Raw genomic sequence first — 72,089 nt, 5'->3', positions numbered from 1 at the left:
GTGTTTACAGGTCACTTGTTAGCTTGTACGTTCGTGCCCCTCTGTGAACATCTGGGGGTGGGGCCACACCATTTGTTGTTTTTAGCACCAGGACCTGAAAAAAGAGGCTACACAAATGTTGCAGATCTCCCACTGCTTCTGCTGTAGGTTTACCTACCATTTGAGGGGTGTTAGGCACCATTTCAAACCCCTCGCACAACCAACACTAACCACAGACATAGCCTTAGAAATAACCCCACCACCCCACACATGGATATTATCTGTTCCCTAGTGCTAAAATGAGTGGAAATTCATAGAACCGTCTCTTAATGTAATGATTAAAAAGATAATGTTATCACTATCTATGAAATATGTGCCTTCTGCAGACTACAGCCTATCGAAAAGACGGACAGGTGCTGTTGCATTCCCGTGCGGGAGGCAGTGCGGTGAGGCTGCATGGGTTGTGGTTTAGCGTGCACGGGCAAGGGAAAGGATTTCCTCAGGCGGTGTTTCCAGGCTCAGACTGGCCTGTAGGGCAATAGGGCAATGCCCGAAACGCAGACCCAACTTGCTAGCGTGGCCCAGTTTTGGGGTCAAAATGGACCAGTGTTTTAGCCAACTTGGACCAGTTTGAGGTAGTTCACAGTGCAGCTACTAGTTTTGACCTGTGTTACTGAACAGATATTTTTATAATCCATTATCGGCAATACATTTTACCAATAAAACTACCCCTGGGGTACAACTCAAACACTCCGTCACAAAAGCAACAATTCTCTTTTTGCAAGTGTGGCCCACTTTTTAATGGGTCCCTGAGTCGATTTGATGCACAGTCCGAACCTGGGGGTTTCCTCGAGCGACTTCTGTAGTTTAGAGCAGATGTCTGCTGCTGAAACCTACCACATAATGGCCAATTCGGCTACCTGCTGGCAAACCACTAAGGAGCTCATCATTAGAGTGGCGGTATTTGTAAAAAATAAGCACTATTTTTAACATTGCCTGTTATTAAACTCTTCCGCATTTTTAGATGGGTACCTGTCCAACTAGTACTTAGAAAATCCTCTGTAGGGTAAATACCACATGATTACTGGTCTTAAAACAGCCTGAAAATCATAGTCATTGCTTATGCATCATTTCTCAACAAAAATAATGATATGTGGAAGAGTGATTCTTGGTTAAATGATGTACATTTTTGTCTAATGTTCGGTCATTAATCATAATATTTATCTTAATATTTTTTTCCGGTTGCATTTTGGCGCTTTGCAATGAAACAATTTCTGAATGAATGAAAAAAATCAGAAACTACCCCATAATTTAGGCTGCACCCAAAAAGAGTAGCTAAAGCCCCAGGCTTTGGGGGTGCATCCACAAATAGTGCTTCCCCGAAGTGAAGGGATCAGACAGGCACACAGGTAAGGTATGTGTGCAGAAGGGCCATTATTAACCCTTCTGTGCATTTTTCCTTCGGAGTTCTGGCTGTGCGAACCGCTGCTATCACCATTGGTCGAAGTGAGCGGGAGCGGTTGGAAGCGGTGCGCCTCTACTTTTTTTAATGAAGTTTTACCGTTTCTATACTTCTATTTTAAAAAGAAATCGTTCCGGAATGGTTTTGTTTCAAAACTTGCACTTTCACTGCAACGCAGTGAACGTTTCCTTAAACAGCAGGTGAATGTATTTGGGGGTTTGTATTGTGTGTGGGAGGGGGTGTGCTGATGGGGTTTGTGGGGAATGGGTGAAGGCCAGCAGGGAACATAGTTCCACTACCTCTTTTTGTACACTTCGACCACTGGCTATCACGCACGTGTTTCATCCTTTTTCACAGGAATGGAAATGCACTTTTTTCTTTTTTTAGTAACCGCGAAGGAGTAAAAAAGAAACACTGACAGGGGTAATATTATTAATGCACGCATTGTTAAAAAAAAAAAAACTGCATGGGATGTCTTGTTGTGGCATTGCCTTTCTCCAGACTATAGGGAGGACATACATGCACAAACACACACCCGATTGTTCCCTCATTATAAATACCATGCTTTAGTTCTTCACAGCCGGGCCCCCTCGCTCCAATAACGAAGCCTCATAGCGCCGAGACTCCTCCCGAGGTCTACAAGGGCATTCGCAGTTACGGTAAATTAAAATAAAATAATGTCTGTAAAACCAGCTTTCGGACGATGATGACGTCGGATGATTTGGAATAGTCTCGGGAGGATAGCTCAGGGGTAACGTGCTCGCCTTGGAAGCAAGATGACGTGGAGCAAGACAGGTTCGATCCCCAGGTCAAACTTAGAAACCTCTGGGTATGTAAGCGCGTTATAAATGACCAATTACAAGAACGTCGATAACAGAGACTATTGACTGCATTTGAAGCATTCTGATTGGTCAATAATGACTTCCATGTGCTAATAGTGGTCATGTTGCATAATTTAGTGGTACTCGTTTTATTGGGGGGGGGGGGCTGAGTCTTCCCAGCTGGAAGTGGCATGCAGCGGTCCAACACACATCCTTAACCCGCTAAGTTACTAAGAGACCCCTAATTGCTTGACGCCTCCCATGGCAACTCAAGGCAAAAGTACAACCCCAGACTTCCCATAGCATAGTATGGGAAGCACATACGACCATGGCCCGTCTGCCGCAAACCGCTTCTAAAACACAGTGCATGTACCACGTTTAAAGGCTTGGTGGCAGCAGCGCTGTTTTGTAAACAGTTGGGAATCCGAGTTTGCTTGCCATCTCTTCCGCTGTGCCTGCCACCTGTACAGTGGCCGTGATGGGTCATCTTCCGCTCGGCATTGTTCTCTGCCTATAACATCAAAATTACAGTTTCTGCGGCTGCTCCCATGTCAAGCCATGACTTCCAAGCAGAACTCGCATTTTCCGGCTCGCTCGTCTCGGTTTGTGAGGCGCCCGTCTATATATATCCGGGCTGGGGCGGGGAGACGGGAGGCGATGTGTCGGCGCTGGGAACAGAACAGCTCGAATGAAAGGGGGGCAGCCGAAGACGAGGGGCGCGCGATACTGTGGGGTTCAGGCGGAAAAGATCCAGTCTCAAGGCTGGGCAGCGCCAGCCTGACCCAACCAGCAAGAAGGGAGGCGTAAACACGTGCGATACCAAATGCAACAGAATATAGTTATCATTAATAAAACGTAATCTCTTTAGGCATGTAAGCGTGCAGTGTCTGTGTACAACTTTCAGAGGATTTTCTTATGTGTGGCGCTTACTATTACCACATAAATATACTTCAAAATGCTGCATCCTCCTGCCACGACATCACTCCGGTGGAATATTTATTTATTTTGGCATTTTTAAAGCGCTCACACAGCCCATGGGCATCGATGCGCTGTTACAGGAATATTTTTCTTAGTTGCGTATTTATAACATGCTTAAATACCCGGAGGTTTCTAAGCGCAGACCCGGGGATCAAACCTGTTTTGCTTCGTGTTTCCAGGGCGATGGAAGTGATATTCCATGGATGATATGTTGACTTATACCGCACACCCTTACCACCACAGAGGTGGTCTCCAGGCGCTCACGTGGCTCAGCAAGAAAGTCGATGGGGTGGGTTAGTGAGGATAGAGTGACATAGTGGGTACAGAAGCAGGAGATGATGGCGTCTGTGTGTGTTGGCTTGCAAATGGGATGACTGCGTGCACTGGCTTGTTGTATCCGGAAGGGTGAGGCCCAATGCCTGGATTATTTGTTGTATGTGAATGTCTGTTATGTTGGGTGCATGTTTGTGTGTTTTATGTGTAGATTGGCTGGTATGTATTTAAGGTTGTGGTTGTGCGCACTGGCATGTTGTTTCTGTAGGGGTAAGGTCCAGTGCCTGGAATTGTTTGTTGTATGCAAGTGTTACTTATGTTGGGTGTGTGTTTGTGTGTAGTGGCTAGACCATAGGGCATGTATAGTACTTGGGAGATTTGTTGGAGGGGAGCACGAGTGGGGTGGTGACTACATTGGGTACTCTCAAAGTTCTTCTAGGAGGCCAATCTTCACAATTCTATCTAATATGACACGTGGCTAATCTTCACATTTCTATCTAATGTGACGCACGGCTAATCTTCACATTTCTATCTAATGTGACGCATGGCTAATCTTCACAATTATATCTCAATGTGGCACATTTCTAATCTTCACAGATCTACCTAAGTGTGGCGCATGGCTAATTTTCACAATTATATCTCAATGTGGCACATGTCTAATCTTCACAGATCTATCTAATGTGACGCATGGCTAATCTTCACAATTATATCTCAATGTGGCACATGTCTAATCTTCACAGATCTATCTAATGTGACGCATGGCTAATCTTCACAATTATATCTCAATGTGGCACATGTCTAATCTTCACAGATCTAAGTGTGGCGCATGGCTAATTTTCACAATTATATCTCAATGTGGCACATGTCTAATCTTCACAGATCTATCTAATGTGACGCATGGCTAATCTTCACAATTATATCTCAATGTGGCACATGTCTAATCTTCACAGATCTATCTAATGTGACGCATGGCTAATCTTCACAATTATATCTCAATGTGGCACATGTCTAATCTTCACAGATCTATCTAAGTGTGGCGCATGGCTAATTTTCACAAATCTAAGTATGATGCATGGCTAATCCTCGCAACATTATCTAAATGTGACGCATGGCTAACCTTCACAATCTAAGTGAGACACATAGGTAATCTTCACAATTCTCAGAGTGACGCATGGCTAATCTTCACAAATCTATATAAATGTGACGCATGGCTAATCTTCACAATTATATCTCAATGTGGCACATGTCTAATCTTCACAGATCTATCTAAGTGTGGCGCATGGCTAATTTTCACAATTATATCTCAATGTGGCACATGTCTAATCTTCACAGATCTATCTAATGTGACGCATGGCTAATCTTCACAATTATATCTCAATGTGGCACATGTCTAATCTTCACAGATCTATCTAAGTGTGGCGCATGGCTAATTTTCACAATTATATCTCAATGTGGCACATGTCTAATCTTCACAGATCTATCTAATGTGACGCATGGCTAATCTTCACAATTATATCTCAATGTGGCACATGTCTAATCTTCACAGATCTATCTAATGTGACGCATGGCTAATTTTCACAATTATATCTCAATGTGGCACATGTTGTCATGATCTCTGCTTCCAAAAGGTCAGGGTTTTCCCAACTCCCTTGGTAGCAGATCCATAACCCAGGTTCCGAGTGCCAACCAGTCCCAATTGGGACCTTTTGGACCCAGTCCTGGCACCAGTGGCACCAGGCTCATAAATATGCCCAGTCCCAGCGCTGGAAGCGCCGGGCTCATAATGCTTGGGTGGACTTACCTGCAGCAGACCATGCTGCTTACTTGCCTGCCAGTTGAGCCTCTGATCCTCTTCTGTTTGGAACTACTTTTCCTGTTGGGTGGGGCTGGAGCCACTCCCTAGATTCAGAACACTGGAACTCTTCTGGAAGGCAGGAACTCTTTTTTTACCAGGAACTCTTTTCTTACTTAGGCGTGGCTGTGGAAGGAGATACCTAAGCACTACAGGAGGCTATTTAAACCACACCCGGTGGATGAATCTTGCTTTGCGTTATTCTGCACCCTCTGCAGCAGAACGCTCATCGTGTCTTCTGCATCCGGTCCTGGGCCTAAGGAAAAAGGCTTACCATCCTGAATCCAGTCTTCAGCAACACCTATAAAGACAAGAAAGAACAGGTTAGCATTCCGGCATCTGAAAGGCAAAGGCTTACCTACTCTTCGTGCGCTCCGGAGGTCTTCACACTGCATTCCGGCATCTGAAAGACAAAAGCTTACCAACTCTTCGCACGCTCCGGAGGCCGTCGGCGCTGCATCTCGCATCTGAAAGACAAAACAAGGTGCGTTTAAAGACATTGGGGAACTTTAATACTCACGTGCCATTACTCCTTTCCACATCTAACCCAGTGGGTATCCCGGCACCCTGCAGCCGCTCCGAACTTGTACCTGCAAAATAAAAAGACAGTTAGAGCGCTTTGTGAAGCTGGCAACAAGCGCTTACTTACATGCTTCCAGGCGCTTCTATTCATCACACGGGCTCCATCTTCAACTCACTTCAGCCCGTCATCCGCCATCGCCGGAACCCTGCAAAACAAGAGACATCATTATTAAAGACTTTAAAGACATTTGAGTTACTCGAAACTTACCGTTCGTGCAGTAAACGACGGACAGCAGTCCTCTGAAGTCAAGAGGCCTGCGCTACCTATCCAGTGAAGAAACTGGCTACAGCACCCTGCCCCGAGGCAGATGGAGAGCTCGGCATTCACTTACCTAAGGTGAGAGCGTTAACCTGTGGGGGTCTACAGGAGAGGAGAAGAGGAAAGAGATAGGGACACCCCAATAACCCCAGTTCATTAACCCCGTATTTTCTATCTGCAGACATCTTACTCTGCACGTCAGGCATACAGGGCACAGAGGTCCAGCCCAAAGAGCCAATCGGGTGCTGCACATCACCTTTGAAGATACGGTAGTCGCCCAGTCAAGACCGGCGCCTCTGCGAGAATCAGGTGAGCGTTACAGAACGCAAAGCCTACCGCAAAACTCTCGCCCAGGCGCTATGGAAACCTCGGATACTGACCACCTAGCCCGGTTACTTGGGGAACAAAGGGCAGAAGTGCATGCAGCTCGTCAGGAAACGAACGCTCTAAGAAGGGAACTAATTATTTCCAAGGAGAGAACAGATGATCTTGCTAGACAATTGCTACAGTCACAAGCCGGACAGACCCCGCTACCCGCATCAGGGGCAAATCTTCCTTCACCATCCTCTATGAATCCAGTGCAGATCAACCTACCTGGGAATGTACCTCTGGCTCCGCCCGAACGATTTTCTGGTGACCCAAAGAGGTTTGCGGTATTTATCAATCAGTGCCGGTTGCACTTCTTATGCCGGCCAGCAGCCTTTCCAACTGATCAAGCTAAAGTAGCTTTTGTACTTTCGTACCTTAGTGGCAATGCGGCAGACTGGTCGATCCCTCTAGTTAATCAAGATGATCCGGTTCTCCATGATTTTCAAGCCTTTCAGCTTAGTATGGAAAAACTGTTCGCAAGACATGCACAGGGGCAGGCCTTGGACAATGAGCTTCTTTCGTTGCGACAGGGTAATCAAGACCTTTTGGCTTATATTGCATCTTTCAATAGACTAATAGTCGAAACTCAATGGCCTGAGGACAAAAGGATTACGCTGTTTTATAGAGGTCTACGTGGAGAGCTCAAAGACGTTTTAGCCCAAGTAGTGAATCCCCCACAAGACTGTTCGGATTATATAGACTTGGTCGTTCAAATAGATCACAGACTGCAGAACAGGAAGGCCGATCGTTCCAAGTTTGATGCTCGAGTATTTTCCAAACCGCCAACTCCTTCCAAAGGAGTAGACTCCGGGGAACCCATGCAAATAGGGGGTCTGAAAGGTCCTCTAACACAAAGGGAGCGGGAAAGGAGAAAACAGTTGCAATTATGCCTATATTGCGGAAACTCAGGGCACTTTCTTCGAGACTGTCCGGTGAAACCTGCCAAGAAGGCAGTAAGAGCTGCAGTTACCACAGTTACAAACTCTGAGCAGGGAAACGACCTCGCCCGACAAGAATAGAGGTCCTCTTGCCGAGCGTGAAAACCAGTTCTGTGACCTCGCATTTCGTGATACCTATGGTCCTCATTAGCCCTGATAATCCGGGTCGATTACATGCAATTGAAGCTTAAGTCGACAGCAGTGCCATCGGCAATTATGTGGATCATGAAATGGTTTTGAGGATGAATCTAACTCTTTGTCCCAAGGCTGTAAAGGACGTCATTACTACGGTGGATGGTACGGAGATAGCCTCCGGTCCAGTAACGCACACCACTCAAGAGGTGACGCTAGTAAGTCAAGATGGACACCATGAGAAGATCGTGTTCGATGTGATCAAGGCCCCTCAGTTCCAGATTATTCTAGGAATACCTTGGTTAGAGAAACACAATCCTCTGATCGATTGGCGAGCAAGAACGGTTCAGTTTCCAGAATGTGTCTCTACGTGTCACCCTCCACCTGGTGTTGCACTGGCAGCAATTTCTTCAGAGACTCCCCAGTTACCTCCCGAATACCTAGAATACCAAGATGTTTTCCGGAAGGAGCAGGCTAACTCTCTACCTCCTCATAGGTCTTATGACTGCCAGATAGACCTGATACCTGGATCTACTCCTCCTTGTAGTAGAATGTATGCCCTCACCGAGCCTGAGAACCTTCACCTTCGACAATACCTGGATCAATACCTGGCAAATGGGTTTATTCGTCCCTCCAAGTCCCCTGCCTCTTCAGCTTTGTTCTTCGTTCCAAAAAAGGAAGGAGACCTTAGAACTTGTATCGATTATCGCTCCCTGAACCAGATCACCGTTAAGAATAGATATCCGTTACCTTTGATCCCTGAACTCCTGGACCAAGTCAGAAAAGCATGCATATATACAAAGCTGGATCTTAGAGGAGCTTACCACTTGGTACGAGTAAAAGAGGGCGATGAATGGAAGGCGGCCTTCCGCACCAAGTATGGGCTATTTGAATATCAGGTCATGCCCTTCGGACTTTGTAATGCCCCGGCCGCCTTTCAATATTTTATGAACGATGTCCTCAGAGAGCTCATAGATGTGTGTGTTGTTGTTTACATCGACGACATTCTCGTTTATTCTTCATCGGAATCTGAACATCGGAAACACGTGAAAATGGTCCTCGAAAGATTGCATCAACACAAACTTTTCGCTAAGTTGGAAAAATGTGTTTTCAACGTGACTGAAGTTGAATTCTTGGGATTCATATTATCACCTGGCGGAGTGCGTATGGATTCAAAGAAGGTCGATGCAGTTCTCAAATGGCCATCACCATCCTCTGTAAAAGGTGTGCAAAGCATGTTAGGCTTCGCTAACTTTTACCGCAGGTTTATCCCCGAATTCTCTCGAATAGTCCAGCCCATCACTGCCTTGTTAAAGAAAAACAAACGTTTTGAATGGTCTACCGAGGCGGAACAAGCTTTCCAGGATTTGAAGACTAAATTTATCTCTGCACCAATCTTAAAACACCCTCGCCCCGAACTCCCCTATATCGTGGAAACTGATGTTTCAAGCCTTGCCATGGGGGCAGTTCTATCACAAAAGGACCCGGTAACCAATCAGTTGCATCCCGTGGCATTTTGGTCCCGCAAATTCTCGCCTCCTGAAGTCAATTACACGATTACTGACAAGGAACTTCTAGCTATCAAGTCTGCCTTTAAGGCTTGGCGGCATTATCTGCTGGGGGCCCGACACACCGTTACTGTGATTACGGATCACCGAAACCTGCAATATTTGAAAACCGCAAAAGCCCAATCCTCTAGACAACTCCGTTGGGCATTATTCTTTGCCGAGTTTGACTTCATAATTACCTATCGACCTGGTACCAAGAACGGTAAAGCCGATGCCCTTTCTCGGATGGGAGTGGAAGAACACTTGATCAACCCTAAACCTGTACCAATCATTCCCGAACAAAGAATTCTGGGTGTAATCACCACAGAATCCATAGAGGAAGTTAAGGATAAAGCCAGGCAACTTGTAACTCCAGCAGACATACAGAATTGGCATCTGCAGGGAAAAGACTTTGCAGTAAAGGACAACTTATTGTATTTCCAAGAACGATTATACCTACCCAGCACAGATTTACAGAAAAAAGTAATCTCTTGTTATCACGACTCTTTAATGGAAGGTCATCCCGGTATAGCCAAGACCTCAGAAAAGATCAAGCGCTACTTCTGGTGGCCGTCTTGGAAAAAAGATATCAGAGACTTTATAATGTCCTGTGGAGTATGCGCCCAAAACAAGAGTCAAAAGGAAAGACCAGCAGGCCTCTTACGCCCTATTGACATCCCACCTCGCCCTTGGCATACGCTTTCTATGGACTTCATCACCGATCTACCTCCATGCTCCGGATACAATACGATTCTAGTAATCGTGGACTTATTCTCCAAGATGGCGCATTTCATTCCGCTCAAAGGCTTGCCAACAGCAGCAACTTTGGCCCGAGAATTTCTCGAAAACATCGTCCGACTGCACGGTTTTCCTTCGGTTCTAATTTCGGATCGAGGTAGTCAATTTATTTCTCATTTTTGGCGAAGTTGCTGTCGGTCGGCTCAAATTGATGTGAGACTATCGACCAGTCACCACCCTCAGACCGACGGACAAACCGAGAGGACCAATCAAACTCTGGAACAGTATTTACGCTGCATGCTGCAACAAACTGAAAAAACTTGGAAAGATATCCTTTGGATAGCCGAGTATGCCTACAATAACTCTGTCCATTCGGGAACTGGGAAAACCCCGTTTTTTCTTTTGTACGGCAGTCACCCTCGAACCTCGGAGTTGGATCCCCTCCAAGATCTTGAAACACCAGCAGTAGACTACCTGCATTCTACAATCACCCAAGCCTTTAAGGAAGCTGTTTCTCACCTTCAAAGGGCTAAAGAACAATACAAGAAAGGAGCAGATCAACATCGGAAGGAAGCCCCTCACTATCAAGTAGGGGATCAAGTCTGGTTATCCACCAGATATCTATCTCTAAAAGGGCCACGCACATTCAACCCAAGATACCTTGGTCCCTATTCCATCACTACCATAGTAAAGCCAGTAGCGGTCAAGTTGGACTTGCCCCCGCACATGAAGATACATCCGGTCTTCCACGTCTCTCTATTAAAACCTGTGCAACCTCAAACCCGACTAACCAAATCTCCAAAACCTATCCTAGTTGATGGAGAACTCGAGTTTGAAGTCAAAAGCATTCTGGACTCCAAGATCTCCAAATCTAAACTATTCTATCTAATTGACTGGAAAGGCTACGGCCCCCAAGAGAGATCCTGGGAACCTGCTGAATATGTCCACGCTCCTCGCCTAATCAAAAGATTTCACCGAACATTTCCTGACAAGCCAAAACCCCCGGAGAAGCCCGGTTTGGGAGGGGCCTTGAGGGGGGGTACTGTCATGATCTCTGCTTCCAAAAGGTCAGGGTTTTCCCAACTCCCTTGGAAGCAGATCCATAACCCAGGTTCCGAGTGCCAACCAGTCCCAATTGGGACCTTTTGGACCCAGTCCTGGCACCAGTGGCACCAGGCTCATAAATATGCCCAGTCCCAGTGCTGGAAGCGCCGGGCTCATAATGCTTGGGTGGACTTACCTGCAGCAGACCATGCTGCTTACTTGCCTGCCAGTTGAGCCTCTGATCCTCTTCTGTTTGGAACTACTTTTCCTGTTGGGTGGGGCTGGAGCCACTCCCTAGATTCAGAACACTGGAACTCTTCTGGAAGGCAGGAACTCTTTTTTTACCAGGAACTCTTTTCTTACTTAGGCGTGGCTGTGGAAGGAGATACCTAAGCACTACAGGAGGCTATTTAAACCACACCCGGTGGATGAATCTTGCTTTGCGTTATTCTGCACCCTCTGCAGCAGAACGCTCATCGTGTCTTCTGCATCCGGTCCTGGGCCTAAGGAAAAAGGCTTACCATCCTGAATCCAGTCTTCAGCAACACCTATAAAGACAAGAAAGAACAGGTTAGCATTCCGGCATCTGAAAGGCAAAGGCTTACCTACTCTTCGTGCGCTCCGGAGGTCTTCACACTGCATTCCGGCATCTGAAAGACAAAAGCTTACCAACTCTTCGCACGCTCCGGAGGCCGTCGGCGCTGCATCTCGCATCTGAAAGACAAAACAAGGTGCGTTTAAAGACATTGGGGAACTTTAATACTCACGTGCCATTACTCCTTTCCACATCTAACCCAGTGGGTATCCCGGCACCCTGCAGCTGCTCCGAACTTGTACCTGCAAAATAAAAAGACAGTTAGAGCGCTTTGTGAAGCTGGCAACAAGCGCTTACTTACGTGCTTCCCGGCGCTTCTATTCATCACACGGGCTCCATCTTCAACTCACTTCAGCCCGTCATCCGCCATCGCCGGAACCCTGCAAAACAAGAGACATCATTATTAAAGACTTTAAAGACATTTGAGTTACTCGAAACTTACCGTTCGTGCAGTAAACGACGGACAGCAGTCCTCTGAAGTCAAGAGGCCTGCGCTACCTATCCAGTGAAGAAACTGGCTACAGCACCCTGCCCCGAGGCAGATGGAGAGCTCGGCATTCACTTACCTAAGGTGAGAGCGTTAACCTGTGGGGGTCTACAGGAGAGGAGAAGAGGAAAGAGATAGGGACACCCCAATAACCCCAGTTCATTAACCCCGTATTTTCTATCTGCAGACATCTTACTCTGCACGTCAGGCATACAGGGCACAGAGGTCCAGCCCAAAGAGCCAATCGGGTGCTGCACATCACCTTTGAAGATACGGTAGTCGCCTAGTCAAGACCGGCGCCTCTGCGAGAATCAGGTGAGCGTTACACATGTCTAATCTTCACAGATCTATCTAATGTGACGCATGGCTAATCTTCACAATTATATCTCAATGTGGCACATGTCTAATCTTCACAGATCTATCTAAGTGTGGCGCATGGCTAATTTTTACAAATCTATATAAATGTGGCGCAGGGCTCATCTTCACAATTCTATCTAGTGGTATGCATGGATAACCTTCACAATTCTTTGTAAGTGTGGTGCATGGCTAATCTTCACGAGTTGTCTATTGCAACACGTTTCCTGCCCCCACTATACATCTAAGTGCAACACCATTCCTGTCTCCAAAGTACATCTGGGTCCAACACAGCAGAGGTACAGAGCGTTTTCTGTACCTCATGGGTCTCTAGTCGCCTCAAGTGTGAAATCTGGTGAATCAAAGAGGTTGGCTGGGGTACCAGGATCCCAGGAATTTTATTTTTGGCCCAGGATAGCAATGTTCATGCTTCCCTTATCTACGCTGTGGTCCAAGGGGATGGCTCACGGGGGCAGGAAATGGGCGCTCAGAGAGCTATACACACCATAAAAGTTTAGATGTGCATTTACCAACAACAGGCCTTATTTCACCTCTGGGCTTTGAGTGGCATCCTAGACAACTCAGGTTTCTCACTTTTTGGATATTAGATGCTCCTTGGTAGGCAGGCCTTTTTGGGGTGTATTTCAGCGGTGGCCAGTTACCCATCTATAATTTTAATTATTATAATACAGTTGTGCCTTAAGTACTCACCTGACTTCTTGCTGCACTAATCTGCTCAACCTCTACATTCCATTTCACTACTATTAGAGCGCCTGGCCTTAGCAGACTTACCACTTAGAGCAGAAGACTGCAATTTGTAACCTTGTGTTGGTAAAAACTTCTTTGATAAATTCAGCATTATTTTCACTTTCTTTTATGCCTTTTTGCACACTAAATGGTTTTTAACATGGTTTTTCATGTAAAGCTTGATGATTTGAGATTTATTATAGAATGATGTATGTAAAGATAGAAAATACTGTAATGTATGTTTGATACTTTTTTATGCCGAGTTATTTTCTATTTATGCAATTGTTGTTTTTAGAATGAAACATGTTTATTAATAAAATGGAATGAGCTGAAATGTTTCGTTTTACTTGGCATAGACTAGCCTCAGCCCCAGTTTCACCCCTTTAGATGTCCACTGTTATGTAAGAAACACATTATAAAATGGTTTCAGTTCCGTGTGGCATCACCCCAGGATTTTTTGTGACAGTTCTAACCCCAGATGCACATGATGAGGTGGACTCCCACCATAGACTAAACAACCTCTGCATTCCAACACAAAATATGCATACCAACCAAGCCATGGCAATGGAAGACCCCGCCCGACAGACCTCACACATCAGAACACTACACCTTTACACCCAACTTGCATACCACCACCAGGGCCGATGCATCCTAGCAAGATGGGCCCACGCGGCTCTCCTTTCGGACACAAATCGGTTTTAAACAGAACAGCTAGAAACAGACTCTCATGCAGCGCGCGCGGGTACTGCCGGTGTGCATGCATCAACACAACATCAACGCTATCCTGCATTTCCCCACTCACCAACCCAACCGACCGGCCTCAGTTTCAGATCTGCCAGACTGCCTGCAGACCAATCAAGTGGCAGCAGAGCATGATATAAAATCCAAATAACATAACATAATAAGAACAATGGATCTCTACTCTGCTTGGTTTGTGATGTCACAGTGCTTGCTACTAGAGTCAGCACACAGTGTGAAAAGCAGATCGCTGGGCTGAATTTCTGCTGGCTCTAAAGTACATGAATGGCTTGTGCAATAACTCTGATGTAGTGCATGGGGCCACCAGTGTGTTAAACAGGAATGGGGTATTGCAAATGGCCTTCTGACCCACCTGCCTGCCTTTTCTGTTAATGAGACATAGGTGATGCAAAGCGACTTGGTACCGGTGCAAAGTGACTTTACACTGCCAGCAAACACCCTGATTTACAGAACAGTGCAACGTATTTTTTTTACAGTGCAACGTATTTTTTTTACAGTGCAAAATTACTTTGCATTGCAAAAAATACACTTTGGCGTTCTGTAAATCAGGGTGTTTGTATAATAAATAAGTGTGCTTAGAAATACGTAAGTGCACATGTATTTTTAAATGTAGATTAGGCACAGCTGCAATCAAGGCAGGGTTTTTAAATTGCTGATAGGGTGGCAATGCAGGGTCACAGACAATATCAGAATTTGCAAACGAACACAATTAGCCCCCATTCTCGGATTGGCAGGTGCGGGGGGAAAACAGACACATATTTCCGGTGTTATCCTGCCATGTCAGACAATTATCTGGTGCAAAAGGACTGGCTGCAACATCTATGCATGACAATGGGAGCTCAGCAGCCTGCCAACACTCGAATCATCGTGCCTGTGCAGAATGTGCAGACATCTTTTGCTGCACTTCATACCTGGAGCCAAGGTAGCATGTCTCAGAATGCAAAGTGCTGCTAGCGAGAAAGCTAGGACTCCCTGTACAGGCCACACATGACACAGGGACATTTGCAAGACATGTGCAATGGCCACCGTATATACATTGTTGACGAAACCCCAAAATGAATAATGATGTCAAGTGATTTGCTTCACCTCCTGTGCTAGGATCAGTTAGTTTGTCCAAGTCTTGGCAAGTAGCCTAAATAAGTTACACCGGTTCTGCAGCTGACATTCCAGCCTTAAAGCAGTCATGGACAGACATCCATCTTGTTCAAAGCATCATTGGGAAAACGTGGGCACTTTAGCACCAGTTTACTCTTAAACTAAAAGAAAAGGGAAGCCAGAAAAGAATTCATTTCCAACAAAGAGTTGCAGAGCATTCAGCAGCAACAGAGCGCAGGCGCATGGAGGCAACCTGAATGCTTAAATGCTGAAAGCATCTCTTCGGGCAAATGGAGTGGATGAAAAATGAATCTCACATCAATGTTTCATGGTTTTATTTTCCAAAGCTGCAACAATGTAACTGACATTTCGCTGCATCTTCAGTTTAGTCACGGTTCTTAAAATCCTTGCTGAAGTTCTTTTGAGACTCTTTTCTCCAAGTATCTTCAAGGTCCTGTAACTTTATTGCAGTGGTTCCAGGTTTTCGAAAGGAGGGCCGGCCTGAGGGCTGGGCGGGCCGGGCGACGACCCGGGCACCGTATCCCCTCAGGGTGCCATTAGTCCCCCGCCCGACACGCCAGCTCGGGGGAGTCTTTCAGGGGCTCCCCCGAGCTGGCGCAGTGGCAGAAGGCGCGGCAGGTGCCCTTTTGTTATTATTTAATAACAATATATTAAGATGAGTACCTCCCGCTCCGATGCGGGAGTGACACGTTTTCATTAGAATAGGCCGCTGATGCTAATGCATGAGCGTCCTATTCCAGTGAGGAACTCCCCACTCAGATGCCGGAACAAGGAGTTAAAAAAAAGCTATTGGTGGCGCCGCCTCCACCTCCTGCATTAACCAGGGCCGCGCTGGGAGGCCGCCAAATGTGTCTTAAACCGCCAGGGCACTGCGCCGCTAAGGCCGGCACTGCCTGAAAGACGCGTGGTTTCCTTTGCAAATTCCTGTTGAGTTTTTTTAGCTGCAGTGGGCGTTCGCATAGCAAGTTATTGGTATTAACTGACTCCTTGGGCCCACAGGGCACCAGCGCCTTGGCCAGAGCGCCCTTCAGTCAGAGCAGGTGGAAGGGAGGGGGTAAAACCAGGCTCTCTGAGCAGACCAGAGACCCGATCAATACCCCTTAGCATTTAACTATTGATTCCTGACCATCACCGGAGCAATTTCATCAGGCAAACGCCCGCAGCGGCAGCCTTGGCAAGGGAGAGATAACCACGGGAAGGCGACAGGAAGGACATCTACCGGTGATATCTCGATGGGAGATCCCGCAAAGCCATCGCTCAGCTTCAGCCATCTTTGTTTCATTGTCAGGAAACCTTTTGGAAGACCATCTAAATAGACACAAATGGCGATGCATATCCTCTTTGGTAGTGAAAAGCTTCCGCCCGAGCAGGGAAAGTAATGAAATGTTCTGTGCATTAACATAGGAAATCGATTAGCAGATCTCCTCCGGCCAACAACCTGAAGCCCATGCAGTACTGCAAAGATAACAGAGAGCAGCATATATGTGTATGTATAACATAGGACATGATATGTTGATGCTGTGGCAGCACGCAGAGGTGTGACTCTCACCACAGTCCATTCATCCTCCACACCCAACTCACAATCACATTACAGAGTGCAGAGAATACATGGAAGTCCTACCTTCACAGAAACTCCAGAGAAATGCAGCCAAGAGGCAGGCGAGAGAGCCTGGGACTGGATTTCAGGAGGAAGCCGATGGTGGGGCAGAGATGCTGGGGGCAGGGAAAGGAATGCAAGGCCATGGATGTGAAGCGGGAAGGACTGTGACTCGGCACACCCCGTCAGAGACATGTATGCAGTTGTCTGCATCCTCCAGAGCTGCATGCCTTGAATTGAAAAAAAGCTATGTATTACATATCCTATATTTTTGTGCGCCTTGAGGCCTCCAGCCCATTTGGCACGTTCATAAGAATTAAAATAAATAAAAAATAAAGAAAATATCACTGCCCTTTCGGTAAATGCATTTTCCTTGAGCAAAGGCTAGACATTTGAGCTAATTTGCATACACACAATGCATCACCCCCTTGCTGTGAACTGGAGGTGATGGCTACTTCGTGTGACTTGGCTAAAATGGCTAAATCTCTTCACATTTCAGGTCGAAGGGTTTTTTTCCGAGTCTTTTAAACCCACAAAGTTCACCAGTTAAGGTTTTCGAAAGGAGCCGTGCCTGCCCCCGCTGCCATTCTAACACATGCAAAACTCAGCCACTGCCATACACTGTCGCATTTTGTTGAATGACATGGGAAATTCCGGGTTGTTTGGGTTTTTCTTGGTGTGGTCGTCCACATATCAAATTTCGCTAACCAGTTTGGAGTGCCACTTTATTTTCTAGGCTGTTTTTCATTGTTTAAATGTAGTGGGCTACCGACATTTTGTCTATGTTGGCATATGAGACATTTCAGTGCAGGGCAGCGGCAAAGTTATGGTTGTTTTAAGATGGCTGCTTTAGAAACCATAACTGACACATTTTGGGGATTTTGTAGTTTTGCATTACAACCACAGCGCCCCTTTAAGAAAGTACATTTCCATTGGATTTGTATCCTTTTTTGATAGGAAACTTAAACATAAAGCCTGTTAAACAATGAGTTATTAGTTGAATATCAAAGGCTTATTTAGCGGAAACTTAACCATAATGACTCTTCAACTACGAGTCAATCTGGTTGCCCCATATCTGGTCCACTAGATGGGGGCCAAGCCCACTCAGAAGCTGGTCTCTAGCCCCAGATCCAGGTAGCCAATTAGACAGCCCAAACATAGGCGGTAGGCCAGCGGATTATTCTAAGAGAACCAAGATATATTGGATTGCCCCTTGGGCACTTTTGGGTATCTTTAAAAGAACCAGCTGGACAGATTTACAAGTTTGTGGAAGCATGCTTTCGCGACCACATGGCTTTGCCTCAGAGAAATATGGCACAATTTGGGACAGCGGTTTATGCCATAGGTAAGAGTCAACCCTTTCCATTAGAAAGGAATGGTCAAACATTGTTTTTTGGAGCTCCTCCCATAACTATACTCCCCGTAACTAAGCCGTGCACAACTTTCCTGAAAAATTCAGAGTTAGTCTTTATTTTATCAGAAGGTTTTGTGAAAAGTCGTCAAACCTCACCATATATACAGTCATCCTAATTTGGGGGGAGGGCAATAACTCCTGGGTCTGCCCCCCATATGTCCCGGGGACCCCCAGTCAAAACATTTGTTTGGGGTCCAGCTGGCAGGGCTCGCGGGGTGCGGAGGTTCGGACAGTGAAACAGTCCATTAAGCACTCCATCCATACCTGTGTAATTGTGACTGGGTTTTTATTCAATTAAATATAATGCATACCGTGGGTTGCTCAATTTCTGTATTTGTGTGATCTACAATGATAAATGAAAATTGCATAAGATGATTCCTAGGAGGATCCTGAAAGAGGCAAGTAGAAATGGCTCAAATTTGTTAAATCGCTCTTGTTTGACCTTGGCTTTGATGACCTTTGGAGTGAAACTATCATTCTTTCAGTCAAGATATTAATTGATCTAAAATCTGCTTTTAATGATCAGGCAATGACCCGTCTGTTGTCAGATGAAACCAAAGAGCAACAACCAAGAATGCATTTGTTAATAAAGGAGACCTCGGGCTTCGAAGCTAATCAATCTTGGATGGTTAAACCGCCCAAGGGAATATCTTCTTGACATTTCGATTGGACATGCGATTTCACTTCTAAATGAAATCATGGTATTTCGAAGTACTTTTCCTACTGCCAAAGGGAGATAGAATCGAACATTCTCTTTTTATTTTTCTGCCTTTTATTTATTAATTTACCTAGTATCACATAGTCAACAAAATCATTGGCTTTTAATGCAAGGCATCATAATGGGCATACAACATTGAGACAATCCATTTTCTTTTTAAAGGAAAGAAAAAATAAAAGTTAGAATTCCAATCCTGATGTTTTTCAATTCTTAGACCAGTAAAATGAATCCAATTCAATAAAATATACCACGACATCCAGCTCAAGCTGGTTCACACTCACAGTCAGGTCAATATTTAAAAAATATAAAAAATGTCCATCCACAATCTAGTGAGGTAGATAATACATCCTTCATGAGGCCCTGACATAGAAGTACACCAAAGACTTTCCTTAGAGAGGGCTAAATTGAAACCTGCAACAAGTACTGCTTTCCCACGTAGTTCAGCCAAGGCAGATGAGGTGGAACACAGACTCCATGTCCGATTCTCCACACAACCAACATCGTCTTTCGCTTCTGCGGATCCTCAGCCAAGCACTAGTGCTTTCAAGGGTTTTCACACAACTGAACTTCAATCTCATATGATCCCAGAGGAGTCAGTTCCCGATAAAGTGATGAAAATATGTCGCCAAACTCTCTGGTTCCATTATATATGAGGTGAACCTCTCGGCGTTTGATTTGGTGGCTAAATTGACCAACAGTTGCTCCTTCGTTAGTGGTCCTATCTGTTTTTTAAAATTATTTTAAAGGAAGGTAGAGACAGACTAAAGCGGTCAACTGTAAGTCTGCCGTTGCACTTGCATGCCACCTCCTTAATTTGGCCCAAGACACCGGACTGCATAAACACAATGCTATGAGAATAAACTTGAAAGAGCCAGCACATGAGCGAATCCTGCTGCACATTGGCCATCTTCCAATAGATAATGTGGCAGTTTAATTCTAGTCTCTCTCTTAATAGTAGAATATTAAATTCTAAATATGGGATTTCAACAGATGCATATGTTGAGAGTCTTAAGGGTTTCTTCAACAAGCCCATTTGTAATCTGGTGAGTCTCAGCTGCGTAGAGCACAACGGGTGAGATCTTAGTGAAATACAATTGTATCAGTATTCCAATAGAATATCCTCCTCTTTTGTGTGCCAAGGATCCAATACCCCCCATGAGTTTGGCTGTTCTAATCCTCACTTCCTCTAGGTGTTCCAAGCCTTTGAGATGGCTGTCCAGTGTCACAGCCAAATAGGTATAGTCGGCGACTTCTTCAATTGTTACACCATCCATCTGCCATTTAAAACATATGAGCCTTCTGCCAGATTTATTAAAGACCATGGGGGTCATTACGACCCTGGCGTTAAGGGTTTAACAGCGCCGTAAATGGAGTCGGCGCCATTAAACCCTTAACGCCTGATTACGAGGTCCCTTTGCGGCTCCCGACCTTAACAGCTGGTCTGGACCAGCCGTTAAAGTAGGGACCCGCAAAGGGACTTCTGAGGTAATTACGGTACCGCAATTTGCAGTACCGTAATTACCATCTTCCCCAGTCTCATTGAGCCCTATGGGGCAGAAATGGGAATGGGGAAGGGCCAATGGTAAATGGGGAATTACCGCCCCGCCAACCTTGGAATGGGGCGGTATTTCCCCATTTACCATTGGCGGACTCGTTATAATACCAGCATCAACCATGGTGCTAACAGCGCCATTGGTTACCACTGGTGTTGTAATGAGGGCCCATGCCTTTGGTCTTGATGATATTTACTGTTAGTGAGTTAATCATGGAGGATGCGTGGGAATTACTTAGAGCAGCCTGTAGACCTGTAGGTGTTAAGTCTAATAAGACATGGTCATCAGCGTAACCCATCGACTGCAATGGCTGATTTCACAATTTGGGTGGGACGCATTTAGGGCTCTTGAGTGGCCCCCCATATCTGATAAATAAAGATGAACAGTATGGGGGCTAGGATACACCCCTGCTTCACCCCCTTATGCTTCCCAATCCAACTGGACATCCCCCCCGTCCCTTCAACCACACTTTGACTAAGGTCTGTTTATGTAGCATGACACTCATTTTAAGCAGGCCTGTGGGGATACCCCAACTTGTGAATTTCCCCCGCAATCTGTTTCTGTCGACAGTATCGAACGCTGCACTACAGTTGATGAACGCAGCACACACAGGTCTTTTTTGTATGAGCCATGCCTGTTTAAATGTCATCATCAGTGCAAGGCTATTGATGGTGGTAGAGCAGCCTTTACAATAACCTTTTTGATTTAGGGGAATAAACCCTTGACGTCCTCCCACATACGTAGCTCCTCCAGCAGTACCCTCGTAAAGAGCTTCGCTGGGGCATCAAGCATTGCCTAAAACTGGTAGTTGTGAAGGTCAGCAGGGGGAGGGTGCGTTTTTAACACTGGTACCAAGATAAAATCACGATTCGACGTGGGGATCTGTTGGGTTATTGAGATGCAAGTGAACAGGTCATGTGGTACCTTTGCCCAGAGAAGAGCGTCATTTTTAATCAGCAGGTTGCACATCCCGCCGGGACCAGGGGCTCTAGAATTCTTGCTCCGTGTGATCAATCTAAGGATTTCATCCTTGTTCATCGGTTAAACCCGAATACCATGAGTGAATACTTGATCCCTCAGAGCAAGGTCCTGTCCCCCAAGAGTGCCTGTGACCATATCCATCTACGCCTGTTCAGTTACCCCATCAATATCTCTGTGCTGGTGGGCATTATCATTGATTATCCGCCAGAACATACAGGAATCATTGATACACGTAGTCTCAACGATACACTGTTTACATTCCACTGTATGTTATTCGATTCGTTATAAAAAGTGGATGCTGTGAAGACATTCTGTGTCGCCAAACAGAAACATGGAACAAACCGGTAAGTCCATAGCTGGCATCAGGTTCAAAGTATATGGTATCAGCTGTTGCGCAGTGTTGTGCTGTCGACTGAATGTGGCATCCCTCACAAATTCAGAAAGTCTGACTGAAGCCATTCTTCTTTACTTGCACAAAAACATTATAGTTCATATGACAACAAAGTCATCAAGTGTTTCGCAGAAACATGAACTTTAACAAGTTCTACAAATAGTCACAGGTACAAAACCTTGGTTTCAGATTGATTTAATCTAACAACAATTTAAAAGGCAGACTGGATCCGACGCCAGCTACCTTGCTTCCAATGTGTCCTATTTTCGGTTCTGCTCATCTGAGTTGGAAACTCCCAGAGAAAACATTGCTTGAAACTGATAAGGAAATTCTCATATTGGCTGAATAATACATTACTGGTCTGCAAAAGAAGTGTGCCCAAACGTTTCCAATAACACATGTCACTGTGGCTGGGTAGCAAAGACATATTTTGGGGCTATGCATGAAATTCAAATGAGACTGTCTTTAAATAGTACAATAATATGCTAGAGCTCCATAAAAACCTTCTGTCAAGGATGGGAAACACCTCAGGGTGGTTATTATCCTCTGTGTAACTCTAGCAAAACATTGGGTTCTGGACTTTCCTTTTTCACTAGCGACATTTCAATATTTTATCCCTGCAGTTTTGTGGAGAAAATTACAAGGAGGCCCCTTTACTCGGGAACGCCCTTAAGGGATGGGAGAAAGCACCAAGGACACGAGAGGTGGGGGGAGCAAGAGGGCAAGTAGAGCCCAGGGACCGAAGTTTGATAAGGGCAAAAAAGAAGGTTGTTGTCTTCCTGGCGCTGGTGTCGTCGGTTTGTAAGGGCAGTGTGCGTGAAGGGAGTTTGAAGAAGCGGGTCCACCGTTGTGCACACCAAATCAACTGGTGACGAGGGGAACCGCCCCCACGCACGCAGACTAGACAGCAGCAAGGAGGAGAAGTGAAGCACCACGGGGAAACAGCAGAGGCACCGGCTCCTCAGTCGGCAGTCCACCGAAAGGGGTACTCAGGTGGAGAAGTGGCACCTCCTCGTCGGATGACAGGAGGCAGGCCACCGCTCTATCATTGGGAAAAAGAAGGATCAAACAAGTCAGAAATCCGCCGCAGGAAATGGCGTTTCACCACTGCCTAAAGGAGACACACACAAGTGAGGAAGAGGCAATCCGCCACTCAACAGGAGGCAGCAATCCACCGGGGGAACAGTTTGCTGATGGAGACAAGGCAGTCCGCCACTAACATTAGAGGTCAACCAATTGGGTGCCAAGAAGAGGTGTAAGGGTCGTCAATCCGCCGCAGGAAGAGGCAATCTGCCACTGTACAGGAGACGGCAATCTGCTGGGGGAACAAACAGCAGTCTGCCGCACACAGACCAGGAAGTCTGCCACTAACATTAGAGGGCAATTTGCCCAAAGGAAGGAGGGACCCCCCCCAGTGAGTGCCGATCCTGGCCCATGCATGGGAGACAGCGTGTTCCGCCTGTGAGGAAAGGGCACTCCCTCCACTCTGTAGACAGTCCGGTCCACCAGGAGAGAGGGGGGGAAATAAAGAAAATGGATATTTCGCCCGCACGTGAGAGGGCTTTCCTCCTTAGGGACTTGCTGCTACCGGCCTGGGACTTCCTTTAGGAGGCCACCAACCTGCAGTGCGGAGGACACTGACAGGACAACCTGCCCACAGCGAGGAGGGCCACCCACCACACCGCCGTGCCGGGATAACACAGAGGGGTGTGCGGTGCTCCACCCACAGGAAAGGCTGCCGGGGGTGCTACCACACATGGAGAAGGGTACTGAGGGCTGCAGCAATCCAGCGGCACCCAAAGGTGGTCAGGAGCACGGAAAGGGAAGGAACACACTGGGGACACTGTTGAAAACAGGAGGTCGGATAGAAGCACAGAATGGGTGAGGAACAGACAGCAAGAGCAGCATTTCTCAGGTGTCTGCAAACGTTTCAACTGCAGCCTCAGGAGGACAGAGGGCCCAGGTGGGAGGATTGGCTCGAGGAATTTACTGATTACGTGGGAGCGCTTCGGGAGGATGATCCAGCAACGCTCCTGGTGGTGTTCACAAACATTGTGGGGAGAGAGGTAAAGGGGATCTTGAAGACACTCCCGCCACAACTGAGAGCGACGTATGGGATGGCCTTCACCACACTCAACAAGAAGCTACTGACCAAACCGAACAAGGACTTTGAACCGTATCTGTTCAACAAATGTCAACAGCTACCTCAGGAAACAATAGGAGGCTTCGTCAGCAGGCTGCAAAAGATGAGTTTGTATTGCGACTTCGCACACTTCAGAGATGAGGAGGCGATATGTCCCTGGATAATAGAGGGGTGTACATCACCTATATTTCGAAAGCATCTCCTGAAGGAGCCCCTCCCCTCCACCATTGTGCACACCAAAACACGCAGGGAGCCCACCCTGCCCAAGAAAGCTTCTGTTTCACACTCTCTGTGGTGCTGGGCATTCTTTTGCATAGCGTCAAAACTCTACTAATGCTAAATACATTTTACACAATTAGGGGCCATTTTAATGACTGCTCCAAGTTTAAATCTCTCGACCAAATACTAGTCTCCACCCTCAGACTCAAGAGCATCGACAAGGGCCTTGCCAGCACACCAACGTCCCTGCTGGTCAGTGCAGACAGTTTTCTCTGTGTATATGCTCAAGCAGGGACACCTTGAGTTTCATAAAGTCGCTGAATAAGGCTACCTGCTCTCCATAGCTTTCCCTGGGCACAGTGACTCAGGTGCACCATTAGCGTTGGCAGCATGGTACTCAGGCTCCACCACGACACCCAGCTATCAGAAGAGTCTCTTGCTGAAAATATGCAAGTGTAACATAATACATCCAGAAACAACCCCGCACCTTGGAAATAGCATCCAGTCCTTTCTATGTTGGTAGAACTTATGTAAATAGCTTTTCAGAACTCCTGCGTTCTTGACCTGATTGTCCCACCGGCAGCAGTGGTACCATCTTGTCTTCATCTGGATGTAGTCCATCTCTTCTTTAGAAATGAAAATGTGTACATGTCTTCATCTGGGTTTTCATGGTGTGGTGGTCATCGGGTCCTGCCTTGCACCAAGAAACATCTAAACTTCCTGTTGGCAGGGCATTTAATCTCATGACTTCTCGGGAGTTGTTCAAACATCTCCATCTGAAGGGAAATATTTCTTCTTATGTGGAAGACCTCATCTCATCTCCTGTCTGTCTCTGATGGTCGTGGGAGGAGAATGTACATCTGAATTTAACGTTTGTCGGCTTCTCACAAACTATGACTGAATATGTCCCGCTGGGTCACCCCTATACTTCCTTCTGTCTTGGGGATACCATATATTGTGCCTTTTGGAAAATCCGTATCTCTTTCCCAAACATCTCCTGAAAATATCACCCTTGGAAAGTTACTTTTCTTCAGGGAATTCTCCTTACAGCTTACACCCTGTTTCCATCCCTCAGCATTTGAGAGCCTCACTTAATATGTCAGCAGGGAAGTCTGGGAGGTAAGGAAATCGATTTCTGGTACTTTGTGTATGCTACAGAAATCAGAACAATACATTTCTTACTCATTTTGCTCCTTTAAACTCAATATTAAACTTTATCTGTCAAAGCCTCTAAAGTACAATCACGGGACATAAAAATCGATAAAATAACAGCAATAAAATCAATAATTTGTGCCACCATTAAATGTATACAAATAGAAAAAAACGCAACCATAGAAAATATATAATTTGTTTGGATAAAAACGTCCAAATGATAATCCCTGTTAAAAATATCACATCATATAAGGTGCACGATGCATGAGCATCAACACACTGTACAGTACATTGATGTAGACACAGATAAAACCTCAAGTAGCCGAATCTAAAAAACATGTTCTCATGGCCTAAGCGGTAACTAGAAATTACGCTACTACAAGTACGAGATCCATAGAAGTGCAGGATTTAAGGAATACAATTGCCACTAAGACCTGTCTAATCACCTGACTGTTCAGATGTGGCTTAAGCCACCTGATTCTCTGCGAGTGATATAAAAGGCAGACCCACGGGTGTTAGGAAAGATTTCGTAATTGTAGGTAATTTTCCTTCCATGTGGCAACCCCTAAACTTTTTGCTGTTGTTTTTCACCTTGTTCTTGACTTTGCCAGAGAAGCGCGGCCTTCTGCCGCACTCCTCTGGGCTTTCGCTCCTTTCTTATGAGGAAACTGACATGCCCTTAAGACAGTCAGTACCGGGGAACGCTGTTTCCCGTAGTTTCTTTTATCATGTTGCGGCTTTCGTGCAACATGACACAAGAGGGCACTGTAAGCTAAGTTACAGCTCTCTTGGGTCTCTAGCCTTCTACAGGCCCTAGATACTCGTTTAGGATTGTATCTGATCGGTGCAAGTGATTCAGGGACGGGAATGGTGGCAGCGATCGTTTCTTGTGTTTTGAGCTCCTTTTGGCATTCTAAGCGCGTTTTCCGCGCTTAACCCAAAATGGTGGCCTGGCTCCCAAAATGGCCAGACCACGAGGCTCCTTTGTCCTGTCCGCTGACCGGCTTGCTCCCTTCACCTTCCCCAGGTCGAGCCGACCCGGGGCCTTCCTTGTTTGGGCATGTACTTTCCCGCAAAACACGGATGCTTTCGCGGGCTTCTACATGTCTTGTGTGTGCACACATCCTGGGTGCCAGAGAGTCTAGGGTGGTGTGAATGCCTGGGACCACCGTGGTTCGTGATTGGTCCACGAATGGTGTGAGTGTTGATGAGCGGATCTCCCATTGGGTCCCCTCCGTTTTGGCGCGAAGGGAACCGTGGATAAGAGGGGGCTGGAAACACCACTACCATGTCGATCTCCTGGGTTCTCACGAACGAAGGAATACAGGAGCCAAGTATCCTGCAACCAAGAGGCTGGACCGAGGAATCGCTGGTGACCCGCTGAAGGACTTCTCCTCTGCACTGCTGTCGCCTTGTGAAACCCATTTCACCTTTGATCTAACCAGAAGGCCTGTACTGGTACTTCGACCCTTGGAATAGCGGGAACAGCTATTCTCGGCATCTTCACCATCTACTGCCAGTAAGCCTTCGGAAGCGTCTCTGGGCCATCCAGCTGACTGACCAGCTTACACGGGAGTCTTGCTCTGTAACCGCCGCCAGGTTGTGTAGTATTTCGAGTCCTTGTCACTCTCACACGCTTCGTACACTTGGCGTTCCCAGGTCTGAAGTGAGTAGTGTACATTTGGCTCAGATACACACGGCCGCTCCGTTGCCCTGCTGTGGTAACAAACTGTGCGGGTTTCTTCGATTGGGACGTCTTTTTACTCAACATGATGACGAGGCGTTCCCTGCTCTTCTGAACCTGCCAGCTGCTGAAACTGACGCGGAGAAGCCTGGGTCTGCTTGCATCGGGGACCGGTGAGTAGCATAGCTAGGATCTGGTCGCCCTCCTGCAGGAGCCCATTGCTTTTCCCCGCTGTGTCAAACAGCACCCTTTTCCGTACTCGCGCTCTGCTTCTGCCCACTGTGGAGGCTGCGCTTGAGTCGCGGAACTTGTTCTTCTTCTTTTGTGCACTAAACTGAACTGCCTGATTTCCCTCGAAGAGCTTCTCCTTTTGCCCGTTGGCACCAGCGCGTGCAGGTACTTTTGAGCACAAGGCTCCACTCTTCGCAGGGCTCGGACTTCCATCTAGTTAGGTGCCTCTGAAGGTGAACTGGGTCTAAGCATTATTGCGCACTGCCTGTTTTCCCTCCCTTTTAGGTGGACTACACATTTTGTGCATCTAACGCTTGAGACTGTCGTATTTGTATATATATTGTGTTGATATGGTATGTGTTGGTTTACTATCGTTATATTGTGATTTTCTCGCTACGGTCATTGTTTTAAAGGCCTTGAAATAAAAGTGTATATATTTTTAATATAACAACTGTTTGGAGTAGTTTGTAAGTGATCTTGCTTTGTGTGCTCATTGCGGGCTTTCAGTCACCCTCACCCCTCTTGAGACCTAGTCTTGACCGCCGCGATCGCTACCTTGATTGGTCTGGCTCGTCCAGAGGTTACCCTGTTCCAAGTAATTAGGTTGGCCTTCTGAACTTCTGCGCCACCAGGACAGAGTTCAGAAATCCGTCTTAACAAATTGGTGTACAGCGGTGGGATACGACTGAAGGTATCCAGTGTTGCGCACGAACTAAGGCATTTCAGGTTATTCCAACCAGGACACGTAGTGAATTGTTGTAGTATAACTTTAAAAAGGCCATAGTCCTATCTAACAGTATGGAAACAAATACCTTGTTAACTTTAAATGCTTCCAAATCAGAAACATTGAAAAAGATGTGTGCGGAGAGAGGTGTTTCCTCTCAAGGCACGAAATTGGAAATGATCCAAAGAATCGTGGCGTGGCAAGAAGCGCAGCTTGACGCTATAACTTCTGAGGACAGTGCGGAAGGAGGTGGGGCTGCTCTCACTGGTAGAACCGACGGTTCTGCCGCTGCACTGATCCATCGCGACCACGAGGACAGGGAGGACGAGATGTCTAATGTTTCCTCTGCCAGTGCTGATGGGGAGGCTATGCTTGAATTCAAGAAGCAAGAGCTGCGGTTTAGGCAGCAGGAGCTTGAATTCAGCATAGTCAAACTTAAAATCGAACAGGCAGAAAAACAAAAAGACAGGGATCACCAGTTGGAACTGGCCAAGCTTCAGTTTGCAAATGGGTCCAAGGGTCCTGACATGGGTCTGGGGCTTCCTCTCATCCACGGTTTCCGAACGATCTGCTCAGTGTGTATGAAGAAAGGAATGACATTATGGACTGGCTGAATGCGTTTGAGTATGCATGCGAAGTTCAACAAGTTGACAATGCTGATAAGATTGCCTGGTTACTCAGCAGACTGCCCCATTCTGGCTATAGTGCCATTATGGAAATGTCGAAGGCTGAGCGAGCTGATTTCGCAATGTTAAAGCAAACTCTCATTTTAAAGTTTGGGAAGACTCCGGCCCAATATTTGAAACGTTTCAGAGAGTATAAGAAAAAGGAAGGTGGTACTTGGGTATCTTATGTCACTGAATCCTTGAAAAACTTAACTGGCTGGGTCGAAGGTTATAAGGTTTCTACCTTCGAAGGCATGATAAATCTTGTCATGCTGGAACACATTATTGCATCTTCTTCCCCGGAGCTTAAGCAGCATTTGGCCTATTCGAAGGAGATAGATCCTAAGAAGCTGGCCATTGCAGCCGATTTATGGGTGTCACATCGAGTGTCCCATAAGGACAAAACACATCCTGGTAAGCAGGAGGAAGGGAAAAAGTCCAAAGATAAGGAGGGTGGAGAATCTGATAAATCTTCTTCTCATAAGGGCCACAAAAAGAAAAATAAGGGTAAGACACAAGAGAACTCACAGGGTAGTGGAGGTCAGCCTCCGAAACAGAACTCTGGTTACAATAAGCCTCCCTATATAAACAGACCCAATGGATCTTGTTTTGCCTGTGAAGCAACTGACCACGTGAAGGGGGATCCCCGGTGTAAGGTTAGACCTTTGGGGGTCCACTCCGCTAATCTGGCCTTCTCCTCCTACGAGGAAGAAGAGATTACAGGAGCATCCTTCTCCTCAGACTCATTTCCCAGCGGGATAGAGGCTGAGGTAGTTTTAGTTTCCCTGGGTTCCTGGGAGCCTAAAGGCGCAGAGGCTTATGCTAGGATTCCGGATAATACCAAGCACTACTTTAAAGACAGTGTGCTGATCAATGGAGTAGATACTCCAGCTCGTAGGGATAGTGGGTGCAGTCGCACTGTAGTGGATTCTACCTTGGTAGACTCAGAGGAAGTTGCCAGAGCTACTCTGATGCCCACTAAGTTGGCTGACGGCCCACTCCGTATGTTCCCAGTAATACCTGTAAATCTTACTTTAAATGGTACAGCAGTCGGGATTCCAGTGAGCATTCAGAGAAACGTCCCGGGAAAGGTCTTGTTAGGTAATGATCTCAGAGCTTTAGGGCTCGTAGGAGACACTGCCGAAAGACCCTACACACGGTCTCAAGCACGGGCAGCATTGGCCAAGACCAATACGCTGCCCCAGCTGAAGGGGAAACCCAAGGCGAAAGGAGTCGACAAGTCAAGACGAGGGAAAGAGAATATTCCCCCGAGCTCACCTACCACTGCGGTGGAGGAAGTTGGTCAATCGCCCGGGCCTGACGAGGAGGTGGCGATGCCTGAAGTATTTGACCCCAACGATCATCCTGAACTAAAAGACTTGTTAGTTGAAGGAGGTCCTGATAGGGACGAATTCAGTAAAGGCCAACGTGAGTGCCCATCTCTGGAAGGCTTAAGGAGACAGCCTGCTCCCAGCTTGAGGGTGAACCTCCTGGGACGCATAGGATTTATTGGGAAGGTGGACTCCTGTATAGTGAGCCCACAGAGTCTACAGAAGGAGACCCTAGGAGGTTGGTGGTTCCCCTTGCTGTTAGGCCCTTCCTCCTGCAGTTGGCGCATGAAGTTCCCCTTGCTGGCCACCTTGGTATGAAGAGGACCAAGCAAAGGTTATCCATGCACTTCTACTGGCCCAAGATGGGGGTGCAAGTAGAAAGTCACTGCAGGAGTTGTGCCTCCTGCCAGTTGTCTGGTAAGGTTGGCGCGACAATCCAAGCTCCGTTGGTACTGCTCCCAGTTGTGGGGGTACCATTTGAAAGGGTAGGGATCGACATTGTTGGTCCCCTTGACCCGCAAACATCCTCGGGCAATAGGTTTATCCTGGTGCTGGTCGACCATGCAACCAGATATCCTGAGGCCATCCCATTGAAAACTGTAACTGCCAAGTCAGTTGCAAAAGCTTTACTTGGCATATTTACTAGGGTTGGCTTCCCTAAAGAAGTTGTGTCGGATTGTGGCAGCAACTTTATGTCGAAGTATATGCAGGCTATGTGGAAAGAATGTGGGGTCACCTACAAGTTCTCTTCTGCATACCACCCCCAGACCAATGGTCTGGTGGAACGTTTCAACAGAACGTTAAAGAGCATGATTGGGGCTCTGGAGGAACCTCAGAGAAGAAAATGGGATCTTCTTTTACCATGCTTACTGTTTGCCTACCGAGAGGTACCACAGGAGGGTGTTGGCTTCAGCCCCTTCGAACTTCTGTTCGGTCATCCCGTACGGGGACCCTTAGCCATCGTCAAAGAGGGATGGGAGATGCCCACTCCCCCTGTTACTACCAACGTAGTTGATTATCTGCTAGGGCTCAGAAAACGGATGGTACTTCTGATGGGCTTGGCTAGTGATAAATTGAAGGCAGGACAAGCGCTGGTGAAACATTGGTACGACCAGAAAGCTTCCCTCATCAACTTTACACCTGGTCAGTAAGTCCTGATCATGAATCCCATAAGGCCTCGAGCTTTACAGGACAAATGGTCAGGCCCTTACACAGTGGTGGAGCCCCTGGGTGAGGTTAACTATTTAGTGGACCTTGGAAGGCCTGGAGAGGCTCCAAATGTGTTTCACGTGAATAGGCTGAAGGCTTTCGTCCCAAGAGTCGAAATCGCAGCACTGCTACTGGCTTCAGATGTTGAGGAAGAGGAGTCTGAACCTCTCCCCGACCTGTTCCAAAGCGGTCCTTCAGATAGCTCCTTTGAGGGTGTCCGAGTGGCCCCTCACCTGACTTCTGATCAGCAGGCTGAGGTGAAAAGTTTGCTTAGGCAGTTTTCCCCCCTGTTTTCACAGTCGCCTGGTTTGACACCTTGGTGCAAACATAACATAGACACAGGAGACAGTGTACCTACCAAAAGTAGGGGATACAGGATGTCAGACAAAGTACGGTCTTATATTAAGACCGAGGTCAACAAGATGTTAGACCTTGGGGTGATTGAACCCTCTAGTAGTCCTTGGTCCAGCCCAGTGGTTTTGGTTCCAAAGGCAGGCACTTCTGAATTGAGGTTCTGCGTGGATTACAGGGCTCTGAATGCTGTCACCAAGACAGATGGACACCCCTTGCCGTGAACAGATGAGCTGGTGGATACTTTGGGTGCCTCCAAGTACCTCAGCACGTTTGACCTCACTGCTGGCTATTGGCAAATAGCTTTAGCAGAACATGCCAAGGAGAAGACAGCATTTTCTACTCCAGACGGCCTTTACCAATTCCGGGTAATGCCGTTCGGGTTGAAGAATGCACCTGCCACTTTCCAGAGGCTTGTGAATCATGTGTTGAATGGGTTGGACGAATTCTGTCTTGCATATCTGGACGATATAGCAGTTTTCAGTGCCACCTGGGAAGACCATGTGAAACACCTCGGGATTGTGCTCCAGGCTCTTCAGAAAGCACACCTGACCATAAAGGCTAGTAAATGCCAGATTGGACAAGGCTCAGTGGTTTACCTTGGACATGAAGTAGGTGGAGGGAGGATACAGCCTCTTCCCAGTAAAGTACAAGCAGTACAAGACTGGCCTATCTCCACTACGCAAACCCAAGTGAGAGCCTTCTTAGGACTCACGGGGTATTACCGCAATTTTGTGGCAGACTATGGCACCATAGCTGCCCCTGCAACTGCCCTCACAACTCCGAAGAAACCCAAGAAGGTAACTTGGACCGACGAGTGTGAGAAGGCCTTCAATGGCTTAAAAGACTCCTTGTGCCAGGCCCCTGTCCTCAGGGCCCCTGATTATGAAAGACCTTTTATCGTGCAGACGGACGCCTCTGACACTGGGATAGGAGCTGTACTATCACAAGTAGATGAGAAGGGTAAGGAACACCCTATTGGTTTTATTAGCCGCCAGCTTAAGGACAGAGAGCTCAGCTGGTCCACGGTAGAGAAAGAATGTTTCTCTGTTGTGTGGGCCCTAAGGAAGCTGAGGCCCTACCTCTATGGGACCCACTTCACTGTGCAAACTGACCATAAGCCCTTAAAGTGGCTAATGAACATGAAGGGGGAGAATCCAAAGTTGCTTAGGTGGTCCATAAGTCTACAAGGCTTTGACTTCACTATTGAGCATAGGCCAGGTGTCCAACATAGCAATGCTGATGGGTTGTCCAGAATGTTTAATCGACCTGAACAAGAGACTCATCCAGGGGTGGATTAGTTCCCCCTGTCCATAGTCTGGGAGGGGCGAGTGTTAGGAAAGATTTCATAATTGTAGGTAATTTTCCTTCCATGTGGCAACCCCTAAACTTTTTGCAGTTGTTTTTCACCTTGTTCTTGACTTTGCCAGAGAAGTGCAGCCTTCTGCCGCACTCCTCTGGGCTTTCGCTCCTTTCTTATGGGGAAACTGACATGCCCTTAAGACAGTCAGTACCGGGGAACGCTGTTTCCCGTAGTTTCTTTTATCATGTTGCGGCTTTCGTGCAACATGACACAAGAGGGCACTGTAAGCTAAGTTACAGCTCTCTTGGGTCTCTAGCCTTCTACAGGCCCTAGATACTCGTTTAGGATTGTATCTGATCGGTGCAAGTGATTCAGGGACGGGAATGGTGGCAGCGATCCTTTCTTGTGTTTTGAGCTCCTTTTGGCATTCTAAGCGCGTTTTCCGCGCTTAACCCAAAATGGTGGCCTGGCTCCCAAAATGGCCAGACCACGAGGCTCCTTTGTCCTGTCCGCTGACCGGCTTGCTCCCTTCACCTTCCCCAGGTCGAGCCGACCCTGGGCCTTCCTTATTTGGGCATGTACTTTCACGCGAAACACGGATGCTTTCGCGGGCTTCTACATGTCTTGTGTGTGCCTCCAGGATGTGGGCTGGGATGTCTGGTCCCAATACACATCCTGGGTGCCAGAGAGTCTAGGGTGGTGTGAATGCCTGGGACCACCGTGGTCCGTGATTGGTCCACGAATGGTGTGAGTGTTGATGAGCGGATCTCCCATTGGGTCCCCCCCGTTTTGGCGCGAAGGGAACCGTGGATAAGAGGGGGCTGGAAACACCACTACCATGTCGATCTCCTGAGTTCTCACGAACGAAGGAATACAGGAGCCAAGTATCCTGCAACCAAGAGGCTGGACCGAGGAATCGCTGGTGACCCGCTGAAGGACTTCTCCTCTGCACTGCTGTCGCCTTGTGAAACCCATTTCACCTTTGATCGAACCAGAAGGCCTGTACTGGTACTTCGACCCTTGGAATAGCGGGAACAGCTATTCTCGGCATCTTCACCATCTCCTGCCAGTAAGCCTTCGGAAGCGTCTCTGGGCCATCCAGCTGACTGACCAGCTTACACGGGAGTCTTGCTCTGTAACGGCCGCCAGGTTGTGTAGTATTTCGAGTCCTTGTCACTCTCACACGCTTCGTACACTTGGCGTTCCCAGGTCTGAAGTGAGTAGTGTACATTTGGCTCAGATACACACGACCGCTCCGTTGCCCTGCTGTGGTAACAAACTGTGCGGGTTTCTTCGATTGGGACGTCTTTTTACTCAACACGATGACGAGGCGTTCCCTGCTCTTCTGAACCTGCCAGCTGCTGAAACTGACGCGGAGAAGCCTGGGTCTGATTGCATCGGGGACCGGTGAGTAGCATAGCTAGGATCTGGTCGCCCTCCTGCAGGAGCCCATTGCTTTTCCCCGCTGTGTCAAACAGCACCCTTTTCCGTACTCGCGCTCTGCTTCTGCCCACTGTGGAGGCTGCGCTTGAGTCGCAGAACTTGTTCTTCTTCTTTTGTGCACTAAACTGAACTGCCTGATTTCCCTCGAAGAGCTTCTTCTTTTGCCCATTGGCACCAGCGCGTGCAGGTACTTTTGAGCACAAGGCTCCACTCTTCGCAGGGCTCGGACTTCCATCTAGTTAGGTGCCTCTGAAGGTGAACTGGGTCTAAGCATTATTGCGCACTGCCTGTTTTCTCTCCCTTTTAGGTGGACTACACATTTCGTGCATCTAACGCTTGAAACTGTCGTATTTGTATATATATTGTGTTGATATGGTATGTGTTGGTTTACTATCGTTATATTGTGATTTTCTCGCTACAGTCATTGTTTTAAAGGCCTTGAAATAAAAGTGTATATATTTTTAATATAACAACTGTTTGGAGTAGTTTGTAAGTGATCTTGCTTTGTGTGCTCATTGCAGGCTTTCAGTCACCCTCACCCCTCTTGAGACCTAGTCTTGACCGCCGCGATCGCTACCTTGATTGGTCTGGCTCGTCCAGAGGTTACCCTGTTCCAAGTAATTAGGTTTGCCTTCTGAACTTCTGCGCCACCAGGACAGAGTTCAGAAATCCGTCTTAACAACGGGGACTAAAAGAATTGCCAACAAGCCCAATAAATAGATCCATAGAGCGCTGCGAGCTTTGGCCAGACACACTTCAGATCCACTTAAGTATGCAATAGAACGCAAAGCCATTAAGAGTAATTATTCCAAGTGACTGAAACTACACAAGCATACACAGGGACGTCATTTCACCAAAATGCCAGGGGTAGTGGAAGTGTCATCACATGACCTTTGACCTCTGATGAAATCACAGAAAGTGATGTCATTTGTCCCCCCCTTGAAGTGACATCACGGGAAGCGATGGAACACGACCTTTCACCCCCTTGACAAAACAGGAAGGTACATCACATATTGTTCCCAAGTACACTACAAAAAATATGGTTGGAATATCACTTTAATGCTATATGAATTTTGAATTTTGAAGCATTTATAATGCACACACAACGAACATAATCGTATCCTGGTGCAGGTGGTAAAATTTCATGGCACAAGAACATAATCATACTGAGAAAAGATGACAAAGAACTTAAAACAAAGCTAAACAATCATCAGCCTTACTTAAATAGGTAAGTGTTTAAGCCTGCTCTAAATGTCAGCAGGGAAGTTGCCTGTATCAGACTCAACGGAAGACTGTTCCATTGTCGGGGTCCAGCCATTGAGAAACATCGGTCTCCTCTTGATCTATAATTTGTCCTCGGAATAACAAGACAAAATTGATCATTAGATCTGAAGGCTAGGGTCGGTTGGTATTGCTTCAATTTATTAGTTAAGTAGGCCGGTGCCAGCCCATTCAGGCATTTGTAAACCAAACACCCTATTTTAAATTTAATCTGGTCGTCTACCACCAACCAGGGCAGTTATCGGCAGAAACCAGAAGTATGGGTGTTTTTGGTTACACCAAAGACCAATCTTACACCCGCATTTTGAGCCTTTTGGAAGTGATGGATCTGATTGGCTGGAGCTCCAGCCAAAAGGTTCATTGCAATAGTCTAGATTGGAATGGACCAAGGCCCCAACCACTACAGCACAATCGCTAGTAGGTACATAAGGTAGAGCTTGACGCAAAAGATAGATGTTGTAGAAAATTGATTGGACTTTGCCTGAGACCTGGGCATTACATCCCAGGTCACTCTGCCAAATACAGCCGAGATTCTTTACTTTAGAAGAATACTTAAGGCTGGTACCCAGCAACTGCGGTGCGGGAGGACATTTATTTCCTACAAGAAGATGCTTAGGACCAAACAGGATCACCTTCGTTTTTATTGGGTTGATCTGTAGCCAGTTCTTTTCCATCCAGGTACCAATGTCTTCCAGGCACTTGCTAACCAGGGCAAGGGCTTCCTCCACATCATCGAGCCTAATATAAAGATGGGTGTCGTCAGCATACAAATGAAATCTGAGATGATATTTGTCAAGGATATTCAAAAGGGCACACAGAGAGATATTAAAAAGAAGTGGGGAGAGTGCCAATCCCTGTGGTACACCACAGCACTGGAGAAGAGTATCTGAAAGAAAGCCACCAACCTGGACACGTTGTTGTCGGCCAGTAAGAAAAGATGTGAACCACTGTAACGCACAAGGGTCCACCTTCACAAGCTTTTGCATACGGTCCAGCAAAATACCATGGCCCACCATGTCAAATGCGGCGGACAGGTCAAGCATTACAAGCAGGGAGAGTTTGCCTGCATCCCCAGCCTGCAACATCTCATCCTAAACCGCCATCAATGCCGTCTCTATCCCATGTAAGGGGTGAAAACAGGATTGTAGAGGATGAAGGAGGCCATGGTCTTCAACATGATCCTGCAGTTGTTTAGTGACCAGGACTTTGCCCGGCCAAGGAAGCCCAGCAATTGGCCGATAGTTATTATAATCCTCGGGGTCCAAACTGTCTTTTTTTCAAAAGCAGTGAAACAACCGAGAGTTTCAGAGCATCAGGAACAAACCCCCGAGAAAGTGACAAATTGACAAATTTAGTCATAAAAGGAGTGAGTTCCAGTGAAAGTCGCTTAGGGACTCTGGCAGGAATTGGGGAAAAAAGATTCATTGGTGGGTTTCAGCTCAGACAGAAGAACAGTAATATCTACCTCTGACACTCTCTTAAAACTAAACTGAGCTGTATCGATCGGTATTATATTTGCACCATTAGGTTTTTCATTAGCTAGGCTCAGCGCCTCCAGTTGGGGGTATAAGTCTGAGTTTCTATTCAGCCTAATGTTGTCTGGAATGGTTGCGATTTTATCTCTAAAAAGTTATTTTGGCCATTCGCATGCAACACAGAAGAAGCTTTCAGTGGTGCATATTTATTAGGGTTGACAAACTCAGCAATTGTTTAAAATAACTCTTGGGGATCATTCAATTCTGTTGTGATTTTGTCTGATAGAAATGTTGATTTAGCGGTAAACATCGCTTTTCTGTAATTAGTCAGGGCTTTACTTGCCGCCAACAAATATTCAGTAGACTTAGTATGAAACCATTGATGTTCGTAATGTTTATGTTCTCTTTTCAATTTGAAAAGGTCTCTGGTAAACCATGTTTCATACAGAAGTTATTCATGATTTGAGTGCCTTCTCGAAATAGAGCATCACAATCATTTAGCAGAGTACATTTACTCAATGCTGTGCTCAGATCTATCCCAGGTATATTATGCAAATCTTTTTTCTTTCGCATACATCTAGTACCAGCCAAGGCTCGTGTAGAGTCCTCATGTTGTTCTGCTTTAATACAGAATACCCTAAGATAGTGGTCGGTCCAAAGGATGGGGAATGTATCATCCAAACTGGTCCCTTTTCCTCTTGCCAGTACTAAATCAAGTATATACATTTCATACAAGAATGGATCACCATGTGTATTGTTAATATCAGTCTGTATAGGCCCATATTACCAAATTACTGTGAATGCAAGCAGACGTCCAAGGCCTTATGATAATGATATGTTATTATATAGCACTTACGCTTAAGCGCTTTATATAGAAAAAATGTACATACAATATCACCCAATCTGTGTTGGTACTCATTTATCGACTTCAGAAGGGTGAAAGGCTGAGTTGAGTTGTTTAAGAACAAGCTAAATCAGTGATTGACCACCTGAAGTGTGCCTGGAAATAAACCTTTATGAGTGTAGTAATTATTGGATAGAATTCTAGAAAGACATATTATGTGTTATTCCTATTCTTTCTGATTTAGCGTCACTGCTCAAAGTGATACACTTATGGAATCCCATCTTTTTAAGAGGCCTGAACAAGAAAGTCCACCACTCCAAAAATAAAGAACCACATGGCACTGGCCACAGCCCAGGAAATTTCATTAAAAAAAAATGTTAAAAAACAAATGTTTTTCTTCTAGGGGTATCAAGGGAGACCTCAGGGGTCGCACCTGTGACCCCTGGTGACCCCCAAATGACGTCCCTTGCTATGGAAGTCTCCAGCATCACCACCCGATGGAAGGAGCAGGGAATAGGCAACACCCCCGTCCAGGGAAGCAGGTCAGAAGGGTTTCCATGTGCCCTGGGGAACTTCCGCTTTGCTGGAGGAGGAGCATGAATGAAACAGAGCGGTACATCGAGACCTGGACCCTCGTATTCCACCCTTGTAAACATGGAGAGCAGGTCACAACAGCAGAGACACACTGCATGGAGGTAGTGGCAGAGGGGAGCCAAAGGCCAAGAAAGCCCCACGGAAACAGGATTAGAGATCGTGAGTCCGCCCTGGGCTTTAAGCACATCCTATGTCATGCCAGGCACTAAGGCAGGTGTGGACTGGGAACCAAATATTTTCAAAGTGGCCCTATATTCCACATTTTCAGCAAGCCCAAACCATTTCCTATGGGAAACCTTTGGGAACACCACAGAAAAGGGGCCCAGGGTGCAGAGGCCTAACAGAAAATATCTAGAGTCCCCTATAGGTCAGTCCATCCCTGGACTAGGCCCCTGGAGCCAAGCTACTGTGTCATTTGAGTGGTGGTGCTCGGGCAGAGTACAGGACCATGGGACTGCGCTCACCCTGAGTCTGATGTTGTTTGGGAGGACAAGCTGCTGATCGCTGAAGAAGGAAGGCTATAGTGCTCTCTGTAGTGATGCACCTGCAGCAATGGAAGCTTCCAGTGGAGTGGACAAGAGCACCCGTCCACTCCGAGTACAGCAGGGCTTATGAGGTTACATGTGTTTATAATGACAACAAAAATAAAGACAACTTTTTCAGTGCCACCTAAATAACGAAACTATTTCGAATTTTGTTTCTCTTTTTTAATTTGGGGTAGTTCCCCCTCAAAATACCCCCACCCTTTTTATTTTATCTGTTAGGTTAGAACTCTTAGGTTGGTCGAGGGTTGCTAGGAGTTTGCGGACCCAGCACTCATGGAACGCCTAACTCCTTCCCTTCCCAAAAGGAACAGAGGTACAGACAGATAGCAAGTTCAACTGTGGTTTTATTACAGCCAAAACCAACAGGAATCAGTACAAGGATAAAGCTCCTGGAACATCACAATGATCGCTGGTGCGCAGGCCAGTTTTTAGACAAATCCACGTCCCCATGATGTCACTATCTGGGCCCCTCTCCAGCAAACCCATGACATCCCGTGATTAGGTGTTGAGTGGTAGTTCCCCTATAGCAGTCCCTATGTCAGTTAGTTAACTGGCCCTTCCATGTCAGGTGTCAGGCCGGCACCCACCCCGAAAAGTGCTATTTCTATGCTATTTCTACAATGTTAAAGTATGCAGACCTGATGATTGGTCTGTGCCCATGGCTACCCACCCCGAGGGTCCTGAACTGTGATGGGGTAGAGCTGCTGCCTCTAGGGTCTTAGCTCGGAGTGTACCTGTTCAAGACAATAAGAGCAACTATGTGTCTGCATTATAATTGTATGTGACCACCATAGACTATGAGAGTGCTCGCTCTTGCTGTGCAACGTTGAGCTTGTTGTTGTATCAACTTTGTTGCAAGCCATTGGGCCTCATTATGAGACCGGCGGTAGCCGTGCCGGTAAAACCGGCACAGCTGCGTGCCGAAATACATTTTTCTCCAACACCTGGGAATGGGCAATTACCTGGGTATAAAAAGCCCCGGTAGACCCAGTAATTGCCCATTCTCGGGCGCTGGAAAATATTAGTTCCCATTTGAATCCCATTGGACTCAATGGGAATGGGGAAGCCGGATGCACCGGCACCATTCGTCAATGGTGCCGGTGCATCCGACATGGTCAGATCGCGGGTGCCGGTCCGTCCTCTAGATCAAACCTGGTCGGCGAAAAGGCTCCCACGAGCAGAACTCGTAGTTTGCCAGTCCGGTAACAATGGTTCCGGCAAGCTTACCAGTACTGTTGTTACCGGACCGGCAACCTCATAACGAGGCCCATTGTCTGGCTCGTGGGTCCGTTATGTTTCCCAGCTGCTAGTTTCGGTTCATCATCAGCTCAGCCAGTCCTATGTCCAGAGGCTGCATTTCTGTGCTCTGCTGCTCTGAATTAGCCTGTGTTTGTGGGGGATTATTTGTATTTTCTCAGCTGGTGTTACTCGAGTTCAGGGAAAGGAATGTTGCTTGCCTTGGTGGCCTTGGGGGTGTCCCAATCCTGCACGATTGCTTTCGCCTGTTCGCTATGAATTTCAGCTCTGTAAGCTTTTGCTGAGATGGTTGTTGCCTATTGTAATTTCCTAAGCCATGGGATGGCTTCTACTGCTCTGTACTGTCATAGTGTCCATAGGTTAGTGGTTTATGGTCCTGTCAGGTCTCTCGGGTGCTCCTGCAGTTCCATACAGTGTGTTGCTTCTAAGTATCTGCAAGCCTATACAGGATTGCTTGCCTCCTTGAGGTTTCAATGTTGCCACGGCAAGCTAATGACACAATTATAAACATGGAGACAGCATGTATATGTCTCTATCCTCTAACTCATAAAACTGTTTACATGTGTTCTTCGTGTAGCTGGGTGTGTGATTGTGTCCCGATGTTCGGATGGCATGTGTGCTTCATGTCTAAGGCTGCTATGTCGTGGTGTCTCTAACGACTTGGAGCATGTCTTCTTAGCGCTTTAGTCGAGACTATCAATTGAAGTGTCACTGACAATGTCTGGTGACTCCTCATCCACTCTAGGCAGTGTCGGTGCTGGTCCTGGGCTGTATGGATGACGGAGTGAGTACCTTTCAGTGTATTTGTCAAGCAGGGGAGCAGTGGGAGAAGGTGCAAGCTTATACGAGCTGCCATATCGTCGTTGGTTCTTCTTTCTGTTTGAGTATTTTGCGGGTGGGGGAGCAGGGGCAGATTTTGACCTTCTTTCTTCAAATCCCTTAGCCCAATCTCCATATATACTTTTACTGAAACATTTAACATTTATTTCATTATTTAGGTGTCACTGAAAAAGATTGTCATTATTTATTTTTCGTTATTAACACTGTATACCGGCTATTGGAACTATACTGAGGTTAGAGTGTGATTATGAGTCAGGTATAGCCTGGTGCAGTTGCCAGTCACAGGGTTAAGGTAACACCAGCTGGGCTACAAAAGTCTTCCTCATCAAGTGTTAATGTGTGGGTGGTAGGAAGTGATTGGGCTTTTATTCTGAAAGCCCCCACATAGCTATAGTTGGCTATCAAAATATGTGACTTCTCTCTAGACAATAGTAATAGAATAACCCCTTGGCCCCTTTTAAATCTCTCGAATGTATTTCTTTGCATTCTGTTGCTTGTGCACTTCCATTCAGAATGGGGAATATAAAGCTATATAGATACACCTTTTGCTTATTCCAACCAGAGTCAAGGAGATATGTGGTCTGTTAAGAACCTGATTTGCAGGATGGTCTCAGATTCCAGCTTCCCCACTTAATAACAAAGTGTGTGGCCTTGGGCAATTCATTTTCCCTCAGTGTACCATATCTACAAAAAAATGCTGAGTGCAAAGAATGGACTCAGTTGCCCGTGTACGCTTTTCAAAAAGCCTTAATCATAGTTTAACAGATGTGACATGGTCCGGGGCAGGACCTGGCAAGGGTGGGCAAGGGTCCCTCCCAACTTTGGGCAGATGACCTACCAGGGTGAAAGCTAGAGTCTGCTTTCCCAGAACCGGGTGGTGAGAGTTGGGGAGAGGTCAATTCCCTGAAACCCCCACATGTGCCTTGAATTAAACTGCTGGTACCACCTTATGCCACATGATGCCTCCCAGTCCATTTTCTGGTCAGAGCTCTCCTTTTTTGTATTTCAGGACCCCAAGTACCAGCAGTCCTGGCAGTGAAACACGAGCAAAGCAAGAGGAAGTAGAAAGAGGCCACACACAATCCCATCTGCACGCGCTACAAGAAATCAACTCCTCCAAACACCTCAACGCTGTGACGAGAACACAAAATGCCTGCAACACAGCACAGAAACATCAGACAGACCCATTGGGAGTCAAGGGAGGGAGCTCACAGGGGTTTAAAGCCTTGCGCCTGTGTAGCCCAGCCCCGGTGGAAAGAATAGCCAATGATTGGCCAACAGAGTCACGTGAAAGTAAAACCAAAGCAAGGGCTAAGAGCTAGAACTACGAAGAGAACAGTATAAAGGAGAGTGAGAGACAGATAGAGTGTATGTTTGATGCAGTGGTTGAAGGGAGCCGTAGCTTTCTGTAGCTGAGTGCCGCACTACTTTTATTTTTTTACTGTTAACAGTGCCACTACTTTTTAGAAACATTTTCACCATTCTGGAATGGTTCTTCTTGAAGTTAAACCATACTTCATTTTACCCCCCACAGCAGTTTTAGCTAAACTGTAATCTGTCTAGATGATAATTGCCTCACTGCCATATTAAAACAAATGGCCGCTTCCTTGGCCCATGTCCTCTCACTCCAGCGCTCTGCTGAGTACTAGCAGCGTGTGGGAATTTCTCATTTAATTCTGGCGGCTGGCATGAGCGCGAGAAGAAATACAATACACATGCACCCACAGAGGCAAGTATCGCATTCGTATATTTGCGGGGTCTGAGACAGCTTTCTTCTCGCACTGCCTTCGCGCTCCCCAGCTCGAGCCCATGGTTACAACCACTCATCAATGCTGGTGAGCGAGGGGCGGCGATCTCCAAACATCGGATCGGATTCCTTCATTTGCTGCACACGTGATCTGGCCAATTAATGGCCAGGATGAACTGGAATTCATATTTGTGTCTGTAAACAAAGCCATACCTTTAGCTGGTGTGTGCAAGCGTGTGCACATAGGCGTGTGCTTGACCGACCAAGCCAAGCTGCACCTTGAAGGGGCACCCCCAGCCATTCATGTCACATAACAAATTGCACCCTCTTTCAAGCCTCCATCTCCGCCAGCACCTTGTATATGACTGTCGTCCCCATATAAAGGCTCCTTTTCTTGTGTTGTTGCTGTCATCGAGGAGCAGCACCCTACCCCATGTACCTAAGAAAACACACGATAAGTATGGCGGTTTTGGAACATACTACAAGCCGCATTTATTTACAAGAAAGGCAACACATTTATGCATGAAATGTCATGTTATACAAACATGGGCGTAATTTTAGGGAGGGGCGGGGTGTTTGTCCCCCCCAACTTTCATGGCACATTATTTTGTCCCCATTCATGAATGGGGCACATTTCTTCAGAGGTCATGTCCCCCCCCAACTTTTCCAGCAAAGTTTCTCCACTGTATACAAAGTAAACAAGTATCATGTTTCCTGTTAGCACATGGAAACCGTTATTGCCCTCCTCTTAGCCAATCAGAATGTTTGGAGTGCTGTCAATAACTACTGGTATTGACTGCATTCTGAAAGTGTGTTTTCAGAAACAGAAAGGGAAACAACAATACAACATCCAGGTGGCAAGGTTTTGTTTCAGTTAAACACTTTCTCTTTGAGAGGTTCTTGTTTTTGGCAACATGCTAATTAACACACGAAAGAAAGAAAAAGATGAAACATTGTAAAGTGTTTTCACCTTTTATAGAGAAACCATGTACTTTTGCATGACAATGCTTAACTTGAATACAACATTTTATTTAAATGCTACAAAATAAAACCACATTTAATTTGCTAACTTAGTTTGGCTATTTACTTTTACTCACTCTTACAGCACCATTTTTTGTTTGGAATATTAGGTGGCGCAGAAAGTGCTACCTTTAAACCAAAACTATTGTCATTAAAATAAAAGCTTTAACATAAGAGCTTCAAATATGAACTTTGAATGAGGGTCTTTAAGGCTTTTTTAATGGAGATGACATTTGAGGAGGGATGCACAGTTGTTGGGTTATTGAATCCCTCCCATTCCCTGCCCCTAGCCATGCTAATCCCTATGGCTAACCCCACCTATTCCTGCCATCTCAGAACTTGAGTTCTTCCATGGAGGCAGCCATCAAGGACCACATTGATCCCCTCGCTCCGGCCCTTGCCGACTTCTGCAACCACTCCTTTGCCTCAGGATCCTCCCCCGCCCCCTCTTAAGCACTCCCTTGTGCATCCTCTCCTCAAGAAACCCACAGCGGATCCCTCTTGTCCGGCCAACTATCGCCCAATTTACATTGCCCCTTCTTAGGCAAACTCCTTGAAAAGCTGGCCATCTCTCAGCTAAACCTTCATTCTGATTCTGTTGGCTGTCTCCATGACCATCTGTCTGGCTTCAGATCTGGCAGAAGCACGGAAACTGCTCTCCTGAACATCCGTGAAGATCTGCTTTCCAACCTTGACTCTAGTATTCCCTCTGTTCTCATCCTACTTGATCTCTCCTCTGCCTTCGACACGGTCAACCATACCATCCTGCTCAACCGTATCCGGGATAACTTGGGCACCACCGATCAGGCTCTGGCCTGGCTGACCTCTTTCCTCTCTGATCGACCCTCCCAGGTCCAACTTGGGTCCTTCCTATCATCTGTCTTCCTCTCCACCTGTGGTGTTCCCCAGGGGTCTCTCGCCCTGGCTTTTCAACCAATACCTGGCAACTCTCGCCCACTGTATTGCCATTTTCTGTTCAAACTTCCAGTGCTAGGCAGACGACACTCAACTCATTTTCAGGCTGCCTTCGGCCACCTCCTCCAACTCTCTCATCACTGATTGCCTAACTGCCATCCAAGATTGGTGTGCCGCCAACGATCTTTGTCTTAATGCCAGCAAGACGGAGATCCTCCTCATCGGCACACCATCACCATCCTTCCCCCTCATTCTCTGGCCGGCCTCCCTTGGCCCTCCTCCTATCCCCACCTGAGGCTAAGAACCTTGGCGTCACCTTTGATTCCACACTTTCCTTCTCCGTCCACATTGCTGATGTCTCAAAAAAGTCAGACTTCCTACTGCACCTACTCAGTGGTACTCTGCCTTTCCTCTCCTTCGCCCAGAAGCTCACTGTCTCCCAAGCTCTGGTTCTCTCCAGGTTGGACTATTGCAACAGCCTCTTTCTAAATCTACCTGCCTCTACTCTCCGCCCTTTGCACCTTATCCAGAACAGGACTTCAAGACCTGTCCTTTGCCTCAAGCCCTGGGATCGTATTTCCCCAGCTCTGAAATCTCTCCATTGACTCCCAGTGGATGCAAGGATTAAATTCAAAACCCTCTGCATTGGTCACAAGGCTTTCTAGGGCTTGGGTCCAACATACCTTCAGCTATCCCTCCGCAAATACCTCCCCTCTCGAGCTCTCTGCTCCTCTACCTCAAACTCCCTCAAGGTCAGTCGTTTTTCAAAGAAACAAGCTGGGGGTAGATCTCTGTCTTTGGCTCGGGTCTCCCTCTGGAACAGCCTCCCTGCCACTCTAAAACCTGAGGAGAACTATCTCTGGTTCTGGAAGCACATCAAGACCTTCCTTCTTGCTTCTGCCTTGGCCCCCCCTCTCCTGCTGATTCTGTTCTCCCTCAGCACCATGCACCTGGCCACCCTCTGTCCTCCGGGCCCAGGTACCTGCTCACCCTGCCACCCTCCCGCACTGCCTCCGGGCAACCCGTTGCACTGGGGTCTGTATCTGTACCCATACAGCCCCCCCCTTTTTCTTCCTGCACTTATCAGACCTCCCAGTCTGCTGCCTGAAACCCAGCACTTGCCACTTGCTGGCTGCACTACCACTGTTTGTTGCCTTTATTATTTATTTATCATTATTTATCTGTTTTCTCCTTGCTCCACACTCTCCTTTTCTCCCCCCTTCCATGCACATCTCCCCCTCTCCCATGCACTTGCACGTTCTCAATGTCACTGGGCCTAGTAAGATCGCTGTTTTGTTCTCCCCTGTTCTCCCTCCCTTGCCTTGTCGCACTCTGAAACACTTGTGTATGAGCGCGATAGAAATAAAACATCAATTCAATTAAATTCAATTCAATGGGAAAATAAATGTAAATGCTTCCAGAATAAATTAACTGCTTGTAGAAGTGTCTTCTTACCTCTTGGGAACTGTCATTTAAACATTCCACCTGCTTGAGAAATGGTAAGCAAGCATTTCTGTTGGTTTAGGGCAATTTTGACCTTGCTGGATGGCTCCCCTTTTCTCAGCAAGAGAGTCTGTCAGCTAGGGTGGCTTTTCACCTGTTCTGAAGCGCATAGACCGCATAACAGAAATGCAAGGTGTGGCTGGTCAGTATTGCAAGTAGGGCAGGACAGCACCCGGGACATGTTTTCAAGTTACGCTTGATTTGGTGTATCATTAATTAGCCACCTCCTTGATTGAAACATATTAGAGCTTAAATGTTCATCTTCCCCTTGCCACCCGGTGAGCAAGGTGTGTCCCCCCCCCCCCCAGGTGACTTTGAGAACCCACCGAAGACATGAGGTTGAACTCTTGTATCTTCACCTGATTACACAGGAGACTTGAACTCTCCCCCAATACCCTCCACCGGACGTTAGAACAGAATGCCAGTAAGTGTGCGGGCTCAGCTCCTTGAAAGTATTTCCGGGTCAACCAAAGGTTGTTACTTGGCCATTCTGTGATGAATCTAGGCTTTATGCCAGTTACCTGCACTAACAAACTGCAGTGAGATTTGCGTGTCTCCCATTAACCCCAACCCCAATCTTATTGGCTTGCTTGTGCAGCAGTAGTCTCTGGTGTAGCGTTTTCCTGCATCTTGTTTTCTGCTTGACAGGAGAACACACAGGATCTCAGGGTTGCTTTTGTTCCAGGCAGCATGCATCGCTGGCCAACCTTGAGGATTGCAGTTTTTTAGGCTCCTGTCCAACCCACTTAACACCAGGGGGGTCATTCTGAGTTGGGCGTTAAGGGTTAACGGGCACCGGTAAGGATGCCGGTGTCGGTAAATTCTTACTGCCCGATTCCGAGGTCCCTTAGCGGGTCCCAGCAGGAACGGGTGGTCTGAACACACGTTCTCTGCGGTTCCCGTTAAGGGACCTTGGAGCTAATAACGGTACCGCAATTTGCGGTACCATTATTAGCGCCTTCCCCATTCCCATTGAGCCCTATGGGGGCTCAAATGGGAATGGGGAATGGTTTACTGAATGGGGACTTACCGGGTCCTCCAGGGTCGGAATGACCCGGTAAGTCCCCATTCAGCCAGACCGGACCCGATATTGGAGGCAGCCATGGTGCTAACAGCACCATGGCTGCCTCCAATCTCGGAATGACCTCCCAGGTCAGGAATGCCCCACACCATCTCTGCACCTTTGCTGCTGCTCCAAGGATGCACCCCGATAAGTGGACATACACAGATTAAGGACAACCTACATTGGACATTTTTAGGTGCAGGTAGGCAGTACGGCCAGCTGCGCTTAGGATGTGCCCAAGATGTGTGAAGAGCTAGAGTGTAGGCAGAGGAAGTGAGGGACGGAGGCAGGTTAGAGGAGAGGGAAAAATGTTAGCTTTGCTAGCTAGGATAGATGGGTGGGTTGAGCGAATGCTGCTGACTGAGTGCAAAATGCAATCTATAGGTCACATGTTTGAATCCCATTGAGGTGGAATCAGGAGTTCATCCATCTGTGATTGACCAGAATTAGGACAGCCACGTTTTGGGATATTTACTTTCTTTTTAGTAGCGCAGATCTGAAACCTTTTTTTTTCTTGCAGGCGCAGCCACAAACGCTCTTTTGTTTGGCAGCTTATCATGCAGCCAAGCAGAGTCCAGAACTGATACTTGAAGTTGCGGGTACTTCTGTTTTGGTGCATATTGTTTAATCTCTTTGGATTGTGTGAGTACTGTATGTTGGTGATGACACAAAACTTATAGGTGTTTGGTTATTTGCCCACCCATTTCTTGACCGTGTGTATAAAGTATTAGGCATTTCGCAGGCACTGCTATTAGATTCCCACAAAAGCCCACACTGTTGGCATTGCCAATGCTTGTTTATTCTATCACATAAACTCCAGAACATGTATTACTACTACCCCTATGTGCTAACAGCCTTATAGAACTCAGGAATTTATTATCACTTGGGATAATGACCCTTCCCCAATTTATAGCGCTTGGCTTCGTCTTGGGCCATAACTCGGTGGTGGGTCATTATCGAGTGCTAACGACCCCTCTCTTACTCTATAAGGTTATGAAAACAATATAATCATTAACATGTAAACTGTCCATCATTTCCAGCTGGGGGATTGAGCTTGCTGCCAATAGACTTTCTGTGAAATTGGAAAATAAATATTTTGATCCTCTATCCTTGTAGGGGTGACTCCGTGCCTGGGAGTCTTTTTGAACCCCACCCAAAGCCCAGCCTGTAGGTGTTGGGATGATCTGGGGATGATCTAGAGCCCCTGTATTAGTTTCATTTCAGCTCTGACCCATCCCCTGGTTGTCCCAAAACCGAATTGTCAATGGTGACTGAGCGGTGCCAGTAGGCATACCACTCAACCAGTGATCCCCTGGATCCCATGCCAGGAGAATCTTTCACAGCATCTGGTGATGTGACACCTGACATTCATTTGTTTCAGGTCTGCACTGTAATCACCCCGCCATTGGATGACTATATCATTCAAATATTCACCTTTGCCCTGTCAAGGTTTCAGTTTCCTCTTTAATAGGCACACACCAATCTAAACACCACATCAAGGGCCTGATCCATGAATTGTTTGCATGGTGCAAAGTGACTTTTCACCAGAGAAAAGTGAGTTAGCACTGCCAACAAACACCCTAATTCATGGAATAGTGCAAAGTGTCTTTTTGCCATGCAAAGCCACTTTGCACGGCAAAAAGAAATTCATGGAGCAGTGCAACGTGTATTTTTGCAGTGTAAAGTGACTTTGCACGTCAAAAATACACTATGCACTGATCCATGAATCAGGGTGTTTGTTGGCAGTGTAAAGTCACTTTTCAGCAGTGAAAGGTCACTTTGCACCGTGCTCAAAATTCCATGAATCCGGCCCAAACTCTCCTTTTATGCAACTCTAATGGCCCCTACTGAGCATCCCATTTCCCACAGTCAATATTCTGGCATAGCGCCCTTGAGGGATCTTGACCCCTCAGCCAGGTGTACCACAATCAGGTATATGAAGAAAGGTATGTTATTTTTAGAAACCGCGTTCTTGGTCGCTGAGAGAGTTACAAACCTGTAATAACATGCCAACATCATGGGATGAGTGAGCGCTATGCATCCTCTCTGTAGTCCAGGCATCCCACATGCAAGCGGCCATCCTCAACGGCGAGTGCCCGACGATCAACACAACACTCATCCACTATTCTGTCCGCTGGAAGAAGGCAACATTTCAGTGACACAAATATGCTTTTTAATGCCAGCAACAGGTGTGTGCACACACCCAGTGCTAACACCACAAAATGTAAAAAGATCCCTAAATCCTTTTTGACCTCCATCTCATCTAATACAGTGCCCGCAATGACAGGTGCTTCACCAATCCAAGAAACAAGGAGTAAGAGGAAAAGCTCTGGCTTATACCATATCACCCACACACCCTGATCAATAGGTGTCAACGTTCACAAGAGGAGTGGAGGGAACCATCCTGATCAATCAACATCTCCTTCCCTGCACAACTGGCCCTGGCCCAAAAACACATAAGTGACCAGCATACACAGGACTCCAACCTTGGCATCAGGCCAAATTGCCCATAACACACCCTTACCCTTGTGTTCTGCATAAGAGCTGGCAATCCAGATACCTACAAACCCTAAGCAGGAAACTCCCCTTTTCAATTGATCTTTTGCAGTCAGCACTAGTTTGCTGAACCCAAATGCATACATGTAAGACCAGGAAAAAATCTGCTTCTGACAATATGGTCTTACAATACGCATTACAATAGATAGCCACTTCTCACTATCTGAAGACAGTTCACATGAATATGACATCTTGCATCATAATAATCGTCCTTTACTCCCATACACTCATAACCATTCACTGATTAAGACAAGTCATTTCCCAGGTACTGCCCCATTGTCTTCCTTAACTCATTTCCTCTTGAGACTAATCGGTGCTACCCAGCTGACGGTATGCATGCCAGGAGCAGTGGCGGTGTTAAAGCCCTATTTGGACTGATTGATCAATGTGGGACAGTTCATGATGGGGAGGTCGGTTGCTCCATTAGAGATCAATCCCATGCCCCCAAACTAGGAGCAGAAAACTACAATTCTCAGCTTTGACAAGGACATTGCTACCATGATTACCCTTGAATTCCACCACATTTGCTCACATTCCCGTCCAGGGAACCCAAAGGTGCCCTACAACTATTGCCCAACCCTCACCCACATACCGTAAAGAAATTGCAATCCAAAAACAGAATGAGAATTTTTTTTCCAAAAAGGCTGAATAATCACTGCACCTTTTTGCAAGGGAAAACAAGGTTTATCACATGCAAACGTTCTCAGATGGTCCCATAGAACCAAACTGACACAGAGCTCATCACGTCCCACAAGGTTATAACTTTTATAGTAGGAAACCACCGAATTTGGTTTTATAGGTTACAATGTTATGCCACCGTCCTCAGTGGCTACTGCCTATTGAACATGCTGATGCCCCCCTATAGTCTCTGGACCGATTGGCCACACATTATCTAAACCCATTCCCCTAACACGTGGTCCCCTACATCGTTATTATTATTATTATTATTATTATTATTATTATTATTGTATTAATCGCGCACAGACTTAGCTTCAAGAAGCAATGGAGCACTTTACAGAGGTATATAACAATACAGATGCATAGCAGAGCACTAGACAAACAGTCCTTTGAACTAAACCAGTGCGTGGGGGGCACAGCACCTTGCACATCATTAGAGTTCTGCCATTGCCCTGTGGGGTCAAATGCATGCAAGCTAGCTAATTTGTACGTGTATTCACACCAACAAACTGACAGAAAAGGGCATTGCAAAGGTTCGTCATTGGTCTTTGACACTCAAAGGGCATCATGGGAAGTGACACTACAAGAAATCAACATGAATAAGCCGAGATACAAATAACTTTATAGAGTGAAATATATGAATGGGCACTATTTTAATATATGTTATGTTATCTTATATCTATAGTCAAGAAAACAATTAATTTGGTCTTTTTTAATAATAGAAGCAATGAGTAATGTCTCACAGAACAGCAAAAACAATATTTTCAAATTGAGGACTCACAAAAGTAGAAAGGAGTGTGATAGGTCAGGAGTCATAATGATCAATTCATTTCATATTTCTATTAACATACAATCATAAAACATGGCCAATGTTTGTTCTATCATTTAAACAAACACATGGTACCACTAAAACCAAACCTATTTATCACAATTACAATTAAAAAGTATGTCAAAAAGTGTGCAAAAAAGGGCCACAAGTGATAAATAGTGAGGCAAACAGTTCCCATAGCCTCAATGTGGAACATATATATTGTCCTCTGCATATGACTAAAGTGCTGAATATCTGAATAATGTCACATAAAATAAAACATGATAATAATATGATAACATGATAATAATATAATAACATATGCTATGAAGTAAATTACTTACAGGGACACAGTTGGCCTCATTATGAGTTTGTTGGTAACCCGCCAGTGCTACCGGCGGGTTGCCGCCAAACTCGTAACATTGGTCTGCCGCCTGATATCCCGGCGGTGTAAGTCCCCATTCCCATAGGACTGCAAACGGTGCCGGTATGTCCGTGAAAACCACTCTTGCAGGGTCCGGTGTCCCCGGCAGGTCAGACTTACTTGGTCCGGAAAGGGTGCCGGTATGCTGTTACCAGCACCCTTATTTCCAGACCACCAGGCTTGTAATGAGGCCCAGTGAGATTAAATGATTTTTTCAAGAACACACACTATGGTTAAGTTGTAAAACCGGGATATGTGCTAAAACCAGAACGTGGGCAATTTAATCACTTGATGGCATATCTTCCAAGGTTTACTTTTTATAAATAGTTATTAAGGCTGTGGTTTGGAGTTCATGTGTTTAATAATACTTTCTTAATAGCAATGCCTTGAAACAAAACACACATTGTATAATAAACCAGCATTTCACTATACATTAACCTTACTCTATCTAAATCATCAAAGAAACATGTGGACCAAAAATAGTATGGCTTTAGCTTTATTCTCCCCATCGGGCATGGAAGTTCACAGAAGCAGCATGCAAAGTAACGTTTGCCTTAACAAATCTCCCATGGGTTTTAAAACCAGAGTTTTTATTTCACAAAACATACTGTATTATGCACCCTTCCCATTTCATCAGCCATCATTCACATGTCTTTCACAAGTCCATGATAATAGCCCCCTTTCCTCCCTTCAGTGTCTAATTGCTCCCATTGTACTGCTCTGTTGACAGACAGTAAAGTGGTAAGATGTTTGACAGGCCTATGGGAGAGCAGCTCTGCAGCCCTGAGGGCCAAATTTCACACACAAGTTTGTGAGCTGAGAAAGCTTTGAACAGGTCCACATCCAAGCCAGAGTTTCTGTGGCATCTAACAACTCTACCGAACTCTTTAAAATCTGCAAGGAGCTGGCCAATCCTGCTGAAGTCGCTATCTCCCCTGTCACCTGCCAGGCCCTCTGCACGGCCCTGGCTTCTCATTTCATCTCTAGAACCCGGGACATCCTGTCCACCCTCAGGTCCTTTCCTCCTCCTCCATCTACTCTCTCCACTACCTCTGGACCCCCTGTGGTCACCTTTCCTCCCTCTTTCTTTTCCTTTCCTCTGTTCTCCCCGACAAAGTTTCTAGACAAGTCTGATCTATGAAAGTCTCGTCAAAACAGGTTCTTCTCTGTTCTTCCAAAACCATCAAGGACCACATTGACACCCTCGCTCCTGCCATGGCTGACGTCTGCAACCACTCATTCGCCCCTGGAGCCTTCCCTTCCCCCCCGAAGCAGTCTCTTTTGCACCCTCTTCTCAAGAAACCCTAAGCCAACCCCTTCTGCCCGGCTAACTATTGCCCGATCTCCATCACTCCTTTCCTGGGCAAACTCCTGGCCATCTCCCAGCTTAATCTTCACACTGAATCTGTTTGTTCGCTCCATGACCATCAGTCTGGCTTCAGAGACGCCAGAAGCACGGAAATTGCTCTCCTGAACATACGTGAAGACCTGCTCTCTAACCTTGATTCTATTCTCCCTTCGGTCCTCATCTTACTTGATCTCCCTTCTATCTTTGGCACGGTCAACCATGCCATCCTGCTCAATTGTCTCCCTGATAACCTGGGTATCACTGATCAGGCCCTGGGCTGGCTGATCTCGTTCCTCTCTGATCGACCCTCCCAGGTCCAACTTGGGTCCTTCCTTGCCTCTATCTCACGGTCTACCTGTGGTGCTCCCCAGGGGTCTAACCTCTCTCCCTAGCTGTTCAACCAATACCTGGCACCTCTCTCCCACCACATTGCTGCTCTCTGCTCCAAGTTTCAGTGCTATGTGGATGACACTCGGCTCGTTTTCAGACTCCCCTCTGCCACCTCTTCTCCTTCTCTCACCTCTGACTGTCTGTTTGCTATCCAGGAGTGGTGGGCCACCAGTGATCTCTGCCTTAATGCTAGTAAGACAGAGATCCTCCTTTCCAGTCTTGGGAGGATAGCTCAGGGGCAACATGCTTGCCTTGGAAGCAAGACGACACTGAGCAGCACAGGTTCGATCCCCGGTTCCGCTCTTAGAAATCTCTGAGTATTGAGCGCATTATAAATAAACTATCATATCATATATCTATAGCCAGGCTCCCTTGGCCCTCTTCCTTCTCCCACCTGTGAGACTAAGAAGTCTTCTTCGACTCTGGGTCTCTGGGTCTTTTTCGCCTCACATCGCTGACGTCTTTAAGAAGTCAAACTACCAACTGCACCTCCTCAGAGGTTTTCTTCCTTTCCTCTCCTTCAAAAAGAAGCTCACTGTCTCTAGAGCTCTGGTTCTCTCTGGGCTGGACTACTGCAACAGCCTCTTTCTAAATCTGCCTGCTTCTACTCTCTGACTCCGCCCTCTGCAACTAATCTTGAACAGGACTGTGAGACTTGTCCTTGGGCTCAAGCCCAGGGATCGTATCTCTTCAGCACTGAAATCTCTGCATTGGCTCCCAGTGGCTGCAAGGATTACGTTCAAGCCCTCTCCATTGTCCACAAAGCGTTGGGTCCTCAATACCTCTTTTCGTAAATACGTTCATACTCAAGCTCTTCGCTCCTCCACCTCCATCTCCCTCAGGGTCAGTCACTTCTCCAAGCAACAAGTTGGGGGCAGATCTCTTTCTTCATCTGGGGCCTCCCTCTGGAGCAGCGCCCCTGCCTCTCTGAAACTTTAGAACCATCTCCAGTTCCGGAAACACCTCAAGACCTTCCTCTTTGCTTCTGCCTTCTCTCTTTCTCTCCCCTGCTGATTTCCTGTCTAATACTGCACTGGTCACCTGGTTACCCTCTAATTTCGGGCCCAGGTCCCTGCCCACCCAGGTGCACAACCGCACTGCCTCCCGGGAACCCTTGGGTCTGTATCTGTAACCCTACAGGCTCCCTAGCTGCACTTTTGGACACCTGCTGTATGCACTTACCCTTGCACCTGCCACCTGCTGGCTGCACTTCTTGTTATTGTTTTGATCCCATGTACGACACTGCCCCCTCCTCTTTCCTTTGACACTTTTCAATCTCAATGTCACTTGGCCTAGTAAGATCATTGTCTCTGTCCTCCCTCTTTTCCCACTTCCTTGCCTCGTTGCACCTTGAAACACTTGTGTACAGGTGTGTTATAAATGCCATACCATATCATATATCATATCAGGCCTGAGCACTGTCAAGTCTGCTCTCCGTCCTAGAGAGGGGGTGTGCCAATTCAGGTCAGCAAATCAGTCTCAATGCCCATTCAACAAATTGACCTCTCCACTAACATTGTATGGCATGGCAATAAGGCTTCGTTTTATGCACACTCTTTTCTATTGAATTTCATAAACAGTAGGAAAGTCTTTTTTTCTGTGTCCATTTCTTTATTGATATTATCAACATTGTCACAACTAGAGTCAAGTCGCATCCATCAAAAGGATCACATTATGTACTCCAAACATCCCTGCCGCGTTCCCCGAGACCCCCCCAACCGAATCGACCCCAAGCCACGTATCAATAAAACCTGAAATAAAGAAATGGGAGTGGCAGTGCTATACAGTTTCATCTCTCTGTCAATACCCCGTTCAGAACCACAGTTGTCTTACATTGAAAGTCAACGTTAAGCCCTATTGGGGGCCTCTCATCAGAAGGGAAAAGCAATCCATTAAAAAATATTGCCCATTCGTCCTATTAGTTCTTTCCACCTCAACATATGTAAATTCAATCCTAGTCAGGGCCGCCAGCTCAGCATCTGCCCCTTTAGCAAGTCCGGCACCCAGTCCGTTATTCTGGGGCGCGTGGTGCTATACCATGACATGACTATTCCACGCTTGGCCAACACAAGTAGGACCTTTTGTTTAGTTCTTACATCGTTTTTCATCTAGGAAATTGTCGTACTAGAAATGTCAACAGAGATTCCAGCACCCAGGTAGCTCCCATATTGCGAATCATAGTCAATACTTCTCCCCAGAGTTTGCCAAACTCCGAGCAGGATGGGCCCCTTCAGTCCCAGATCTAGGGCAGACGCCCGGACTGGCTGGGTTCAATCTTTGTTTCTCCATAGTTTCAGATCTTTTGTAGAACATTATATTGTGTGAGTCTCAAACGGGCATTACAAGATACTGCCTCTGTATATGTACAGATCAAGAATCAATCCCAGGTCTCACTCCCAATCCTCCTTAACTTTCATCTCCTGCTTCTTTCATATCCATATTTCCCAGCAGGTATCGATAATTCGTGGATATTGGTTGGCCTCCGTCCCCAAGGGCGTACAGTGCCTCCAACAGAGGCGGTGACGGAGGTTCCTTCAGTAACATATTCCAGAGCGTACGAGCCCTAGCTCTTAATCCTGCATAAAAGACTAATTGATCCCTGTTCAGGCCTACAGATGTTGAGAGGTGAGGAAATGGCCTCAAGAACCCCCCACAAACATATCTCCCCAAACCTCCAGCCCTAGCATTTCCCAGTCATTGTGATGTTTCCTACCCGTGCTCCTTGCGTGGACAGTGTGCATGCACGGGGGGATGTGAGGAGATCAGGAAAGGAATCTTAAACAGACTTTAGCGCCTGAGGACTAATTCCGTTGGTGATGGAGTGCGGTACAAATACCTTTAACATAACATAACTTTTTACATACTACAAATCCTATAATTCCCCTAGCTCCTCTGCCAATCCTCTTGCATCCAGTCCTCTCTTAGTGTCCATGCACCGATCCCAATCCTCTTTCCTTACTGCTGCATAAAGTTGAGTATGTTGTTTACAGTTCTAGTCTTTCTTTGCAATTTCCATAATATTTTAGGGATTGGTTGCCATTCTGTGTCCCTCAAAGCTGGGTTTGCCGGGGCCTTGGTGCTGTGGGTTCTGCCTTGGGCGACTGCAGGTCTTGCAGCGATCACTGGTTGCACCGCAGGTGGGAATGCGCCAGCTTGGTGTTGCTGGCAGGCAGAAGGGTAGGCTGCAGGGCTAGAGCAGATCCCCAGGTGTGCTATGAGTTCCGTGTAGAATGCTCATATGTGGTATTTTGCAAACGCGTCCTAATCACTTTCTGTGGCAGGGGTCAACATTTCAGATTTTTCTGTCTTCGGCCCTGTGGTGCTTCGCCAGGCTGCTAAGGATGGTAACCGCCTACCTGCAAGCAAGGGGGAGTCAAGCTGTTAATTTACTTAGACAACATGTTGATCATGGCCAGGTCGGTTTAGGAGGCTAGTTCCCACCTCCAGTTGATGGCCAAACTTTGGCAATTTCTGGGATTTCTCAAAAATAGGGAGAAGTTGGAGCTAGCTCACTCGGAACACTTGCAGTTCCTAGTATTTATCATGAACTGCAGGGCAGCTTCCCTCAGCCTTGTTCATCAAAAAATAGGGCCCGTCAGTAAGCAGTTGCCCAGAGCTCTGCACTTGTAATTCATCTCATTGAGACAACTGGCCAGGCTGATAGGTCTCTTCTCCTGCAGACAGGTGATCATTCCAGGCCCTCCACACTACAGGGCTCTACAGATGTTACAAGAACAGAGCCTGAGCCTAGGGATAGGTTATTTAAACTGGGTCCCGTGTTCGATTGAAGCAAAATTAAGTTAGAATGCTGGCTGGCCAACATGGATCTATGGAACGGAAGGGCCATCTTCTTTTCATTGTCTATCCTGCAATTGAAATCAGATGCATGTATGAACGGTAAGGGGGTGAGATGTGAACAGAGAGCTATAGCCACCCATGGAAGACCTTTGGCCTATCAGTGGTGTGAAGATGCTTGCAGGACCCTTTGCGCTGAGGTGCGTTGTCGTAACGTTTAGAACTCTATGTAAGTCTGATGGACGACGTCACAGCAGTCAGATATGTCAACAAGCTGGGAGGGCAAGGCCCAAGACTCTGGTGGAATTGGCCAAGCCTTTTTGGGTCCTTTCCAGTTGGACGGGTTTGTGTCCCACATCAGCATCCATCTGCTGTCATTTTTTTCGGTTAGCATCCAGATCCCTTTGCCAAGGCCACAGGGGTGTTGGTTTAGACTGGGGGTCGTGGGGCTCACTATGCCTTCCCTCCCTTTTCCATCATTACGCAGACTCTGGTAAAGGCACAGTTCCAAGGCACAGACCTGGTTCTGGTAGCCACATTTTGGCCAGCCCAGTTCCTGGTAACCTATACCTGCCTGCAGATGCTTGCCTCATGTTGCCAGTGTATAAAGATGTTTGTGTTGCTAGATTCCTGTAGACACTTCCATCCATTGCTGCTTGAGGGCTCTCTCCAGCTGGTGGCTTGGAGGATTTCAGGAGCAGCCCCCCCCCTAGACATTTAGTGAGATGCTGCATATTTTATATGTTGCTCTTGGGTCCCCAGTTCTATTAAAGAATCCAAGTCATCATGGAAGGCAAGGGGATGCTGTTATCTAGTAAAACATGTCTATCCATTTTGGGTGGATTTACCTCAGGTGGTAAATGTCCTTGCTGATTTTGATTCCAGGGTATTCTACCATACTGTCAATGCTTAAAGGATGGCTATTTGCACTAGACACACACTGATTCAGGGCTTCCCTTTGGGTGAACATCCTCTTGTAGGCCAGTTACTCTGTTAGGATCCACCGGCCTCCTACATGTAAGTACTCTTCAATGTGGACTAAACTGGCTCGGCATATGTGGTCTGTGTCCTTTAGAAGGCGGGCAGATGTTACCTTTAGAAGTGCCTGGCTGTTTTCTTTTCCCGGGGGAGGGAGGCAGAGGGGGGACTTTTCATGTTCATCATAGAATGACAACTAGGTCTTGGGTTATTGAATTTCTGAATGTTAATGAGTTCCCTAGACTGTGTCTTGGTAGCTGCCTTCCGGCCCATGAGTACGCATTGCTGGTTTAAGTGTGTCCTCCGAATAACTATTCATCTCCTTCATAAGATGTTCCTCCCAGGTTCCTTCCCTAATTTGGCCAGATGAGTAAAATGGTAATACATTTCCCTCTTCGGTGCCCATTCCACCAGGATGAAATGCCATCCAAGGCATTTTGGTTAGGAGCCATAATAGGGAACGTTCTTACATCGTCAAAATGGACTAAGAAACAGGTTTTCATGGTTTTCTATTGGAAAACGGTGGTGAAAGCTTCAAGGTTGGTCTTGGATTGGCTTTCAACATTTCCTAATAAGCAACCACTGTCATACCACCGAGGTGAGAGTTATCCCACCTGATGTTGCACCCCGCCTTGAAGTACTGTTTTCACTGTTTCGGAGCCTGACCACAGAAAACTAAAAAGATGATGGCTGGAAGGGTTGGAATTAATCCTAACCTCTGGCATTGCTCTAGGCAATGTTCCAGACCATCATTCTTCGCCTGCCAAGCCATTACAAAAGAGGAAAAACCATATGCAGTTCAGCCTGAACTGCTTGGTCAAATCCCTTGTTGTGCATGAGACCAAAGCATCCCCAGGTATGTTTCGCCTCCTTGGGCATCATCAGTGAGGAGTAGCTTGGCTCTCTAAGTCCAGCAGTAACAGGATCCACGTCTGGGCATACCCGTCCCACTTGGGGTGACACAGTAAAACACAAAGGGGCCGATTCATGGAACAAATGCGTGCAGAAAACCGTGACGCAATCTGGCGCAAGCGTGAAAAAGCAAGCGCACGCGCATTCGCGCGATTCATGGAAGGCCCTGCATGTGTTTTCCCCGGGATGTGCGCCAAATCCATGCGTGGTGCACACGGGCGCACACGTCATTGCAACATCCAGAATGCCGTGTGTGATGCGCACAGCGAAAGCGCACAACGTCAGCGCAAACACCAAAAAGGGGGCGGAACATGCGGCGCAACACACGGAATGGGGAACAACGCGTGAAAAAGAAGGCGTAACTGGGGAAGTACTGCAGGGAAACACACGGAACGCCTACACGCAGGCAGACAAAACGTATTCATGGAATCGAATATGGGAAACCAAAGACACATGCACAGGTGTCAACACGTCCACCACACGAAGGCAGGCGGAACCGTCCCTGTGCGCAGTATAAAAGTGCGCGCAAAAAATAAACACGTATATACAGTTACGATGAATGCCCCATTTGTCGCAGCGCTGATCCTGGGTCACCGCAGGAGGAGGAGAATAGCCAGGCCCCCGGACCAACCTTTTTGGGATGCCTGATGACCAGGTCTATGGCAGGTACAGGTACAGGTTTCCACCTCATATCATCCTCGACCTGGTCAGAGAGTGGGAAGATGACCTTACATCACCCACCCTGTGCTCCCAAGCATTGAGCCCCTTAGAGAAGGTGCTCAATGTCCTGCATTTTTTGGCCACTGGGTCATTGGGACAACTGCCATAGTCGGGTGTTGGCAATCATGACTGCGGGCCCTTGTCCGCAGGCACATATACATGGCCAGAACACCCGCAGAAAGGCAGGCCGTTGTCCAGGAATTTTACAGAGTGGCACACTTCCCCAAAGTGCTCGGTGCCATAGATTGCACCCATGTGGCCCTACGTCCACCTAGGGCCACTGAGCACATCGATCGAAACCGCAAGCAGTGGCATTCCATCAACGTACAGGTTGTATGCGATGCCCATGGAATCATCACCTCTGTCTATGCAAACTATCCTGGGTTTACCCATGACAGTTTCATTTACAGAATGTCTGCCCTGAGCCGGGACCTGGAAGCTGGGAAGCATGGCAACACATGGCTCATTGGTGAGTACAAATGTCTGTGCACATGCATGCATGTCACACACAGACAAACACACAAACTCAACTACTGACAACCATCCTAACCTCCCCAGGGGACAGTGACTACCCTCTGAGTAACCACATGATGACGCCAATACGGAACCCCACCACACCACCCCAGGTAAGATACAACGCTGCCCATATTGCAACCAGGGGCATAGTGGAGCGCACATTCGGAGTGCTCACGTCACGCTTCCGCTTCCTTGACCGCTTTGGCGGCCAGTTACTATTTGCACCCCCAGTAGTGTGCAGGATCATTGTGGCAGCATGTGTCCTGCACAATGTTGCAACACGACGGGACGTACCGGTGGACATGGTGGTGCCCCCACATCTGTCTATGAATTTTAGTGAAAATAACCAAAACCTAGTCTGTTTTTCCAAGGCCAGGTGCAACACCTGTGGTGGTGCAGCCACATCCCCTACCACAGGCACATGGGCTGCCCATGGGAGGGGAAAGGGCACATGGCGAGGCAGCCCGGACCCAGCTTGTGGCCACATTTTTCACCTAAACCCCCCCCCTGTGGAGTGCACACAGGCCTGGAACATACCAGGTGACAATCGATGATGACAAAGAGACAGTCAACTGTCACAACCTTAACACCCTGAGAATGTTGCCACGGAGTGCTACATTGTGTGCATCCCTAGCTACTTAAACATAACGAATCCTGTGTGACCAAAAGGAACACATGCAAGGTGTGTATCACACGCCCCCCACTCCCTGCAAAACAGGCCATGACAATCACTGGTATGTCACACAAACCCTCCCAACCCACATCACCCTTGTCTGCCACACCATGATATGGCATGCAACAGCAAAAGCCCAACACATGACCAATTAGATATGAAGTGACATGTGATAAATGGAAAGAGGCCTGAGACAATCAAACCTGACATGGAATCAGATGAAATGACTGACCAACAACCTCCCACACATACAAAGTCATACACAAATGCATGCCACCAGTGGTACCATAAACAAAAGACTGAATGCCTGTTCTCATGCACATTGGCCAAGCCAAATCTGCTAATCCCTAACCCGTGTGCTGTGTGTGTCTCCTGCAACACACTGCACAGCACACAGCAGAGTGAGCAGCCATTGTGTTGGGGATACACCTTGAGCATCACATAAAAAGGACAAGCAACAAAAATAACCTATTGACGCATGTGCACCATCCCCAAATGGTAAGTGATCATGCGCTGCAGGGACACAGCATGCCAGAGAAGGCAATCTGTGTGCACGTGTGGGCACGGAAGGGCGGTTGTATGTGTGGACGAGCATTGTGTAAGTATGTGTGTCAGTAGGGACATGCACTCAATACATGCATGTGAAATCAAGTGACCCTCAGTGTCCTGTACACATCACATGTGCACATTGCCCATGTCTACACCCCAGCATGTCAAACCACAACAATCCCCTTACACCTGAAAAGTAAACACAACACAGGAACTGCCATTGACCAGCAGAACACATCATGTACATAGTACCCCACAATGACAATGTCAGAGAGTGCCCAAACACTGTAGCCCAAGCGTACTGTCCAACAACAAAAGGCCCTCCCTCATTGGCACATCACCATGACCTTCTGAAGAACTGAGTCTGGGGTCCGTAGCCTTCTTCCTTCTAGTCTACCAGGCTTCAGGATCCTCCTACCCCTTGGTTTCCATGTTCTAGCTTGCGTGTAAATAGGGTCCAGCCCCGTCAGAGGCCACCTTGACTTGTAAAAATACCAAATCGCAGAGAACTCCAAGGAGCCAAATCCCCAAACCCCCAAACCAGGGAAACAGACTGTAGCCATAAAAAACCCTGGCAGTCTCCAGTAGATGACTTGAAGTCGCTGAAAATGGCCAAACACATGTCCAAGCAGAATGATAGAACAACCAAGGTAGCACAGTTCAACAATGGTTCAACAGGATGGGTAGCATTTTCAGTACACAATAATCAATGAGGATGCAACAACTGATGGGTAGTGTCACAGCTCCGGTCTCCAGGCGCAGGAGTGACACGAACCAAACCCCCCCTCTACACAGGCCTCCGAGACCCCGGCGGGGAAAGAGGGTCAGGGATCCGTTGTTTGGATAGGCATCGGTATTCAGGATAACCGAAGAGAGTGTCAGGAGAGGGGAGGTGGATGGGCAAGGGAAAGTAGGCAAAAGACAAAATACAACTATTGACAATAACACATACTCAATTAGAGAAACCATGTTCTACATACACATTGTACAAAATGGGTCAAATGCAAGCAAAAGAGAGACTTATCTCTGCGGTGAGTGCTGGCCTCCTGCCTGCGCACTCTCAGGTCCGGTAACAGGAGCAGGACAATGCTTCAAAGAGAGCGTGAATTACTATTCTGTGTGTGTTTTCACCACATACACAACACCATTCATGCCTCATGACTTCTCCCCAAACACTCTTGTCTGCTGCTTTGTTCGTATACTTTTGTTTGCCCCTGTGATGGTTCATGCACTGTCAATGCGGTAAGGCAGCCGCACGTGGCCCCGCGGTAAATGGAAGACCAATGTGTTAAGAATCACACATGATAGAATGGTCCTTGGGTGAGCTGCTAGATGCGTATGGTGAGGTGCGACTTCAGTACAAGTTGTGTTCTGCCAACCGCGGATTTCAATAGGTAGCACACGTGGCAATTTGCATATGCAAATGACATGCACTGCACTCAAGTCTGTGCGTCGCTGGGTGCCCCCGTGTGCTGTATTAGTTTCTGGCTAGGAACGCTAGTGCGCTAATAACTCAGCTTCTATAGAGCAGGGGGGACTTGAGGATATGGGCGACGCACCCTGCGTGTGGCCCTGACAACTTGTAAAGCCACTTGGCATTTGTTCCTCAACGCGGCTTAGCTGTACTGTGCGCTTCTTCCCCAATGCCTGGCCAAGCTCCCCAGCACTGGCGCTACTTAGCATGCATGTGCGAGGGGCCTGGAGGAAGGTCGGCTGGGGTGTGGCCCCTCATGCTGCTCACCTTGCTTGGAGCTCCTGGAAACACGTCTGCTTCTGTCAAACGTCTGAGCACAAGCCCTGTGCTTCTGCTTGTGCACACATGCGCACGTGTGCACCACCCAACGTGGCCAGGTTGCTGTAGTTCTTGGCCCTGTGTCTGCTGGGAAAGGTACCCTGGAGGATCATGTTCCTGCAGAAAGGGCATAAAAGCTTTTTATAAGGCTGGAATGATTCCTGTGTGTGTGCCTTCATGCTGGTTGTCACTGGGCCATGTCTGAGACCTACATCCAACCTCCTCCCACCATCAGTGTGACTTTGACAACCAAAGGGTTAAGGCTACTGTCTCCAGCATGAAGTGCATCAAGCACATATACAAGCAAGAAAATAACATACATCAACATCAATAAATGGACATATCAATTATGTACTCACCAAAAATGATTGCAGACATGCCGTGGAGAAAACATACATAATCCCCACTAGGGGTGTTAACACAAGTAGTACAGCAGCAGACAGGCCACAGATATGAAGAAAGTCCAATGCCCTTGTGTAAATGGTTGTAACACCGAACCATCCTTGCAAGTCCATGGATAGGTGAAGTAGGAGTAGCATATGTGAGTCAGGACCCCAAGCTGCAAACACATACAAGAGAAATCGTGAAGGGCCCAGCTGGAACAGACCGTGGATGCCTCCAAAAGCCACAAAGCACCACACAGTCACATGAATGCACAATAGACAAGCAATTTTAAACTATATCAACTAATTAAACTAACTATAAAAATCAACAATGGCCACATACGACCCAGGGGGGAGGCACCCAGGAGGGCGGAGGTAAAGGGTGCACCTCAACACCCACATGCGATGATGTTGAGATTAAAAAAAACTCCATGGGCTCAACGCCTGCACGGCCCGACCTGTGTGGGAGATAAGTCGTCGTCCTCCTCACCCTCTGACTCAAAAGGTGGACGTGGCACAGTACCCTGACAACGCCTATGCGCAGCTTGCCCCTCATTGGTGGCAAGTGTGCGGGACCGGTGAGCCTGGTTCTGTGCGGCAATGACACATGGGTCTGCATGCAGAACACCGCGTGATACGCGTACTACCTCTTGCAAGGTAGCACGTGTAACACAGAGTTCTTCCTGCATGGCCTGGCATGACATCTGGAACACCTCCCAGCAAGCCCGTAGCTCAGCCGAGATGGTATTCTCAAGCTGCTCCAACCTCTCCTCTGTCCGCTGCCTCTGGGACATCAAGAGCACACCCAGAGTAGATCGGAGGGATTTATGGTCATCCCTCAGGGCCTCCCTGTGTGTCTCTGCGTGAGCAGCAATAGCTTGACGCAGAGACACCATTTCAGCCCGGCGTGCCCTGTCTGAGGCCGCCATGCTCAGCCTGATTGAGCGGGCCGTGGACTGTGCTGCCCGCTGCTGGAGATCCACCTGCCTAGCAGGGGGGAGCATGGATTGGGCCACACGTTCCTTGCTCAGAGCGATATTATTAATTGTTGCCCCCTGGTGTTCAGAATTGGCAACCATGGCTTGCTCCCACTCAGTATACCCCGGTGGTGCACGGCCACCACGTTGCTGGGCTTGACACCCACGCGGCCCAAGGAGCCGCGGTCCTTGTTGGGTTGGCACCGCCCGCAGGCTGCAGGACTACATTCCTCCATTGACGTGATGTGCCAGGAACAACAGCAACTACTGTGGAGTGTGACCGTGCGTCCCGATCCACCACAGGCGGAGGTCCCACCACCCTCTGGCTCCTCAGTGCAGGTGTCGCGGACAGAGGATCGTCCACATCAGAATAACTGACTGTTGACGAATGGACATAACGCGCATCCAACTCGACATTGCGTCAGAGTGAGCATCCGGGCTAGACTCATTGCCAGCCCTAGACACAATGGTCTGGAGCACAAGTGGGTTCTCGTGGTCTACCACCCCACGACCACCACTTGTGCTGGGTTGCTGGTGTGATAGCAACCCTGGGTCTGGCCTGACATCACCATCCTCTGGCTCCATTGCGTCATCATCTGAAAAGTGGAAAAAACAAACATGAGTACACATGTCAGAAGCTCATAACCCACACACAAATAGACATCACATCGACAGCCAACACATGAAGCAGACATGTCACACACAAATGAGAACCTGGCATGCATCCAGTTGCATTGATATGCAAACACATCCCAAAAGCAGAAATGGATGTGTCTAAATAGCAAATCCTACACAAGTAGAAATTGTAGTATATCACCTCCATCAGACAACACCTCGGACAGGCACATGTCACAGGTAGAAAAGACATATGGCAAAAAAGAGATGGCACATACCATAAGCATGTCTAAACTGCAAATTGACCACAGCTGCAAGTGAATCCAAACACAGAATAACACACGTAATATGCATGTACACATGCATCACTAAACCATCATCACCAATATAGCTTCATGCATCTGCAGCTCGGCCTGTACTGGGTGTCATGGGCCATGTAGATAAAGTGAATGTCCCGAGCGAAGCAAGGGCCTGCAACCAGGCATGAGGGATCATAACGCCCAGTACGGTCTGAGCTGCAGGCCATGAAGCCTCAAGAACACCCATCAGGGCCTGATTAAGCACATTGTGCTATGAATGTGCCATATTCCATTATTCCGTGTGTAAATTCTTCACGGCCAGGCCCCACCATATTAGCTAAGTGGGCCTGGGCATACACATACTGCACAATAGTGCACCTTCAGGATTATGCCAGTTCAACTGACATGCGCAATGCTGAAATCTCACTAGCATTAATGTCAATTAACTACATATTAGTCAACAAAAAAGCTGCGGAAGACACATGTGTAAATTAACACTTTCACACACACATAAGTGAGTAGCCGCAATGTTGCACTAAACAACGTTGAAGCTGCTTGCATATGTACATGTGAAAGCGTTCAAAAACACCCCTTTCCCCATACACCTGTATTGTGAACATGAACAGCATCCAATACAGCAAAGGAAGTAGCGACAACGCTGCTTGCATTGATGTATGTGAAAGTGTACACATACACACGTAAAGGCAGCTCCACCGTCATTACAACCCGATTGCCAGGCTACATTCAATCTGCGACCTATACGAGTTGGTATAGGCTGCAGATTGACCTATCAACTTTCCTAAACACCCACAAGGGAGTTCCAATACTGAGTACATGTGTCACAGGATGCACCTGTGCCCGTGGCATTTATGGCAGAGAAGGGATGAAAATCTGACCGTACATGCCAGGTCACTTTCACATTGCAGCAGTGAGTAGGCATGTAGAGCGGTGTAACACTGCTCAGAAGGGGCTTGATGCAGTGCAGAACATGTTACGTTACCCACTATCTACATGAACAAGTACATTATGATGTCAATCAATAAACATGAAGGCAGTGTAAGGGCAAGTTCAGGGATCACGTGCAATGTGCATGCAATGGGTTGCATGGCTACAGGCAACCCCCCCTAAGTGAAAATGCAGAGAGGCATTGCATGGCAGCGAAAGGGTGACCAGAGACCTGTGTATTGGCAGACAGTGTTGACTAGCGTTAATTGCATCATCTGAGTCAACTGACAACACAGAAGATGAGAATGGGACAGTAAGCAGGACACATGAGGAACCCTCAGTAGTACACCCATGTGTGCAAAAGCCACTACACCAGTTGAACAGAGTCAGGGGGCCTGAAACAGGGGGAGGCCTGTGCCTCACACAGACTGTGATACCCTAAACATGTGTGTGATGCAGGACTGAGCCAGAGTGGGCATGGAATGGATGATCAAATGCCATTAAATGGCAGAGTCTTAGGAGTGTTAGGAGTGGAGTCTGCTTTCCTGGATACCCCTGCTTCAACTCTTCTGTGTCTATTACACTAGGCATATTTTGCTACTAAAACTGCTTCCCGGAGCGGGCGCGAAGTCTGGCAGAGTCTGAGGAGTCAGAGGAAGTCCGTGGAAGATCTGGAGTACTGGACGGCTGTGTTCTCTTCCTCCTCCTCCTCTGACTTGCCTCTCTTGGTTTCCTGCGTGGACTACAACCTTTCGTCCTTTCTCCCTCCTTCCTTTTTCCTTTTCTTTTTACTTTTCCCCTCCCTTCCCCCTCCCTTCCCCTCCCTTCCCATCCCTCTTTCTTTCCTCTTTCTTCACCCCCTTATCCTTTTATTTGTTTCTTTTTCCCTCTCCCTCTCCCCTTTTTTCCCCTTTTTACCTTTTCTTTTTTCCCGTCCCGTCGCATCCTCCTCCTCTCTCCCCCCTTCCTTCCCTCCTCTGCTTCCACGAGTACCTGTGTGCTCCGCTGCGGGCTCTCCCGTTTGGTTCACCTTTGGCCTTTGGCATTTTCGGCGTCACTGAGGAGGAATGAGAGACGCCACCAAACTGGCGTCATTTTCGAAAACACACGCCCAACGAAAACTGGAAGCCGCCTCTTCAGGGGCCCAGAGACCCTTATCCGAGTGCATTTCCGAGTGTACTGCATCAGCGTCCACTTCACTGCAGCTTCCCCAAGTAAGTGATTTCATGGCGTGCACGCCACATGAGGACGATATTGTTTTGATCAGTACAGTGGCTGTAAATGAAAATAATTTGCACGAAACGCTTCGAGCGAACGGGTCTGTTAATGCAAACTGGCTGCTTCCTCACTCGTCGGCTGAAAGCATCCATTCAGCCCTGCGCTCAGGATCTGGTGTCGGCGAGTCGGTGACTCTCCCCACCTTGCCTGTGTTCGAATCCCGTGACGTTGCTCCCTTGCATGATCTAGTACGGGGCTCGTTAAACAGACACACTCCTGTACCAGCCAAAATGTGGGCCTCGAACGGCTCACATGACCATGCGTGCTGTGCGGATGAAAGGGGAGCTTCACTCATGTCGAGTGTTCCAAACGTATGTTTAAGCACGAACAGCTGTTTGAATTCAGGTGCCCCCCACGCTCGCTTCTTTAGCAATGTGGAAAATCTTGCACCCTCGCCACTGAGCAGCACAGGAGGTGCGACGGCTCTAGAGGATGTGGACAATGTGTTTTGCCCCTCACCCGACCACCTGAAATCGAGGCTATTTAAATCACCAAGTGTTGCTCACACACAGTTGCCATCAGCTGCAACAGATTGCAAAGTGCCAAACGCCCTTGAAAATAGAAGAAATTCTGTTTGACCTCACACGGTTAAACAAAGAAAGGACTTCATCCACTCCTAACAAAAATACTGTTGCTGTGTTAGAGTCCCCCATTGAACAACCTGCAAGCACAAATCTGACTGTGGAAAAGTTTCAACAAGCAAAAATCACGGACGCAATGACTTTCCTCAAACGAAGCAGAGTCGATTCGAGCATTTCTCCCAACATTAGATGGTCACAGAAAAAAAAATCGAAATGGTGAACTCAATGTCCACAAGTTCAGTAAACTCACTAAGTGAGGAAATGATGCAAGATAGAAATGTACATGCGGCTACGTCATTATAGATATCATCTTCTGACTCATCCATTATGGAACAGCCTTTTCCAAAGATCAGACGGCCGGCTCACCATCATAGGCGACGTTACCATTATGAGAATTTCCATGACGACGCAATGAGAAAAGCGCAACACTCAAAAGACTTGCAAGCTATCATAATATCGTATATGACAATCTCAATGGTGCCTTTCATCAAGACGTATGAACAGCTTAATGAGAATATTAAAGATCTCTCTAGTGTGGTCTCTTCTATGAACATCAAACTCCTGTCTTTTGAAAACACACACAGTGTCCAGAAGGAGGCACTTTACAGGATGACCAACAAGACTGACTGGGCCTTGGATACAATGGCGCAGTTCACCAAAAATGCTAACTTGGATCAAAAATTGCTAGCAGAAGTAGCTAAAGAAGCACTGAACATTTTTCAACAAAAGAAAGATGCAAAACTTTCATGTGCTAAACTCATATGTGCTGAATGTCAATCTTCTCCACTGTCGATCCAAGACAGTCCTACTAAGACCATGCCATCAGTCACACCAAACAAAGATTCGAAGAAACCAGGAATGTCTTCTATGAAAAAGGTCTCTAATAGAGACAGTGGTAAGCCTGAGTGCTTGCCCATAGATGAAGTAACTTTGATCCAAGATAAGCTATTACCAACTGAACCAACCTCACAACAAGATGTCGGAGTGATACCCGTTGCTGAAAAAGAAGTGAGAGCCTCTACGTTATTGGAAGTTCACACGCCACATTCGATTGAGAACCGGCAACTCTCTCAATTCAGCACAATTCTAAAAGTGAGCCAAGCTATAGGGAACTTGGCCTTGAAAGACCCCCAAATGGCCTCAACATCTAATACGTGCTTAAATCCTCAGAGCTCTAATACACCCAACTTGCCCTCAATGAATGATGGCAATGATAAGACACCGGATTTATGTGACATATTAAAAAAAACAGCAAACACTCAAGACCAGCAACTAATTCAACCTCAAGTGATGAGCGCGAGTCTCAAAAAACGTAAAATCAACCTCTAAAGAGAAGAACACGAGGAATTGACTCGCATACATTTATATGTAACATTAAAACTGTGAATGTGACCTTGAACAAAACAGTCGTAAATGGAAAAAGTGAGAAATTGAAAACGGCTGTAAAAGAAGGGCCTTATGTGGACACTGAAGCTCCGACTGTCATCCTAAGCTCTAGCGACACTTCTGCGGATCTGTTGAATATGTTAATTTATGAAGATGTTGAGAATGTTGATCCAAATGAAGACGATCCAACTCTGGAACCTGCTGAAATTGAACTTCAGGACAATCCAAGAATAAAGGGAGCAAGTGCTGACAAAGGGCTGCTTCCTGATAATAGAGGCGCAAATCCTGTGGAATTGCAACAACCCATGCTCAAGACCAACGATGATAAAATTGGACCAGCGACCTCGAATCAGCCTGAGAAGGGCGATCCAAGAGAAATAAAGAGCCTGAGAAGGGCGATCCAAGAGAAATAAAGAGCCCGCCTCCATCTAACATGCCGAGAAGAGTGTGTCAAGTGATACATCACCCATTTACAGCACAAGAAGAACATCCCCAACTTCCTGTTTTTGAGTGTAAAAGATTAATTAAACAAACTTATAAGAACTGGATAAAGTCACACAAGATCATTATGCTATAAAACGATTCGGAACTTATGTTATCGAAAATGGCTAACAAAAACACCACCGACTTTTGGAGGCTGATAAATAACAGCTTAGCCCCACAAAATGCACTACAGTCAAATTCAGTTTCAGAGACTGAATGGACGTCGTTTTACAAAAACCTTTTTTGTAAGGATGAAGTAACTGAGGCATGGAAAGCACCAACACTGACTCACTGGGACTTAATGTTCCAAAGAGATGACATTCTTCTAGGGATCAAAGACGCTAATGCCTCTCGAGTTCCGGGCCCGGACGGCATAACAAATTACACCATTAAGCGACATCCTGAACAATGGGCCGACATCTGTGTCATTTTGTTTGACAGAATAGCCAAGTGTTTCACCACTCCAAAATCATGGAAGAGCGCTGTGATTGTTCCAATTTTCAAAAGAGGAGACAGAATGAACCCTAAAAATTACAGACCGATATCCTTGATTGACGTGCTGGGGAAAATTTACGCAACCCTGCTCCAACAAAAATTACTTCATTGGGCCAAAGAATCGACTCACGTGGACCCTAGAGAAGCAGGTTTTGTAAAGGGGGTAGGATGTGGAGTGAACCTGCTACTCCTAAACCTGCTGAAAATGGAAGCTCACAGAGCAAACACCAAAGTCTACTTAGCCTTAATTGATCGTGCACATGCATTCAACAGCCTAAATAGAGAGCTGCTGTGGAAAAAACTGAATGCATGGAATTGTCCGCCCAGCCTGTTAGCTGCCATTCGTGAGTTACATTCAAATACCACTATCACGATCAGACTTGATAGAAAAGGCACGCTATCTGCTCCAATTAACACCTTTAAAGGTGTCAAACAGGGGTGCCCTTTGGCAGCTATAATTTTCAATTTCTTTATATCTGACATTAATGGCATCTTCAATGGTGCAAATGTGTTTCCGGCAAAAATACACAGTACCTACATTAATTATCTGGCATACGCAGATGACCTTATCTTAATTGACCTCACATCAATAGGACTCCAACGGAAGCTCACGATTCTTGAAACCTACTTAACAACAAATGGGCTGATCATAAACAAACAGAAATGTGAAATAATAATTCTTGAAAAATTGGCAAGTACCAGAATGAATAGAAAGAAATTCAATTGGTATCTTGCAAATGAACAAGTCAAGATTGTGAAAAACACCACCTATTTGGGCATGAAATTCAGTGCAAGTCGAAATGATGCACCATGGGCCAAGGTCTCCAAAATTAAATGTTGTCAGCTGGCATGCCAAGCTAGTTTGATAAACAAAAAATATGGGAAATTCTCAATGAAGCCAACTATCATCTTCTTCCAACAAAAGGCTATCCCAGCCCTGATTTATGGCAGGGAAAACGCTTTTGGATGTTCAGGCTTACTATGGAACTCCCTTGAAAATATCTTTTGGAAAAAAGTGTTGCACTTGCCAAAGAGTTCTTCAACAGTCTGTATAAGATATGAACTGGGATACATTTCAATACAGGCAAGAGTATCATGACACCTGCTGAGCCTCTACAGAAGAAACAATGCTAGTGGTTCCAGCGCCACAAATTTGTATTCTACACAAACCACATTTCTACAAAACGTACACGATTCTTTCAAAATGGAATGCACTCTGTCTTGATGTTTTAGAGCAGTACGACATTACCTTACAAACTCTTATTGACAACCCAGAGCTTGCC

Source organism: Ambystoma mexicanum, chromosome 13, assembly GCF_040938575.1.
Source record: "Ambystoma mexicanum isolate Mex_15411 chromosome 13, UKY_AmexF1_1, whole genome shotgun sequence".
In the NCBI taxonomy this organism is placed as follows: Eukaryota; Metazoa; Chordata; class Amphibia; order Caudata; family Ambystomatidae; genus Ambystoma; species Ambystoma mexicanum.
The sequence above is the reverse complement of the archived record's forward strand: the minus strand, read 5'-3'. Positions refer to the sequence as shown.